This window comes from Oryctolagus cuniculus, chromosome 15, assembly GCF_964237555.1.
Source record: "Oryctolagus cuniculus chromosome 15, mOryCun1.1, whole genome shotgun sequence".
Classification (NCBI taxonomy): Eukaryota; Metazoa; Chordata; class Mammalia; order Lagomorpha; family Leporidae; genus Oryctolagus; species Oryctolagus cuniculus.
Genome location: NC_091446.1, coordinates 87385875 through 87457963, shown reverse-complemented (window position 1 = coordinate 87457963; position 72089 = coordinate 87385875). Strand labels below are relative to the sequence as shown.

At 40.9% G+C, this 72089-nt stretch overlaps 2 pseudogenes; one reads left to right on the top strand and one right to left on the bottom strand.

The window, feature by feature from the left end:
• Positions 1–30931: 30931 nt before the first annotated feature.
• On the top strand, positions 30932–37973 carry LOC127484097 (zinc finger protein 135-like; annotated as a pseudogene).
• A 28134-nt stretch (positions 37974–66107) lies between these two features.
• LOC100356221 (la-related protein 4B pseudogene) lies at positions 66108–68045 on the bottom strand (annotated as a pseudogene).
• Between the last annotated feature and the right edge of the window lie 4044 nt (positions 68046–72089).

Genomic DNA, 72089 nt, shown 5'->3' with positions numbered 1-72089 from the left:
TGTATCACATTGATTGTCTTGCGCACATTAAACCATCCCTGCATACCAGGGATAAATCCCACTTGGTCTGGGTGGATGATCTTTCTGATGTGTTGTTGCATTCTATTGGCGAGAATTTTATTGAGGATTTTTGCATCTATGTTCATCAGGGATATTGGTCTGTAATTCTCTTTCAGTGCTGCATCTTTTTCCGGCTTAGGAATTAAGGTGATGCTGGCTTCATAGAAAGAATTTGGGAGGATTCCCTCTTCTTCGATTGTTCTGAAGAGTTTGAGAAGAATTGGAGTTAGTTCTTCTTGAAATGTCTGGTAGAATTCAGCAGTGAATCCATCTGGTCCTGGGCTTTTCTTTGTTGGGAGGGCCTTTATTACTGTTTCAATTTCTGTCTCAGTTATGGGTCTGTTTAGGTTTTCGATGTCTTCCTGGTTCAATTTAGGTAGGTTGCATGTGTCCAGGAATCTATCCATTTCTGATAGGTTTCCCTGTTTGCTGGCATACAAGTCCTTGTAGTAATTTCTGATGATTCTTTTTATTTCTGTGGTGTCTGTTGTTATGTTTCCTTTTTCATCTCTGATTTTATTGATTTGGATCTTTTCTCTTCTTTTTTTAGTTAGTTGGGCCAATGGGGTGTCAATTTTGTTTTTTTTTTTTTTTTCAAAAAACCAGCTCCTCGTTTGGCTGATTTTTTGGAATGTTTTTCTTGATTCAATCCTGTTGATTTCTTCTCTGATTTTAATTATTTCTCTTCTCCTACTAGATTTGGGTCTGGTTTGCTGTAGGTTTTCTAGATCCTTGAGGTGAATTGAAAGCTCATCTATTTGGTGCCTTTCCAATTTCTTGATGTAGGCACCTATTGATATAAACTTTCCTCTTAACACTGCTTTTGCTGTGTCCCATAAGTTTTGGTATGTTGTGCTGTTATCTTCATTTACTTCCAGAAAGTTTTTGATTTCTCTTTTGATTTCTTCTATGACCCATTGTTCATTCAGGAGCATGTTGTTCAATCTCCATGTGTTTGTGTATGCTCTAGGGATTCCTGAGTTGCTACTTCCAACTTCATTCCTTTATGGTCTGAGAAGCTGCATGGTATGATTCTAATTCTTTTGAATTTGCTGAGACTTGCTTTATGGCCTAGTATGTGGTCAATCCTAGAGAAGGTTCCATGTACTGCTGAGAAGAATGTAAATGCTTTAGCTGTAGGATTGAAAGTTCTGTATATATCTGTTAGATCCATTTGGGCTATAGTGTCGTTCAAATCTACTGTATCCTTGTTGATCTTCTGTCCTATTGATCTGTCTATTTCTGAGAGTGGAGTATTGAAGTCCCCCAGTACTATTGTATTGGGGTCTAAGTCTCCCTTTAAGTCTGTTAACAAATCTTTTAGATAAACCGGTGCCCTGTAATTAGGTGCATATACATTGATAATTGTTATATCTTCCTGTTGAATTGATCCCTTAATCATTATGTAGTGTCCCTCTTTGTCTCTCTTAACGGTTTTTGTGGTAAAGTTTATGGTGTCTGATATTAAGATGGCTACGCCCTCTCTTTTTTCATTTCTGTTGGCATGGTATATCTTTTTCCAGCCTTTCACTTTCAGTCTGTATGGATCTTTGTTGGAAAGATGTGTTTCTTGTAAGCAGCAAATAGATGGGTTTTGTTCCTTAACCCAATCAGCCAATCTGTGTCTTTTATCTGGACAGTTCAGGCCATTCACGTTCAATGTGACTAATGATAACTGGTAACTTTGCCCTGCCATTTGCCAAAGATAAGTTCTAATATATGCTTTGAATTCCCTGTGATCTTTTGCTGTGAGGTTTCCTTCCTTGGTTTCCTTCCTTTACCTTCTTTCATATTGATGACCGTGTTTCTGTGTTTCTGTGTGTAACACATCTTTAAGCATCTTTTGCAGGGCTGGACAAGTGGCAACAAATTCTTTCAATTTCTGTTTGCTATGAAAAGTCTTTATTTCACCTTCATTCACAAATGATAGCTTGGCAGGATATAATATTCTGGGCTGGCAGTTTTTCTCTCTTAGTACCTGGGCTATATCTCGCCATTCCCTCCTAGCTTGTAGAGTTTCTGATGAGAAGTCAGCTGTGAGTCTGATTGGAGATCCTCTGAGAATAATCTGACGTTTCTCTCTTGCACATTTTAGGATCTTTTCTTTATGTTTCACTGTGGAGAGTTTAATTACAACATGTCGTGGTGAGGATCTCTTTTGGTCGTGTTTATTAGGGGTTCTGTGAGCTTCCTGTACTAGGATTTCTCTGTCCTTCTCCAAACCTGGGAAATTTTCTGCTAATATCTCACTAAAAAGGCCTTCTAATCCTTTCTCCCTCTCCATGCCTTCAGGAACTCCTAGAACCCGAATGTTGGGTTTTTTAATAGTATCCTGAAGATTCCCGACAATATGTTTTAGATTTCTAATTTCCTCTTCTTTTCTTTGGTCTGACTGTATCCTTTCCTGTTCTCTGTCTTCTAAGTCTGATATTCTCTCTTCTGCTTCACCCATTCTGTTTGTAAGGCTCTCTATTGTGTTTTTCATTTGATCTATTGAATTCTTCACTTCAGTCACTATCACAGTTTCCTGTTGTACTAGTTGTTTCGTTTCATTTTGATTCCTCCTTAATATTTCATTTTCACGAGAGAGATTTTCTATCTTGTCCATTAAGGATTTCTGTAGTTCAAGAATTTGTTTTTGAGAACTTCTTAATGTTCTTATCAATTTTTTGAGATCTGCTTCTCGCATTTCTTCTATCTCATCATCTTCATAATCTTGAATTGGGGTGTCTTTTTCATTTGGGGGCGTCATGGTGACTTCCTTGTTTTTATTACCTCGGTTTTTGCATTTGTTATTTGGCATATTGGAGATATTTGGTTTCTTCACTGTGGTGCTTTTTCTTGTTATCCTATGACTCTAGATTAAGTGGACTATCTGTTTTTGATGGAGCCTTAGGGCTTGAGATGGGTGTGGCCTGAGAGCTCTGTTTGGTGTGCCAAAGGTGACACTCCCAGGTTAGGCATGGTAAACCTCTCTCTCTCTTTTTTTTCGATTCAAAAGTGAAGTTATTCTGCACAGCTGACCGAAGTTGGAGGTAGTTAGCAGGCAAATAATATACACACAGGAGCCAGAGATCGGAAGCTCTTTCCCAAGGACCACACAGGGAATCTGTTCTGCCCTCAGAGTGGGCTCAAATTCTCCTTCAGTCTCCCACTGGGTTGCCAAAGTTACGGAATTGTAGCGTCTCTGGAGAGTGCTCACATGAATTCCGTGAGTTCTCTCCCCCACCGTCTCTTTTTTCACAGTCTCAGTTCAGTAGCACCACAAATTTACTAGGTCCTCATCTCCTGTTAATTCGCCCCGCCCAGAGTCAGGTTTTTCTGCTAGGCTCAGGGCTGGTGCAGACCTGAGGTCGCTCTGCTTATGACGTATGTCCAAGATGGCGCCTGCTCTTTGTCTTGCTTGCCCTTGAGAGGTGAGCAGAGAGAGAGAAACCCGTGTCCGTACCAGTCACCTTTTTTTTTTCTCTCTCTCTCTTCCAGTTAGCCTGGTGAACTTCCCCCCCCCGGGGGTGTTCCCTCTAGTCTCCTCTCTCTGCTTGCCTGCCGGTGTCTTGGGCTATTGAGGTTCGGCTCACCTCACATTCCAGCGCTGGTGTGTTGAGTCTGCCGCTGGTGTCCCGAACTGTGGGCTCCCATGCTCTCCATGCAATTCCACTGTGAATCACGCTTTCCGGAAGAGTTTCTTCTGCTGTTTCCTCCCCTACTCTTCCTTGAACCTGCAGTATCTCCACTTTTATTAAACTATCTCTCCCCGGACTATCAGTGTGCTCCCTTCCTATTCCGCCATCTTGCCTCCCGTAACTGTGTCTTTTAACAAAAAAATACAAATTAAAAGAAAGCTTTAAAAAAGGAAATGAGCCCAGTCTTTGAATGGGTCCTATTCCTACCTGTCTCCCAAGTGTTCAATGCATGGGTTCTCTTCTTCCTCTCCTGGTTACTATAGAAACTGTTCCTACAGCAACCGGTTTATGCTGCCCAATTGTGTTGTTCTGCAGGACACCCATAGTCTTAGAGCCAGACAAAAACCAAGGCATCCACAATACAATAACTGCAACAGCTGTCCCCAGTATCCCCTCAAAGTAAACACCAAGAATTTCAGAATCATAGTGCACTTGCCTCTCTGCTGCTACTCCACATTTCTAGGAGTATTACTATATGAAGTTAAAGGTCTTGGAGCACAATTCATCATAAAGGAAAATAAGCAAGCCAAGAAATTTTCCTTTAAAACCAAAAACATACTTATTTAGGTTATCTAATGATGCTTAAGAAATTATCCCAACTGCAACTTTAAAGAAATCATTAGAACTTAAGTTGCTATTGTTCATAGATCCTGCATTGGGAATATAAGGGAGGGCTGAGTAGCTGTGTGGTGCAGGGTCTCTCCTAAGGCTGAATTCATTCACTGGAGCTGTAGTCATCTGAAGGGATGACTGAGGCTGATGGATTCATGTACAGTTCATTCACATGATTGACAAGCTGTCACTGGATTTTGACTATAGCCTAATTTCAACACACATGCATCTGTCCACAGGATTTACTGAATGTCCTTGCAGCATAGGGTTTACCCCCATAGGAAATGACCTAAGGTCGAGGGAAATGATCTTTTAACAGCCTCAGAAGTCAGATGTCATCTCTTGCATGACATATTACTGCTTCTACAGGGCTATCAGATTCAGTGAGTGTGCAAAGGGTGTGAACACTGATAAGAATCATTAAGGGCCAGCACCTCGGCTCACTAGGCTAATCCTCCACCTTGCAGCACTGGCACACCAGGTTCTAGCCTTGGTCGGGGCACCGGATTCTGTCCTGGTTGCCCCTCTTCCAGGCCAGCTCTCTGCTGTGTCCTGGAAGTGCAGTGGAGGATGGCCCAAGCGTTTGGGCCCTGCACCCACATGGATGACCAGGAGAAGCACCTGGCTCCTGCCTTCGGATCAGCGCAGTGTGCCGGCCACAGCGCACCGGCTGTGGCGGCCATTGGAGGGTGAACCAATGGCAAAGGAAGACCTTTCTCTCTGTCTCTCTCTCTCACTGTCCACTCTGCCTGTCAAAAAAAAAGGATCATTAGGGATCATCTTGGGGATTGGTTGCAATAGCATTTGAAAGAACAAGAAGCATTTCAGAAAGGATGTACAAGAGAGAAAGGGAGGAAGGATGGGAGAGAAGAAAATATTTTGATTCCCAAAAACTGATAACAAAGAGAAATAATGTGCCCAGGGTTTCCTTGAGATCCCTGAGGCCACCTTGAAGTTTCACAAGAGCATGCCTGAAGCAGATCCAACTTCTAAGACAGAGATTCCAGATGAGTCACAAAAAACCAGGATGCCATGAAAAACTCCTCTGGGTCCCAGGAAGCACAGCTGTCCTCCCTACCTCTTTTGCCTACCTCACCTTAGCTGAGGCTACAATGTGACAACTGAGGATGCATCTGTGGCTTGACACACATGGTCTTAAAATCAACAGTAAAAAGTAGTGATGCCTCTGGGGAGGGAAAGATGCTGTTGTTTTCTTGGATGCATCAATGCCACCAGCTTTCTAGTGAACATGGAGAAGAAATCTGGAATACCACAGGAGAAAAATAAATGGGAATATAGCACTTTCCTTGCTCTTGAAAGTAAAATCTAGTGTGTGTAACTGCTCCAGTCTGTAAAGATGGAAGAATTTAACAGCCAGATTTATCTAAACCTTAGGGGAGGATAGTTAACATAAAAAAAGGAAGAAGAAGAAAAAGCAGAGCCAGGGCCATGGCATAGTAAGCTAAGCTTCTACCTGCAGCACCAGCATCCTATATGGGTGCAGTTCATATCCCAGCTGCTGCACTTCTAATCCAGTCTCTGGTATGGCATGTGTAAGCAGTGGAAGATAGTCCAAGTGCTTGGACCCCTGCACCCATATGAAGACCAAGAAGAAGCTCCTGGATCCTGCCTTTGGATCACCTAAGCTCCAGACATTGTGGCTATTGGGGAATGAACAAGGAGATGGAAGACCTTTCTCTGTCTCTCCCTCTGTCTGTAACTCTGCCTCTCAAATAAATAAATAAAATCTTAAGAAAGAATTGTTACTCTCCTCCTATTGAATCCACTCTCACCTGTTCTAACACTGGATAGCAGTCTTTAGTAATATTCATGAAGCACCTGAGTCTCCCGTGTCTTTGGTCCCCTCTTCTTAACCATAGTACTCATTACTGAAGCTCAAGGCCCTAATATCAGTACATCATATATTATTACAGCTCTGAGTCACCCAAATCATTCAAAACAACATGCAACACTGACCTTTACCTGTAGATGGAGCTCTGAAGGTCAAAAGAGAGAAGGGAGAAAAACCTGTGGACACATTTTGGGTGGCAATGGTTCACATTAAAGCTCAGGGGAAAAGTCTAAGACTCTCCTCAGCCCTATTACCAATCACTCACCACTGGCTTTCCTATCTTGACCTGATCACCTCTTCACAGCATCTTCCCCTCTCCAAATGTGAAAGCAATGTCCACCAGAGCGGAGTTTGCTCAGGACATTCTGGCAATTTCTCAACCCTCTATACTATAAGACAGCACTCTAGGAGACTGAGCAAGGCCTAAAGATGTCAAGTAAACACAGTCTTAGGACTTTTCACTTGCCAGCTCCAGACACACTCTTCCCTAGAGACCCTAAATCACTGTAGGACTTTTTAAATGCAGCAAGGAAAACACAAATGCAGTAGTAATGGGAACATTGCTAAAAGTCTAGAAAAGTTTTCTGAACATGTGAAAAAAAGTTATTTTCTCTTTACATTTTTGTTTGAAATTTTCATGATGTCTGATCCTCAGAGACCTAACTAAAGTTTTACTTACAAATAATGCAAGTTTCCTAAAATGGAAACAAATAAAGGTAAGGCAGAGATTTTTTCTTTCCTCCTTTTAAATCCAACTCCTAGATTTCTCACTACTTTAGTCTTTAAATAAAAACCTCACTGCTCAGAACAGAAGTGGCCTCATTCCAACAAACACCAAGGCTTGCCTCTGAATGGCTGCCAGTTGGCACCTGGCTACTCTCACCCAAGGTAGAGGAGATAACACCCAGTGAAGTCCACAGAATGTTTCAAAGGCAAACAGCCCACTACCACATGTGTGGAATGGACAATGCCAAGTATCACTTTTTTTTCCAGCTCTCATCTTTCTCACTGAATTAGCCACACTCACCTACATCTTGACAAAGATATGTGCTAAGGTAGGTCTTCAAAGTACCTGAATTTCTAGTGAGAGCTCATGGGGATTCAGTAGTGGTAAGGCTGAAAGCTATGTTAAATTGTTTCTGGGTCCTACAGAAGCACAGCACTTGTTTTTTCCCACTGTGTTATAGCTCTCCAAAAATACAGCCAAAAACGCTTTGCCTGGGTAGGCAAAGGTTGCCTTGTGTTTCACTCTTAAATCCCTAGGAGAGGCAAAAGGGCCAACATCCCTTTGGAAAACAGAAAGCAAAATACCTCTTTACATCACCCTCTTCTGAAAGTTGGCTGAGATGAGAGACACTCATATTCTCAGATTTCTCACTCAAGGTGTGATGCAAAGTCCTTTGGTGCCTCAAACTCTTTACTCCCATCAACTTAGGTCATATATAAGGCCTTTTGAAAGTCTTAACCTTGGGCTAGCACTCTGGCATAGCAAGTAAAGCCATTGCCAGCAGCTCTGGCAACCCTATGGGCTGTTGGGAGTCACAGATGCTTTATTTATTTATTTATTTATTTATTGACAGGCAGAGTTAGACAGAGAGAGAGACAGAGAGAAAAGTCTTCCTTTTTTTCCCATTGGTTCACCCCCCAAGTGTGCTGTGCTGATCCGAAGCCAGGAGCCAGGTGCTTTCTCCTGGTCTCCCATATGGGTGCAGGGCCCAAGGACCTGGGCCACCCTCCACTACACTCCTGGGCCACAACAGAGAGCTGGACTGGAAGAGGAGCAACTGGGACAGAATCTGGCACCCCAACTGGGACTAGAACCCAGGGTGCAGGCACCTCAGGCGGAAGATTAGCCTATTGAGCTGCAGCGCCAGCCCCAGATGCTCAATTTATGAGCATGGGAAAACAGTGCCTGGGAAAACAGTGCCTGGGAAAACAATGGAGGATGACCCAAGTTCTTGAATCTCTGAACCCAAGTGGGAGATCCAGAAGAAATCCCTGGCTTTGGATCAGCCCACCTCTGGCCATTGCGGCCATTTGGGGAGTGAACCAGTGGATGGAAGATATCTTTCTCTCTCTCTCTCTCTCTCTCTCTCTCTCTCTCTCTGCCTTTCAAATAAAATAAATAAATCTTTTTAAAGAAAAACCTTTTGGAATCTGTAGACAGTATATATGTAGTATATACAATCAACTAGGCTGACAAATCCAAACAAAAATTAACCATTGTCATTAAGAAATGCTTCCAGGTTTGAATGCTGACTTTGTCATGCTTAGCAATAGCATCTTGGGTAATCTCTGTTCCTCTTCACCTGGAAAACGATGACAATAGTTATATCTAGTACTTAAGCAAAAATGAAATGGGACAACACATTTAAAATACTAATAGCCATGTCTGGCATATAATGACTCAATAAATACTAGTTAACCACTATTATTACTATGTCCTAACAGGCTAGTTCCAATGGGCCACACTTGAGTTTCCATACTCAGAGTTTGTAAGCCCAATCAACACATCATGCAGCTGCAGAGGGATCAATGTCTCCCATATTCCTCCCTAGAGTGCTCTAGACCACACATAGGGCAAACTATATCCAAGGAGACTTTTAAAAATACACAAGACAAATGGAATTAATGGGCCAGTGCAGTGGCACAGTGGGTTAATCCTCCACCTGTGGTGCCTGCATCCCAAATGGGCACCAGTTCTAGTCTCGGCTGCTCCTCTTCGAATCTAGCTCTCTGCTGTGGCCTGGGAAAGCAGTAGAAGATGGCCCAAGTGCTTGGGCCACTGCACCTGTATGGGAAACCAGGAAGAAAAACCTGGCCCTGGCTTCAGATTGGTGCAGCTCTGGCTGTTCCGGCCATTTGGGGAGTGGACCAATGGAGGGAAGGCCTTTCTCTCTGTCTCTCCCTCTCACTGTCTATAAATAAATAAAGTCTTTAAAAAAAATAAAAATGGAGTTAAATGGTAAGTTAATTTTATAACAATTAAAAAATCAATACCTAGTTTTTCCCTGACACACATTTTCAATGGAATTTTTGAAGATTCCTCATGTACCCTAGTCTCTATTATGGACAACATACTGATTTTCAGAGTCCTTTTGCTTGCACACTATATTTTCTCACTTGATTTCACTCACATATAAAAGCTTTAGGAAATCATGGGAGTAGCCATTAATAGGTCAGGCCTCCCAATATCAATAGTCACTGGGTTCCATACTCCCCTTCCTTCTCACAACTAAGTTCAGCTAAGTCAAAGAAAAAAGGGTATTTCTTTGTATTTTCTTCCTGAAAACATCAATCTTAAGACATTTTAAGTCCTCTTTCGAAACTTCAAATTGGAGAATGAACATTTATCCAAGGTCCATGATCCAGGTAGCTGATTATTTTTAGCATTGTTGAGCAAGAATTGTTAATGAGCTTTTAATCTGAAGGGCTTAAATCACCAAAGTGTTCCAAGTTTCAGGGAAGCACCACAGAATTCAAAGGAAATCTCATCAATCCCTTTTTATCAGTTCACTTCCTGACACTCACCTTCCAATAAAAGCAGCCATAACAATTTCTAAGATCACAGACACAGTTTAGTGGAGCCACATTCCAAGTCCTTGTTTATAAATTGGTTTTTAAATGGTCAGGGATTGAGGTAATATATTTAATCTCCATGCACAAGTCCACAAAACAAGACAAGCTGTGTGCCAAGAAAGAGGAGACAGAGCATGGAGCCACAGGCAGATTAGGTTTATTCAGAGGGTTTATTCACTTCAAGGTGAATGCATGACAGAGAGTTTCCAGCAAACACACAGCAAAGAGAAAACCCTCTGTCTTACAGACTAGTGCTTTATATAGTACAAAGTGGTGGGAAGGAGCTTGGAGGTCTGAGCTAAAGCAAGGCTGCTGAGATAGAGAAGTGCTTGGGCTAGATTTAAAGGTCCTTTGAGGTCACAGTGTGAGCTGGGAGGGGTTTGGGCTGAGGCTGAACTCTGAGGCTGAGCTGCTGAGATAAAGGGAGACAGCTTGGGAAGAGTGGAGGAGATCTCAGGCTGATAGCAGCAGTCTTCATACAGTGTTGTATCCAAAAGTTGAGGCAGGGCAAGGCTGGTCAAGGCGGGGTGGTGGGAAGAGGCTGTATTAGCAAGACAGAGAAACAGGAGCCTGCTTGTTGTGTAGGTGAGAAGTCAACATGGATGTAAGATTTTTTCCTTCCTCCATCACTGTGTGTGATAAATCCAGAATAAAGGATACTTTGATGGCAAATTTCTGATATAAATTCTATAATAAAAATTTAGCCAATCACAATCTTTTGCAGTTCAGATAGATTTCTGTGGGTGATCCCATGGGACTGCCTGCCCTGCCCATGCAGGAAGTTGAGAGGACATGGGGCACCATGCCTCCTGGGAGGGACCCCACAACCTGGTTGCTGGCAAGTTGCAGGAGCTCCAGGCCCATTTCCTCCATCCCCCCTTCCTGTTGGAAGCCTTGTGGCTGTGCTTTTGTGGTTCATAAACAGAGAGCTGATAAGCAACTCCCAGATGTGGGCTGCTTGCACAAAGGAGTCCAGGGGCCTATGTGTCCTACGTGACCTATAAGTCAATTAGTTAGAAGCCTTTGGCATGCTGCCCTTCTGCCCTATAGAATTGTTGTTACAACCACAGGTTTTTTCTTCCCCTCTTACCCTATAAAAATCTGTGCCATATTGCTAATAAACAGACATGCTCATCAGGTCTGTTTCTGGTGCTTCTTGTTGAGCGACACCTTTGCACTTCCAGCCTGACAGCAGAGAGTCTCACACAAAGAGACCAGATTTCAGTTTTTTGATAATGGGATTCATGTTTGGCTGCCTTTCAGCTGGGAATCTGAGGAAATGTCTAGCAAGGGTAAATACCATAGGAGTTGTCACAGACCTAGTAGAGATAATGATGTGCACCACCAAAGGCAAAATCCAGCTCTAATGACAGAACTCCAAATCCCCAATATGGAGCCAAACATTTAGCATCTTTCAAGTCAGCAAGGAGTACTTATATTTTGCAAGAACTCTCAGTTGCTGCAGCATAGCACCAGCCCCTGCATTTAACTTTTTTATTTTGATTGTTCTTATAGACACTGATTATGTCTTCTAGTTTCTAAGTAACTGCATCATAACGAGGACCATTGTATACTGTAGCAGTTAAAAATATTTGGCTTGATGATCAACTAAGGCTTGTAGATAGTAGCTACCCATGAGATTGTGTCCTGGATTTAGGGGAAGTTTATAAGTCAGTTGGAGGTAGCCTTTTATTACTGGTGAACATTAATGTACTGAGAACTCCTTACCTATAAAATAATAAAATCCAAATGAAGATTTACATATGAGTACTCTCCTTCTTTCATCTACCATTGAAATCCTGTTGTTTCTACCTTTTAGATCTCCCTGTAATCTGTTGCCTCTTCTTCATTCCCACTACCACGATACCTTGGTTCAGATCCTACTAAATTACCTTTGATATACTTTTTAATTGACCTCTCTGCTTTATTCTTCTCTTACCTTTGTGTCAAAAGCCCCTTAGTTCATCCCAGCCTTTTTCTGATTGCTCAGGATCTCTTACTCCAATATCTAGGAAAATCATGTGGCTGGTAGTTCTTTCAACACACCACACAAAAGAATGCTCAGTAAATGCTTACTAAATAATGAATGGAATGCCTTAGAAAGCTAGGGTGAACATTTAACCTACTTGGCCCTGGATGGTTTCTGTTCATACATTTCAACCCTGTGTCATTATTAATATGTCTCTTTTATTATCAAATTTGTCTCTGAGCAACAAATTATACTTTCATCTAATTGTGGCAGTTATCAAACAGATATCTATTTCATTGTCTCTTCAACTAGGTAGTTCTTGGGGATAAGAAATTGTATTTGTTTAATTTTTATATCCTTATTTATTCATTCAACTAAAAAGAATGACTCTATCAAGATGCTGAGTTTTCATGTCAAAGCAAACATGTTTTTTGCCCTCCTGAATTTTCAATCTGTCAAGAAAAAGCATTCTACACAAAGAATATTGCCTGATATAGTAAACATTAATGTGAAATGAATGGATACATTTAAGCATTCCTAACCCAGCAATTCTAATCCCATGAATTATAATTTTTTTATCTTTTATTTAATGAATATAAGTTTCCAAAGTACGACTTATGGATTACAATGGCTTCCCCCCCATACCGTCCCTCCCACCCACAACCCTCCCCTTTCCCACTCCCTCTCCCCTTCCATTCACATCAAGATTCATTTTCGATTATCTTAATATACAGAAGATCAGCTTAGTATACATTAAGTAAGGATTTCAACAGTTTGCTCCCACACAGAAACATAAAGTGAAAAATAATAGATGATTTTTTTTAAATGATGATGAAATCAGATCAGACCTATTGTCATGTTTAATCCCAGTGAGAGTCAAGTTGGGAATTGATAATTTTTTTTTTTTGCAGAAGATCAGTTTAGTATACATTAAGTAATCTCATTAACTAATCTCATGAATTATAATTGACAGAAGTAATCACAAACAGAACTCCATGTCATCCTGCTTCTATTTACACTTCTACTTAAAATCTTAAAAATCAAGCACATATACCTAAGAATGCATAATATTTATATGCTATCTTGATATTAAACATGAGAAATATAACCATACAGCAATAGCTCCTTTCTTTTTCAGATAATTTATAATCCAATGTGTTTCTCTACAGTGAAGATTAGCATTATAGATACTCTTCCTCTCCTTCATTTTTTATTTTAGAGATGAGAAACCTGCGGTTTTAGAAAGTGATCTCCAAGATAAAATAAATATTTCCTTTTTTAAAGAAGATTTTTTTTAATTTGAAAGGTGGAGTTAGAGAGGCAGAGGCAGAGAGAGAGAGAAGTCTTCCATCCACTGATTCACTCCCCAAATGGCTGCAATGGCCATAGTTAAGCTGATCCAAAGCCAGGAGCCAGGAAGTTCTTCTGGGTTTCCAATGTGGATGCAGGGTCCCAGGCTTTTGGGCCACCTTCTACTGTTTTCCCAGGCTAGAGCAGAAAGCTGGATTGGAAATGGAGCAGCAGGGACTTGAACCAGCACCCATATAGAATGCCGGTGCTGAAGGCAGAGGCTTAGCCCACTATGCCACAGTGCTGCTCCTGAAAGATTTCTTAAACCAGTATTTCACTTTGGTTGGCCTTTAACCTAGACTTTTTAACCATATTTCCATGGGCAAATTCAATTCTAAACTCTTTCCACTTCAGTTTCCATTTTGTAAATTGATAATACTGTCTCCAGAATTAATCTAAGGTATAAATGATACAAAGTAAGGCATTTACTCCATTAATCTGGCCCCTAGAAGATACTTGGCAATGTTAGTCCTGTATCCAGCTCTCCTGGTTTTTTTGTTTGTTTGTTTCTTCTTCTTCTTCTTCTTTTTTTTTTTTTTTTTTGTACTTGTTGAATTAGAGGGTGGTGTAAAATAATTTGAAAAGAACAATAAACATCAACAAGACACAAACAAAAACTATATTCTCAGATCTAGATGATAAACTATGCCGTGTACACCTGTGCTAAGTTACATTGAAATTGCTGTCATTCATTACTTGAGAGAAGCTGTCCAGGAATAAAGCAGCAGTAGGATTTTTCTGAGGGAAATAGCATGTGTGAGGGAACCGGGATTTGGGACTCAGCAGCAGTGGCTGTCACTTCTTAAGATTTTGTTCAAGAAAGGAAGAACAACAACTGACCCCTGAGATTTGGGGTGGGAAGGAAGGGAAGGGGGGATGTAAACAATAGCAAAGCCCTCTGGTTCCCAGCCTGTCCCCGCCCACCCCACACTGAAGCCCTAGGAGAGGGCCAGTAAGTCTATCTAGGAATGCCCTGGCCTGGACTCCATTTCCCAGAGTCACCCGGTGCTCTAACGCTTTTCATGCTCTGAACGCCCGTGCGTGTGTATGTGAGAGAACGTGCGCATGCGCGTGCCTTTCCCTGTGGCTGGGGGTTGGGAACAGAGGGAGTTCATTTACTGATCAGAGTGTGCCCTGAGAGGCCGTGCTGCACCTTCTCCCACATTCACTGGGGAGTCTTGCTCTGCAAGTGCAATTGCAGGCGGTTCGGGAGCACACGCCCCAGATCTGCCACCCGCTGCTTCTGTGCCTCTGCATCTGCCACCCCTGGGTCCCAAGTTCCAGCGACTTCTGTCCCACCCTCTCCTCTTTGCTCCCCGTGTGTTCTGAAGAAAGGGGACATGCTCCCGAGATTTTCCACGGCAAGTATGGAGAACAGGAAGGGGCATCTATGCGTGTGTGGGAGAGGGGTGGGTGCGATGGCGGGTGGCAGCTCCCAGACATTGATCACTTGCTTCTCAGTGATCCTGGGAGCGTCTCCGGCAGAGTCAAGGCTGGGCCTAGGTGTTGTGTCTCCCACCACCACTTCCCAGTCTCTTGACGCTCGGCCAGTCCCACAGGCTGTCTCGTTCAAATTCCTTAAAGTACACTGGATGAGGAATGGCACAAGCAGGGCAGTTTAGGGCACAGCAGAATGGAGTCCCATTCTCTATATTTAAATAGGCCCAGTTCTCACTTTGGGTGGGTCAGAGAATGCCTTCCGGCTGGGCCTCCAGCTATATCCCATGGTGGTTCCAGCTGGGCGGGGTTTGGTGGCCTTCAGCTGGAGCCCGAGGCAGTGGAGAGGTGGGGATGGAGGATCAGAGTAGGATCTGGCTCCTGGCCCCCATGCTGGACCCCGCGGACACATTTGACAGCTGGGGCCCTATGTGCTGCTGACCTTCCCAGCAGCACGTGAAGCTTGTGCAGTAGCTTGTGGATTGATCTCTCCTCCGTGTTTAATTAACAGACTCTTTCAGTCTGGAGCTTGAGGCCATGGAAACGTAGCTGATGATTTATTTTCCTGCTTTTGGATTTCTGTCTGCAACCCTTCTGTCTTCTCATGGTATTAGGGATGTCAACTATTATTATCTGCTGCTAATCCCATTGCAAAGTGAGAAGTGAACTGAAATTAATGCAAGTCTACCGTGTGAGTTAATAATGAGCTACTTTAATATGGATTTTCATAAAGTGGAGAGCTATGAAAATATAAATACAGAAAAGTAAATTTTTCTCTTCTCTCACTCAGAGCTCTGCTAAGCTGATTCTCTTACAGTCCATACTGTTTTAATTAAGAGGGCCAGTTACTTTTTTTATTTATTTGAAAGGCAGAGTTACAGAGAGGCAAAGACACAGAAAAGAGAGGTCTCCCATCTGCTGGTTCACTCCCCAGATGGTCACAATGGCCAGAACTGCATGGATCTGAAGTCAGGAGCCAGGAGCTTCTTCCAGGTCTCCCACACAGGTACAGGGGACTGAGCACTTGGACCATCTTCCACTGCTTTCCCAGACCATAGCAGAGAGCTGGATCACAAGTGGAGCAGCCAGGTCTCAAACTGGCTCCCATATGGTTTTACCCGCTCGGCCGCAGCACCAGCTTCAAGTTACTTTTCTTATTCTGGGTTCTGTGTTTAACCCCATGACATTTTCAACATGGGAGGATATTAGTGATAGATTTTCTTAATTACCGTGATCTGTGGAAGCCTTTGTACAAGGTGTTAATGTGGGGAGGGGTACGAAAGAAAGAAAATATGCCCCTCTCCCCCCACAGCAATGCCCACACAGTAGGGTAAAATATGTGGCTTTGGGCTGGTACTGTGGCATAGTAGGTTAATCCTCTGCCTGCGGAGCCAGCATCCCATATGAGCACTGGTTCAAGTCCCATCTGCTCCTCTTCTGATCCAGCTCTCTGCTATGGCCTGGGAAGGCAGTAGAAGATGGCCCAAGTGCTTGAGACTCTGCACCCAGGTGGGAGACCCAGAAGAACCTCCTGAGTCCTGGCTTAAGAGCATTGCAGCTCTTCTGGCCATTTTGGCCATCTGAGGAGTGAACCAGCAGAAGGGAGACCTTTCTCTCTGTCTATCCCTCCCACTTACTGTAGCTCTACCTCTCAAATAAATAAATAAAACATCTTTAAAAAAAAAAGAGAGATGTGGCCTTGAAAACTACTGCTATAGACATATATGCAGCATGTTTTCAACTGGATTAACCGAGTGATTCATAGGTTCTGTTAGAGTCCTGTTGTCACCAGATTACTAATCTGTGAAACTCATTTAGCATAGTAAAGTGACCTAGGAAGTAAAAATAGAAAGGGAATCCTGGATGGAGGTTGCTAGGGTAACAGCATTCTTCCTATCAAACCCAGTGTGTTTTTGACCTTTTCTCCCATGTACTCTATGACAGTGCTTGTGAGTGGACAAGCAGTTATGTGTTTCTGCTGAGAAGAGTTGCTTCACACCCAGGAAACAACTGTAAGACCACTTTCTCAGCAACTGTGTTGTGTGTACATTAATGCGAACTTGAAAACAGCCAAGAACAGGCTTCCTAGACTACTCACGCTGACTATCCTTGGCACATCATTCCCTGCTCTGCTATAAGTTTCTGGCAAGTTCTTAAAAATTTTTAGGAGAGACAAGTTTCATATGAGACATAATCTGGTAATGTAGCAGTGATGTCTTTAAGAAAAGGTGCCATGTGAGGAAGCAGTCTGATGGTGTCCATTCATCTTCCCATTAATAACTTTCATTGATGTCTAGCACAGGGTGGCAGAAAGCAATCCTCCTTCTGAATTGCATCAAGCCAGGAGGATTCATCTACAGTTTATCTGAGCTTTCTTTGTATGAAAGAATAGCCAAAATACTACTTTGTATAGGGTTTTTTTTTATTATTCATTTTATTTACTTGAGAGATGGAGAGACAGAGAGAGATCTTCCATCCATTGGCTCACTCCTCAGATGGCCACAATGGCTTGGGCTGGACCAGGTGAACCCAGGAGCTAGGAGCATCTTCTGCTTCTCATATTTGATTGCAGGGGCTCAAACACTTGGGCTGTCATCTTCTGCTTTCTCAGGTGAATTAGCATGGAACTAGATTGGAAATGGAGCAGCCAGGTCTTGAACCAGTGCCCATGTGTGGTGATGGCCCTACAAGGGGCTACTTAACCTACTACACCAGCCCCATGTGCATTTTTTCAAAGTGGGGGACGGGTTAAATTTTTTCTATTATGACTCTCAATATAAAGATAATAATTTGTAGTAGATGATGATTTTGGTTATATTTTGAGTTTCATTAAATTTCTATATTTTTGAAGTTGAGTACTAGTAGTTATGTTATCCTTGCTTTGATAAACTCTCCCATCCTTCATTTAAAATGCTGTTTAAGATAGATTTATTTTGGGGACTGGCACTGTGGTGTGGCAGGTGAGGCCACCACCTGCAGTGCTGGCATCCCATATGGGTGCTGGTTTGAGATCCAGCTTTCTGCTCTGGCCTGGGAAAGCAGTGGAAGATGGCCCAAGTTCTTGGGTTCTGCATCTGACCTGACAGAGGCTTCTGGCTCCTGTCTTTAGGTAGATCCAGCTCTGGCCATTGTAGCCATTTGGAGAGTGAATCAGTACATGAAAGACCTCTCTCTGTGCCTCTGCCTCTCTGTAACTCTGCCTTTTAAATAAATAAATAAAATTTTACATGCTCTGCCACAGCGCTGGCTCCAAGACATAACAGGTTTTCTGGGTGCTTATCCTGGGGTTCACTTTGAATACTAAGTACAGTTCTTCTGTGTGACTGCATATTCCATGTTCCTTCTATGGAAAAGCTTTTCTCATGTTCTGAGTGTCTGGTTGGGCTACATCTGCCCATAGTGGAAACTACCTCCATTTGGCACTTGGAGAGAGAGAGTGCTGAGTCCTGCAATCTTCTGAATGAATTTAATCAGAAAATGTGTTTTGAAACATTTGGTCTGTGGGTAGGCAGGGCAGTTTTCCTGGATCATGGTGAGAAATAATGAACTGATGGTGTGTTTCTCCCCTACATTATATTCTGAGATTTACTTCATTTTATTTTCTTAAAATAACTATATTTGAAATTTGCTCTCGCCTTCTGAAATTGTTATGCTTCTGTCCTTATAACCATGGACATGAGTAGCTGTTTTCCTTCTCTTTATGATGTTACAAAAACAATGGGGGTATTGCAGCTCTCTCCCCCAGCAGCACATATTCCTCAGTAAGTCTCTCTGAATTAGACCCTGGGTTAACTTGGCTGCACAAAAGGCACATATCTAAACCCAGTGTACCTTTTGAATAAAAGTCATCATAAAATCAATATGCCTTGTAACCTCTCATCTCTTGTTTTGAAATGTGTTGTGAATGTGTCTTTTATGTCAGTGTCTGTAAGCCGGAGACTTCCCACTTAAGGCAGAAGGCTGCTGAGGGACAGCACAACTCTAGCCTTGCTCTGTTACTTTACTGTGGCTCCTCTCTCACTCTTTCCCTTTATTTTATTAAGATTGAAAAGTTTTATTTTAAAGGCAGAGTTACAGAGAAAGAGGCAGAGACAGAAGGATGGGGATCTTGCATCTGCTGGTTCACTCAAGAGACTGTAATGAATAATGCTGGCCCAGTCTGGAAGTCCAACCAAGTGTCCCATGTTGGTGCAAGGACCCAAGTACTTGTGCCATCTGTTTCTGCTTCCCCAGTTGCATTAGCAGGGAGCTAGATTAGAAGTGGAGCAAATGGGACTTGAACTACTGTCCATATGGGAAGCTGGCATTGCAGATGGTGGCTTTCCCCATTGTGCCACAGTGCGAGCCTCATGAGTGCCAGTTTGAGTCACAGTCCCTGACTGTGTTCTTAGTCCCTGAGAAAAGTAGCAGAGGATGACTCAAGTGTTTGGGCCATTGTAACCCATGTGGGAGACACAAAGTGCCTGGCTCTTGGTTTCTATGTGGTTCAGCCCTGGCCATTGCAGCCATCTCAGATGGAAGATCTCTCTTTTTTTTTTTTTTTTTTTTTAGCATTTATTTATGTATTTGCAAGAGATAGAGAAAGGGAGAGAATGAGAAAGAGATTTTCCATATGCTGGTGTACTCCCTAGATGGCTGCAATGGCCAGGACTGGGCGAGAACTGGGCAAGGCCCAAGTCAGGCACCAAGAGCTTCATCCAGGTCTCCCACATGGGTGGCAGGGACCCAGGTATTGGACCATCTTCTTTTCCAAGGCCACTAGCAGAGAACTGGATCAGAAGTGGAGCAGCCAGGACATGAACTGGTGCCTCTGTGGGATACCAGCATTGCAAGCAGCAGCTTTATGCTAATCCACAATGCCACCCCATCTGACTCTACTCTCCATAACTCTGATTTTTTGAAGATTTATTTTATTTAATTGACAGAGTTACTGACATAGGTAGACAGATAGAGAGGTCTTCAATCCACTGGTTCACTCCCCAAATGGCCACAATGGCCAGATCTGAGCTGATATGAAGTCAGGAGCCAGTTGCTTCTTCCAGGTCTCCCACATGGATATAAGGGACCAAGGACTTGGGCCATACTGTGCCACTTTCCAAAGCACATTAGCAGGCAGCTGGATTGGAAGTGGAGCAGCCAAGACCTGAACCAGTGACCATAAGGGATGCAGGCCAGGGCCTCAACCAACTGTGCCACAGCACCGGCTCCCAAAACTGACTTTCAAATAAATAAATCTTTTTTAAAGGATGGACACACACATTGGATCCCAGCATTTTATTTGGTGGTGGCTTAAACAAAGCCAGCCCACCCTTTATCCTTCTGGTGACTTGTGTGTCAAGATCTTGGTGATATCTGGTGAACAAATGTTGATATTTTGTTAGACTTCTGTTTTGGTTCTTGTTTGTTGAGTTATTTTGGCTGTCACTTTTGGGTAGCAAGCTGTGATGACATCAGTGGCAAAATCTGCATTGTGTTAGGCTGGCACTGATTCTACCTTTCCATTTCTTCAAGTAGAAGTGGAAAATGAAATCCTCTCAAAACTAACATGCTACAAAGTAACAACTGGAAATCAAGCTTCCTTTCTTCTCACCTAACAGACCCAGCTGGTCTCTGTGTTTCTCATTTTAGCCCAAACCTATATCAGATTCCTAGAGCAGAAGGAAGCTTATTTTTTAAGGCAGAATTCATAGATGTGGTTATCCATTCATCTCTGAGAATTAAAGCCATAACTTTGCTTTTTGACTGGTTTTCAGTTTGTGGTGGTGCCATCTCAACAGGAAGACAGATTCCTCACATGCGAATACACCTAGGTGGAGAGAAAATTATGTAGTCGGTTTTCCAAAGTGAAATGGAATTCTGGCCTGGACATCCTTGAGATCATGATCAGCAGAGTGGGGGAATTCTTAGCTATGTCCATTCACAGCCTTTCCTTTTGTGTTCAATGTATTCCTCCCTTACATAGTGCTCTGTGCTCTCCTTCTGTTGCACACAAACAAGGAGTGTCTGTGATTGAGGCTGTTTGTACCACTGCAGTTGCCTTTGTCTCCCTCTCTGACCAGAAACTCAGATGCAGAGTGAGGAGGGGACTGCCACCCTGCCACACAGGGTTTGGGCCCCTTGCTGCTTTACTTTTCTTCAGTGCAGGAGCAGCCTTAAACAGAGTCGTACTGGGTAGTATTATTTTGGATTTGAGTGCTTGGATAGCAAAAGAAATAAATATATTTTTCTTATAGAACAGATTGAGGAGGCACTACATAAAGTCAGCAGCAACTTTCTTGGCTCTTGTTACATGTCAAGATGAGTCAGAATATTTAGGGCCATTTGTTAAATTTTTAAAAAAAATTTAAAATATTTATTTTGAAAGGCAGAGTTACAAAGAGAGAGACATAAATCATTTATGTACTTGTTCACACCCCTAATGGCCACAACAGCTGGGGTTGGACTGGATTAAAGTCAGGAGCCAGTACCTTCTTCCACATTTCCCATGTGGAAGCAGGAGCACAAGCCAGCATCCTTTGTAGCTTTCCTAGGCACATGAAGGAGCTGGATCAGAAGTAGAGCACATGGGACATGAACTCATGCACAATATGGGATACCAGCATCACAGGTAATGGCTTTCCCAGCATGCTCTACTGTCTGTTTTATTTTTATTTGAAAGGCAGAGTGTTTTCCTTTAAAAAAAAAATAGAGATAATTTCTAACATAGTTTGTGATATACTTGACTCACTTTTCAGTTTTCTTCTTACAGATAAGATGTGTTTATAAGATGTAGAGGGGCTGGTACTGTGGCTTTGTAGTTTAATCCTCTGCCTGTGGCACTGGCACCCCATATGGGTACCAGTTCTAGTCCCAGCTGCTCCTCTTCTGATCCAGCTCTCAGCTATGACCATGACCTGGGAAAACAGTAGAAGATGGCTCAAGTGCTTAGGCCCTTGTACCCAAGGGGAGACAGAGAAGAAGCTCCTGGCTTCTGGCTTCAGATCAGAGCAGCTCCATCTGTTATAGCCATTTGGGGAGTGAACCAGCAGATGAAAGAACCTCCTCTCATCTCTTCCTCCCACTGTGTATAATTATACCTCTCAAATAAATAAATAAAATCTTAAAAAATTAGATGTAGAGAAGAACTGTAATTAAATGCAATAGTACACTTCTAAATATGCAGTTAGCATTAAATTTTTGTTGAGAAAGGGATGAGCTTGGCTTTATGTGTGTCTTGCTTAGAGCAGAATTTTTATGACTGAATTTGAGATAAGTAAGAATCAGTTTTATAATTGAAACATTGACCATTTTTACTGCTCAGCCTGCCTCTCACTCTCTGTGTCCCTATGCAGATAGTCCACATGAGAGTGCAAGAGATAGAGAGGCCTGCATATCTGGAGTAATGCAAATATGCCCTTTGCTTAAACCAGGAGATTGATCAACTGGAGTTCTTTGTGATTCAGTTTGCATTTTTCTGTAGAGTGAAATATAGTGATTTGGGTTAAGTATCTTGTCTGCTAGTAGATGATTCCAATTGGCTTTCTTATCCATCTACTTCGCATCACAGGTGATTCCCAAGACAAGTATTGGGCTCTATGGGGAAAAAAAGAAAAGCAGCCTCTTCAGAGTTGATGTACTTCTCCTGGAAAATTGGAGAAATGTTTTGTAAGAAGCAGTTCATGGAGGATGTACACTTGCCTAGAATTGAGACAGAAGTGATTCCCTGTACTTGCCCCTCCCTGGGCTAGGTCCTGAGGCTCATTGGTCAGGGAAAGAATGCTAATATTTATAGGCCAATTACGAATGATGCATGTTTGTCTTACACATGAGATGTCTACAGATCTGTTTCTCAAGGCCTTTAAGATAAAGTAAGGAAATTTCACAACAAAAGAGAAGGTTGGCTTTGTCTGTTGCCTTGGTCTAGGATCTGTGCATTTATTACCCCCTTAGTACTCTGACTCCTATTGTGAGCATCTCCTGATGGTTCTTTTTTGGCCACTCCTGTGTCCAGATTCCTTAATGGGTGACAATCTTTGGCCAGACTTCCAGTTTGATAACTCAGCCCAAATTGGAGTTGACTAGTTTGTGTATCCACTTCAGGATTAAGGTGGTCCAAAACTGCCAATGACCAATGACTGGGCTGCCTTTATGCTCACTCAAGAGATAAGATTCTGGGCACAGGTCCCAAGTGGCTTTGCTTGGTCCTCTTCCCTAGATCTCCCTGGTGACCAGGCTGATTCTCAGGTAAGCAGGGAACTTGTTGACTCACAAAAGTCTCCAGATTTCTGTTTTGCACTCATCTGCAAAATATTTGAAAGTTTCCTCTTGGATCTCAAAAGTCCTTAGTAGGGAGTTTTATTTTGTATTGAGCTGTGTCTTTATAAAGGCAGCTGTCACTGCAGACTGTGTGTCCTCAGAATTAACTGAACTAACCCAGGCCTGGATGGAGTTCCAGGATCCTGGCTTCAGGCTGAACATTGCCTGCTGTTGTGAGCATTTGGGGATGTACCAGACAATGGAAGAAATCTCTCTCCCTCTCCATCTCCCCCTGCCTTTCAAATAAAATGAAAAACAGATAAAAATTGGAAAAAAAATGTGTTTTGCCTTGTGTCCTAAGGAAAAAGTAATTACTGCTGTTATAGGTAGAGCTCATTTGTACACTTCACAAATACTCATAAATCTCAGGTTAAAGGCTTGTTGATCACTGCTGGCTGAGCTGCCTACTTATCTCCCATTCTGTAATGCATCCCCTTCCATCATCTGCAGTTCACTTTGGGTGCTCATAAAACACTAAACCACCTCCTGACTTTGCATCCCTGTGTTCTTTATACCTAGCTTGGCCATATCTCATTTTCTTTAGCAGCATGCTAATTTTTATGAGTACTTCACAGGCAAAGAGACAATAGAGTCATTGATTTTCTCTGGGCTTTTGCCCTAAGTGGTTTATTTTATGAAGTAGATTCTGGGTACTGTATAGAATTTTGCTGGATCAGAGGTTGGGGTGCAGAGGTTGATGTTAGAGAAATAGGGTTGTCACTTCACTGCCACTTCCACCCTGCAACCCATGCCTGCCTTTGGATTCTGTTTCTATAGAGTGTTGGAATGAGGCAGTAGTGATGCAATAAAGGAATGAACTTTCAATATTTTAAGCATTTTTATTTTTATTGATACAAAGAGAACAGATTGCAAAAGAATGTAATTCCATAAGAACATAACCATACTTCTCTATTTCCCCTCCTTTCTTCCTTTCTGTTTTTAAGGATTTAAGAAATTAGATTTTTCCTTTACCTAATTTTCACCCCTTCACCTCCAGCTTTTCTGTCCATTTGTTCCTACTTTACAATCTAGTACTTTAAGCTTTTCCTCCCTTCTTTCATACATGTTTTGCCTACTCCCACCCCATTGCCAAAAAAGGAAAAATGAATAAAAATCATGAGATATTGATTCAAAGACAGGAATCCTATCCAGAAATACAGGAAAAAAGTTACCTGCTTTTTCTTTTTATTAAAGATTTATTTATTGATTAACATTTCCGGAAGCAGCAGCTGGTCGTTCTTTGAGGTCTGTCCTTAGAATGTAAGGGAACAGATGCCAGCACCACAGGCAGAGGATTAACCTACTGTGCCATGACACCACCTCCAAATATATAAAGAATTTAGAACAGAAAATCTACCAACATCACGGAGTTTATCTCCCTTTCAAAACTTTTAATAACTTTTGAGATGGAAAATGCTAATTTGAGGTGCTGTAATTAAGTTCACACACAAAAAAAGATGTTTTAGGATGTTTTACTTCATTATTTAAGTTAGATACTATTAGGAAATTCTAAATTATTTTGTGGATAAATTGTAATTTCTTTTCACAAGTGCATTTGAGTAGAAACACAAGCTTTTATAATCAATTATTTATGTTTAAAACATATGCTCATGTATGTTTTGTATTAAAAAATAACAGTTTATATACATCTTGTTCAATACAAGCCTATACTTTTTTTTAAGTTTTATCTAAAAAGAATCTTTTTTTAAAATATTTATTTTATTTACTTGAAAGACAGAGTTACAGAGAGAGGTAGAAACAGAGAGAGAGGTCTTCCATCTGCTGGTTCACTCCCCAGATAGCCACAATGGCCGGAGCTGCACTGAACCAAAGCCAGGAGCCCAGAGCTTCTTCCAGGTCTCCCATGTGGGTGCACAGGTCTCCCATGTGGGTGCAGGGGCCCAAGAACTTGCGCCATCTTCTACTGCTTTCCCAGGCCATAGCAGAAAACTGGATCAAAGAGGAGCAGCCAAGACTAGAACCAGTGCCCATTTGGGATGCTGGCCCTTCATGCCAGGGCTTTAACCTGGTGTGCCACAGTATCAGTCCCAAGAATCTTTGTATTTTTTTTTAACAAAGCAAATTCAGAGGACATAGTAAGTTCATAATTTCCCACAAAATTCATAAACTTAACATTTTAAATATCTTAAGTCTTACAAGTCTTCTGAATCACAGTTGTGCACTCTTTGAACCTCCACAGCATCTGAGAAGAATCTTAACTTAAAAGCACCAAGTCTTCAGGCATCTCTACAGGTCTCTATTTTTCATTCTCTAAGACATACAGTCAGGCTGCTGATTCAGCAAATACCAATTCACCTTAAGCTTAATGGATAAGGAAAAGCATTTGGGAAACCAACACTATTAACATTATTAAGTCTGAAAGCATTTCTATCTCTTTACTGAATGACTTTTCCTTCTGTCCATTTAAACTTTAAAGAATAAAAATTGAGTTTTGAACATAATTTTTTTAGTTTAACACTTTAGGCATTTATTTGTTAAGTCTTAATGAAAACAAAAATGTAATCTCTAATCTATACTTCTGGAATCTTTTATTAGATTTAGAATTTTACAGCAAAGTAACGTGATCTGTTTGTCCAAACATTATGGCTTTTAAGAAATTCCCTTCATGTGCGTAAATTAATAAAGCTTATTTCCAATATATACTTCCTGTGTTTTCATTGCTAAAGCAGTGTTAAAAGGGTGTTTTCAGGATCTTGCCAACATCAGTCCTATGTACTCATAAATTATTGGAGACATTAAATGGACAATAAAAACTGGTTGTGGGGGCCGGCACTGTGGCTCGCTTGATTAATCTTCTGCCTGTGGTGCTGGCCTCCCACAAGGGCACCAGGTTCTAGTCCCGGTTGCTCCTCTTCCAGTCCAGCTCTCTGCTGTGGACTGAGAAGGCAGTGGAGGATGGCCCAAGTGCTTGGGCCCCTGCACCCACATGGGAGACCAGGAGGAAGCACCTGGCTCCTGGCTTCCGATTGGTGCAGCATTGGCCATAGCAGCCATTTGGGGGATGAATGAATGGAGGGAAGACCTTTCTCTCTGTCTCTCTCTCACTGTCTAACTCTGCCTGTCAAAAAAAAAAAAAAAAAAAAAAGTTAAAAAAAAGATTGCCTTGGAATTTCATACCAATTTTGACATCATTTTTTTCCTAACTCTGAGAAGAATGTTGTTGGTATTTTTATTGAGATCATATTGAATCTGTAAATTGGTTTTGGGGGCTGGCACTGTAGAACAGTAGGTTGAGCCTCTGCCTGTAGCATTGGCATCTCATATGGATGCCACTTTAGTCCCAGCTGCTCCTCTGATTCAGCTCTCTGCTCATGGCCTGGGAAGGCAGTGGAAGATGGCCCAAATGCTTGAGACCCTGTATCCACCTGGGAGATTAGGAGGAAGATCCTAGCTCCTAGGTGCAGATCAGCCCAGCTGCAGCCATTATAGCCATTTGCGGAATTAACCAGCAGATAGAAGACATCTCTTTCTGCCTCTCAAATAATTAAATTATTGTAAAAATAAAATTAAATTAAAAGCAATTTCTTTTGATGACATTAGTTCTTCCAATTTATGAACATGGAAAATTTTTTTGTGTGTGTTTTCTCCTATTTTTTTTTTTTTTTTTTTTTTTTTTGGACAGGCAGAGTGGACAGTGAGAGAGAGAGAGAGAGAGAAAGGTCTTCCTTTTGCCATTGATTCACCCTCCAATGGCCGCTGTGGCTGGCGCACTGCAGCTGGCACATTGCGCTGATCCGAAGGCAGGAGCCAGGTAATTTTCCTGGTTTCCCATGCGGGTGCAGGGCCCAAGCACTTGGGCCATCCTCCACTGCACTCCCAGGCCATAGCAGAGAGCTGGCCTGGAAGAGGGGCAACCAGGACAGAATCCGGTGCCCCGACCGGGACTAGAACCCGGTGTGCTGGCGCTGCAAGGCAGAGGATTAGCCTATTGAGCCACGGCGCTGGCCTCTGCTATTGCTTTAATATTTTGTAATTTTTCTTGTAGAACTCTTTCACATTCTTGACTAAATTTATTCCAAGGTAATAAAAATTTTATGGCTGTCATGAATGGCACTGATCTGATAAGTTCTTTTTCAGCTGTGACATTTTTGTATATAAAATTGTTATTGATTGTTATTGATTTTTGTGTGTTGATTTTATATCTTACAACTTTACTAAACTCTCTTATGAGTTTCAATAATCTCTTGGTGGAGTCTTTTGGTTTCCCAATATTTAGGATCATGTCATCTGCAAACAGGGCAGATGTTTTCCTTTGATTTCTTTTTCTTGCATTATTGCCATAGCTAAAACTTTTAGAAGTGTATTTTTATTTTATTTTATTTTATTTTTATTTATTTTTTGACAGGCAGAGTGGACAGTGAGAGAGAGAGACAGGGAGAAAGGTCTTCCTTTACCGTTGGTTCACCCCCTAATGGCCGCTGCAGCCGGTGTGCTGCGGCCAGTGCACTGCACTGATTCAAAGCCAGGAACCAGGTGCTTCTCCTGGTCTCCCATGTGGGTGCAGGGCCCAAGCACTTGGGCCATCCTCCACTGCCCTCCCAGGCCACAGCAGAGATCTGGAGTGGAAGAGGGGCAACTGGGACAGAATCTGATACCCCAACTGGGACTAGAACCCGGTGTGCCAGCGCCGCAGGTGGAGGATTACCCTATTGAGCCGTGGTGCAGGCCTAGAAGTGTATTGAACAGCAGTGGTGATGGTGAGCAACTTTGCTTTCAGATCTTAGTGGAAATGCTATATTTCTTTAAAATGTATTCATCAAACCAGAAATTAATGAGGAATTGGGATATTATGTGAGTATTTCATGTGGTTAAAGTTTTGATGTACCCCTTCTGTATCCTAAGAGGTTGATTTTCCAGCAAATTTCTTCCTAATGGGGGTGTGCACTGTTTTATGGGGAAGATAACTTCATCTGCCCATGATGTCAACAGGGAAAGATGATGGAAAGTCTCCTTTGTTTTCCTTCTCAGCATATGCCATTGCAACCACTCCCACCATCTTTACAGAATTTCTGGCCATGAGGCTGTCCTCCTGTTGCTCAAGAACTGCATGATTGGTTTCTATGTTTGTGAATGTTATTGTGGGGGTAAAAGGAACTTTGGAGAGCAAGAGAGGTTCCTGTCTCTTGGTGTCATAGGTGCAGTTGTAGATCGGAGGTGTTAGAATCTCTTATTCAGGTACACCCTATAGATCTTGGCTGGTTCAGGAAGGGATCCCAGTGGTAGATCCTCAGTTCCAAAGCCATAGAAGAGATGAATAATGTTGGATTTTCAAGGATTTTTTTTTTGTCAGAAGATGATGTGTCTGACAGAAGACCAGTGGGTCTCCAGGTATACAGAAAGGGGTTCTAAAATTTCTGTAGACAACTAGTCTCATACAAGATGGCTGTGGGATGGAGATGGGTGTTCAGGCCATTTGAGCTGAATTGTATATGAGCTGAATGTAGGTTGCACCTCTGTCACTGTTTACTCATCTTTAAGATGAGTGTAGCAGCAATACTAGTGAAATGTCCTTACTGTGAGATGTGTGCAGGCTGACTTACACTGTGTTGCAATTGTATTTATGGGGTTTCTGGTGTATCTTCTTCAAGTGAAGTTTCTGGTTTCCTGCACTGTAGATGCTGCCCAGTACTACTCATTTGAGGTTACCAAACTTATACAATACCTAGTTTCTGGGAACATTTTTGTTTGGGTACTGGAGGACATTCCCATTTCCTTTGGAAGTGAGTAGTTGTTATGGTATTTGAAGAAGGGAACCCCACAAATAGGAATCATTTCTAACAGAATACAACTTAATGCTCTCTGACACAGCAACTTAAAGCTCAGAGCAGAGACAAGAGTCATTGAAATGTAAAGATCCTAGTTGCATGCTTCAAGCAGTTATGGATCATACTGACCAGAGTGAACAGTAGCCTTAAGTGTACAGCCTGGGGTGGAGGAATAACCTCTCCTATCTGAGAGTCACTATCTGCATTGCTTCCTACCATGTGCCCATTACTTCATTCCACTATAAAGATCTCTAGAAATGGAAGTCTGTGAAATGTAGTCTGTCATATTTGGTACCTGCGCTATGCTGCTGCTCCCTGTATTATAATAGTCCTTCCTGGTAGCTCAAGGAGGTTTTGCCAGGATTTCTTAAAAAAGATGAAACAAATTGTATTTCAGGAGAAAAGTGGTTTGAGTAGTGTCACATGATTTGTAAATACCCGGCACCCTAACTTCTGTCTAATGTTCTCTATCTTGCCACACTTAATTAAAAAAACACATTTATTTTTCAGATCCATTTCAGAAATTGTCACCAGTTCAAATAGTACTGCTTGAGAAATCTCCCCTGAGCATGTCTTCCCTTTTGCTCCTAATGCTATGAATGGAGTGTGTGACTTCAAAAAGTATATCATGTGACTGGTGCTGTGGTGCAATGGGGTTAATGCCATGATCTGAAGCACTGGCATCCCATATGGGTGCCAGTTTGAGACTCACCTGCTCCACTTCTGATCCAGCTCTCCACTATGGCCTGGGAAAGCAATAGAAGATGGCTCAAGTCCTTGGGCCCCTGCACCCATGTGGGAGACCCAGAAAAATCTCCTGGCTTCAGATCAGCACAGCTCCAGCCATTGCAACAAATTGGGGAGTGAACCATTGGATAGAAGACTTCTCTCTCTCTCTCTCTCTCTCTCTCTCTGCCTCTCCTCTCTCTGTGAAACTTTGACTTTCAAATAAGTAAATAAATCTTTCAAAAAAAAGCATATCAAAAATTTTCTCCCTTTCAGTGATTTCTTTTTGAACAATATACAGTATACATACAGCTACAGGAAATTACTGTGAACTTTTACCCCATTTTCTGAAATAGTAACATTATACTAAATCAGATTCATGTGATAACAAGTTCCTTAAAATATAAACCAAAAGAACACAATGACCATATATAAGCAGAAATGTGAAGAATAACTTATGATCTCCAGATAATTTATTTGTATGAATCCCAGGACTTGTTTTTTCAGTGTCAGCAGCTTTCCTAAGGTCTAACTGATAGGCAAAGATTGTGTTTATAAGGGCTTTTTACTAAGATTTTTAAAAATTTATTAGAAAATGTTATATATAGAGGAGAGACAGATCTTCCATCTGCTTTTCTTAGGCCGTTAGCAGGAAGCTAAATCAAAAGCAGAACAGCCAGAACATGAACCATTACTCATATGGGGTGCTTGCATTGCAGGTGGCAGGTTTACTTGCTATGTGGCAATGCCGACCCTGTTTTATGGGAACTTCTAAATGAAATTTTGAAGTTGTATGCATTGTAGTTTGCATGTAATTCAACTTTCTGCCATACTTACTGGTATGTATCAGCATTTGATGTAGGACAAATCAGAAAACACAGTGGCTTAACAAATAGCCATTTGATTTGCAGTTCTAACTCCGTTCTATGGGCTGCACTCAGCTGGGCAGTTCCTATGATCAGTCCAGGAGCAGAAATGAGAGTTTAGTCATTTGGGGAACTGATTGAGGCTTCACTTAAGTGTCTGGGGTTTGTGGTGAATCTTGGCTACATACTATCTCTTCAACAGGCAGGCCCCAAGATTTTTCAGAATATAACTGTCATAAAAAGAAAATCTGAGAGGGTGAATACTTTACAAATTGTCTATTTCTGGGGCTGGTGCTGTGGCATAGCAGTTAAAACCACCACCTGTTATGTCGGCATCCCATATGGTGCCGGTTCAAGTCCTGGCTGCTCCACTTCTGATCTAGCTCTCTCCTATGGCCTGGAAAAGCAGTTGAAGATGGCCCAAGTCCTTGGGTCCTTGTACCCATGTGGGAGACCCAGAAAATGCAAAGTCAAGGGCCAAGAGCTTCTTCTGTGTTGCCCATGCAGGTGCAGGGGCCCAAGGACTTGGACCATCTTCCACTGCTTTCCCAGGCCATAGCAGAGAGTTAGATTGTACATTGAGCAGCTGGGACTCAAACCAGCTTCCATATGGAATGCTAGCACTGCAGGTGGCAGCTTTACCCATTATTCCACCGTGCTGGCCCCCAGAGTTTTCTTTGAACTCCTTCCATTCACCTTCTCTTCCAGGTATGATTCTGGGTCCTCCACATGTTTCTAAGAGGAGAGAAAATTAATATATCACCTGTAAGTACTTTTTTAATTAGTCCCCAGCTTGTTGTCCATTCTAATTTTAGGAGATTAACATTTTTTTTAGATTTATTCATTTATTTGAAAGTCAGAGTTATAATGAGGCAGATGGGGAGAGAGAGAGAGAGTCTTCCAATGGCTGATTCACTCCCCAGTTTGCCACAATAGCTGGAGCTGTGCTGATCCAAAGCCAGAAGTGAGGAGCTTCCACATGGGTGCAGGGTCTCAAGGACTTATGTCATCTTCTACTGCTCTCCCAGGCCATAGCAGAGAGCTGGATTGGAAGCAGAGCAGCTGGGACTTGAATCAACACCAGTATGGGATGCCAGCACTGCAGGCGGTGGCTTTACCCACTACACACCACAATGCCAGCCCCAATATACTAGTTAATTAAAATGGAAAAATAAACATACAATTTGTTCTCAAGGAATATACAGAAATAAATGATGAATTTGGCATGATTATGAAACATTAGTATTATTGTGGGGAGCAACTCGGACTAGACTAAGTTACTGGAATTAAGACTTATTCTATGCATCTGCTCTCCCACAATATTGTGCTGGGAGAGGAGTAAACAGCTTCTACACAGCTGCCTCCAGTTCAACCAATAAACTGTAGGACCTGCTCCTGATTGGAGGAGAGCAGCGTACTCGGCGTGTGGGTAGCAGAGTTGGGATTGGTGGAAGAGGACTATAAAGGAGGAGAGAGACAACATGCACCAGGAACATCTATCTGAAGGAACACCTGAGCAGCCCCCGAGAGAGCCGGCCGGCGGTGTGCCGCTCCCCCGCAGAAGTGGGGAAAGTGGCAGGGGGAACCGCCCTTCCACGGAGGTGGAAGGGTCGGTAGCCAACCCGGGAAGAACCAGCAGCAAACCCGGGGAGGGCCGAGCAGACAAAAGAACAGCGCAGGGTCCTGTGTCGTTCCTCCATGAAGAGGGGGAGCGACATATTATCTATAATAATGCAATTTGGTCTCTTGTCTTTCTGTTGCCTTAGCAAAACATATATTTGTTACATATATTGAGTTGAAACTAAGAGCACAATATGCTACATTTTTGGGGTCATGATGTATGAAACAGTCTACACATAGATGATGTACTGAGCAGTGTTTTAGTGCTACCTATGAAGTGAACACTTAGCATTCAGCAAGAGGAAGAGTTACCTAGTGCTAAAACACAAATCAGTTAAGTTTGTTTTTGAATTGTTAGAGTAATGGAGTCCTTAATACTTTGGAGAAGCTTAATTGGATTCAGGAATAGGATAAGAAATGTGTGGAGAAAAGAATCTACTGGAGGCTCATTTATTTTTTAAGATTTATTTATTTATTTAAAAGGCAGACTTACAGTGATTGGGAGAGACAGGGAGACAGAAAGATATCTTCCATCTACTGTTTCATTCCCCAAATGCCCACAATGGCTGGGACTGGGCCAGGCCAAAGCCAGGAGCCTGGAACTCCATCTAGGTCTCCCACATTGGTGAAGGGTCCAAATACTCAGGCCATCTTTCACTGCTCTTTCAGTCACATTAACAGGGAGCTGGATTGGAATGGAGCAGCCAGGACTCAAATCCTCTGTTTACATGGGATGCCAGCAGTGATGGTGGAAGCTGAGCCTGCTGCAACACAATTCTGGTGACTATTGCAGGTTCTTAAACAAATCTCTAAGCAATTTTCTCAGTGAGTCACAAGTACAGATTATACTGCAGACATTCCCAGGTTCTCTTTTTGGGCAAGTAATCCATTGCTTTCACTTAATTATGTATAATGTTACTTCAAATGTTTATCAGTAGAATAATCATAGACAAGAGCAAAAGCTAATTTCTATTTGTCTTACCTGTATCTTCTCTCTTACTTAAAATATTTATTAGCTTGATAGCAAAAGAAGTTGATGGACTGAGAGATAGAGAGCTTCCATACACATTAATTCACTCCCTAAATAACTGTAGTAAGCAGAGGTGGGGCAGGACTGAAGTCAGGATTGAGGAGTGGAATCTAGGCCTCCATCATTGGTGACATCACCACTGCTTCCCCAGGTCAGCATTATCTGGGAGCTAAAAACTACAGCTGGCATTGAAAATTCAACATAGGCACTCTGAGGTGGCATCATAAGCACTAAGCTAAATGCCTGCCCTGTTTTTTAATATAATTTTTCTTTGACTTTTAGAAGTGATGTGCATGGTGTTTTCCTGGAAATTCTTTTCTGTTCATTCCCATCATAGTTTCACTGATGGTTTTTTGCCTTTTTTCCTCAATGCTTCTACGTACTTCTTCTTAACATTGCCCATTCAAGAGTCAATATTGCCCCTCTTTTAGCCTGCTGTGCAATTCCCCTGGACAGATGTGCCCTTTATGATTTGAACCTCTTGTTTTCCTCAAATTTGGGCATTTTTCACAGCCTGTAGATCATAGATTTGACTCAGTTGAATTCTTTGTGTGGCTTTCTAAACACTCAACAAATCTAACGTGAAACCACATCCTTCCTTTTTTCCTTCATATTAGTACACAACTGACAGTGTTTATTTTGTGACAGAGTTAATATGTTGACTGGAAGTGTAATGTTACAGGTGATGATAGCATTTGAAGACCTGGCTGTGTACTTTACATGGGAGGAATGGCAGAAAATGAACAATGCTCAGAAAATCCTGTACAGAGATGTGATGCTGGAGACCTACAGCAGCCTGTTCTTCTTGGGTGAGTGACACCAATCACATGCCCAGGGACAATGTACAGAAACATATTTCTTTTTTTTTTTTTAAGATTAATGTGTTTTCTGTTTTTTTAAGATTTATTTATTTGAAAGTCAGAGAAAGAGAAGAAGCAGAGACAGACAGAGAGAGACAGAGAGAGAGCAAGCAAAAGAGGTCTTCCATCCACTGCTTCACTCCCCAATTGGCTGCAACAGCTGGAGCTGTGCCAATCCAAAGCCAGGAGCCAAGAGCTTCTTTTGGGTCTCCCACATTTTCCCAGGCCATAGCAGAGAACTAGATTGGAAGTGGAGCAGCTGGGACTCAAACAGGCACCATATGTGATGCCAGCACTGCAGGCGGTGGCTTTACCCCCTATACCACAGCACCGGCCCCCAGAAACTTATTTCTAACACATTGCTCAGATTGAGTTCCCACTCATGATTTTGCCCAGGCACAGAACTTGCTATTTTAAGCATCTCAGGACTGAATCAATAAATGTGAATTCTCTTTCTTAGTCTCTTTCTCTCTTTTTTTTTCTCGGTGCCTCTCAAATTAGTAAGAAAATGATACTTTGTTGGTTACATTTGAGGATTGAACCAGTGGTTGGCAAACCTCTGTTTCATTCTCTCTTTGTCTCTCATTCTGTCTCTCTGACTCTCAAGTAACTAAATACATACATGCTAATGATGGTCATGAGTAAGCCTCTGTGCATGACATCAGAAATCATGAAGCTGAGAATGGCACTGTACTGAGACATCAGAAATTATGAAACTAGGAATGACACTGTGGTTCAGTGTGTTAAAGCTCAAGCCTACAACACTAGCATCCTATATGGGTGCTAGTTCAAGTCCCAGCTGGTCCTCTTCTAATCCAGCTCTCTGCGAATGCACCTGAGACAGGAGCAGAGGATGGCCTAAGTCATTGGCCCCCTGCACCCATGTGGGAGACATGAAAAAAACTCCTGGCTCCTGGCTTCATCTTGGCCCAACCTTGGTTGTTGTGTCCATCTGGGGAGTGAACCAGCAAATAGAAGACTTCTTTCTTTTTCTACCTCTCTCTATAACTCTAGCTTTCAAATAAATAAGATAAATCTTTTTAAAAAATCATAAAACTAAGCATGAACTTGTATAAAAACATGAAAATAAGTGATCCTCAACTCACCAAGAAAGTAATGAGATCCTGAGGCCCAAGATCAAGTAGCCTCATGGGTTTATGTTGAGTGGCTCAGATTTCTTTAAGGGTGGAATTTAAAGTATGACTTCTCTCTCTTATTTTTTAGTATCATTGAAAAACCAGCAAACAAAAAGATAAGAAAGGCATAGAAAATTAAGCTTTCTGTGAAAATAAGAAACAACTTCTAGTCCCAGTTGGGGTGCCGGATTCTGTCCTGGTTGCTCCTCTTCCAGTCCAGCTCTCTGCTGTGGACTGAGAAGGCAGTGGAGGATGGCCCAAGTGCTTGGACCCCTGCACCCACATGGGAGACCAGGAGGAAGCACCTGGCTCCTGGCTTCCACTGGCCATAGTGGTCATTTGGGGGGTGAGCCAACAGAAGGAAGACCTTTCTCTCTGTCTCTCTCTCTCTCTCACTGTCTAACTCTGCCTATCAAAAAAAAAAAAAAAAAAAAAAAGAAAAGAAGGGGCAACTGAACAAAAGCCTCCAGAAATTCAAATTATAACACAGGAATGTTTATAGAAAGAATTGAGAGGAGATAACTAGCATTGATGATTTCAAAATGAGCTAGAAAATACTTTTCAAAGAAGATGAGCACATCCTAGTTTGTAGAAACAAAATCTTCAAACTGATTGGGAATGTATAACTAAGGTGGTATATTGGGACTTTTCTGTACCTGTTGTACTTCTGAGAACCTCAAGGTGTCAGGATTTAGCAATTTGGGGAAGCTGTTATAGAGTAGAGACAAAGTAGTTTTTCATTTGAAAAATCCCACAAATGATGTTTACCTAGGAAGACTGAACATGATAAAATCATAGATTCAAATCCTATTCCTTAAATGTTGTCCTGCTTAAAGTACAGACACATTTCACTCTTCTCCACCTGCAAGTAAATGATCCAGTGAAACTTTCTCATGTTTATGGTTGAAATATCAGAGAAGGACAAAACACACAATTTTTGTAAAAATAAACTGGAGAAAAAGGACAGGGAAAAATCTGGTTGCTAGATAGTGGGTAAATATTTTTATTAAATATTTGTCCATTCTTTAAAATCTTTTATAGTTATTTCATCTTTGTGAAAGGCAGAGTGATAGTGAGAGGAGAAAGAGAAAGAGGTCCTCTGTTGGCTCACTCCTCAGATGCCTACAACACTTAGGTCTAACTAGTCTGAAGCTGAAACTCTAGAATTCCATCTAGTCTTCCCTGGTGCTTCACAGGTTCCCTGGTGTACCAGGCACACGAACCATCATTTGCTGCCTTCCAATTTACATAGGCAGAGAACTGTACTGAAAACAGAGTAGCCAGGGCTCAAACTGACACTGTTTTGAGATTCAGGTATCCCACACATCTTAGCACAGAAGTCATTCTGCCATGTTGAAGTTGATTTCTTCTGAGAGGATTCATTCTGAGAGGAGGAGCGTGGTGGGGGCAAGAGTCATGGAGTCACCACAGACACCGGGAGTTGAGTGAAAGCAGGCCAGAAGCAAGCAGCCCTCAGACTCATTTATTTCAGTTGCTACAGCTGCTTATATAGCCAAGGAAGCCAATCTGGTCAAGGGGCGGTCTATTCCCTAACCAATCACAGCCTATTGCCAGGCAGTTTCCAAAGCCATCCAATCACAGCCTGTTGCCAGTCAGGCTCTGTTGCCAGGTAGTTTCTGAAACCATCCAATCACAACCTGTTGTCAGTAAGTTTCTGTTGTCAGTGGCCATCTTGCATGACCTTCTCACCTTCTCATTCCACCACACTGCCATACTTGAAAAATTCTGATAGTAAACAGGATCATGTTTGAACATTGGGAAACCTTATGGTACAATTTAATATATTACTGTATTAAGGAGAAAAACTGTATAACAGTCATAAATATCTCATACTGATTTTGTCAAAATCTTATACCACTTGGATAATAAGTAACTTCATTCCCTTTTTATGAATATGCCAGGAGAAACAGTTACATGTGATTCAGTGACATGATTGCTTTTTCTCATTTCAGTTGCATGAAAAGATATGACCTGATTAGAATCAACCAGGAAAGTTGGGACAAAAATCTGAATCAGGATGTTATGAAAAATAACAAGACATCAGCCCCCGAGAGAGTTGATAACACTAAGGTACCTGGAAATTCTCTCCAGTTCTGTGAGCCTCTTGGCCAGCATGACAAGACTCACATCATGAAGCAGCCATTTGGACCCATGGGACAAGGAGAAGTCTTCACAAGGAAGATGTTCTGTAAATCTGAGAGAGTTCATATGGCAGAAAACTGTAATAAGGCAGCTGTCACTTTTGGAAAAGCAACTCAAATAGAAAAAGCTATCCATGAAAATTCTAGCCTCAATATGCATCAACAAACCCACACAAGAGAGAAATTTTATGAATACATTAGGTATGTTGAACCTGTCATTCACCAATCACATCTTACAATAAATCAGAGACCATATATAAGGGGAAAACTCTACACATGTAAACTTTGTGGAAAATCACTAAGCTCTAATTCACCTTATGAATGTAATGACTGTGGAAAACCCTTTGGACAAAAGCCAAACCTCGTAATGCATGAGAGAATTCACACAGGGGAGAAACCTCATGAATGTAATGACAGTGGAAAAGCCTTTAGACAAAAGTCAACCCTCATCATGCATCAGAGAATTCACACAGGCGAGAAATCTCATAAATGTAATGACTGTGGAAAAGCCTTTGGATGAAAGTCAAACCTTGTAATGCATCAGAGAATTCACACAGGGGAGAAACCTCATAAATGTAATGATTGTTGAAAAGCCCTTGGCCATGAGTCAGCCCTCCTCATACATCAGTGAGTTCACACAGGGGAGAAACCTATGTGAGAAACATAAATGTAATGACTGTGGAATAGCCTTTGGACAAAAGTCACACCTCCTATCACACCAGAGAATTCACACAGGGCAGAAACCTCATGAATGTAATGACTTTGGAAAAGCATTTGGACATAAGTCAACCCTCATTGTGCATCACAGAATTCACCCAGGGGAGAAACCTTATGAATGTAATGACTGTGGAAAAGTTTTTGGCCATAAGTTCCAACTCAGAATGCACCAGAGAATACACACAGGGAAATAAGCTTATGAATGTAATGACTGTGGAAAAGTCTTGGTATAAATTGTACCTCATGTCAAAACAGAATTCACACATGGGGGCTGGCGCCTTGGCCCACTTGGGTAATCCTCTGCCTGCAGCACCAGAATCCCATATGGGCCCTGGGTTCTAGTCCCGGATGCTCTTCTTCCAGTCCAGCTCTCTGCTGTGGCCCGGGAGTGCAGTGGAGGATGGCCCCAGTGCTTGGGCCCTGCACCCTCATGGGAGACCAGGAGGAAGCACCTGGCTCCTGGCTTTGGATCGGCTAGCTCCAGCCATAGCGGCTTTTGGGGGGTGAACCAATGGAAGGAAGACCTTTCTCTCTGTCTCTCCCTCTCACTGCCTGTAACTCTACCTGTCAAATAAATAAATAAATAAATAATAAAAGAATTCATACATGGCACAGCTCCAGCCATTGCGGCCAATTGAGGACTGTACCATCAGATGGAAGACCTCTCTCTCTGCCTCTCCTCTCTCTCTAACTCTGACTTTCAAATAAATAAGTAAATTTAAAAAAAAAAAAAGAAGAAGAAACTACTTCTTCCTGAGTCACAATATGTCCCTGAACCCTGTATTATGCTAGATTGGAACTGAGTAGATCTAGTGGTAACAGAATGGCTTTACTCAGACAGGAAGAGAATGATTATCTTCTTTTGAAGATTCTACTCCTGGTGATGTTTGGGTTTTCAGAAGAAAGTTAGTCTCTTGGACACTGGACTGCAAATTATTTCTGATAAGAGGATCACAAAGTGACTAAGGGGTTTGATATTGTGAGTTTAATCTGGGTCCAAATGAAAGGCGATAATTTCAAATATCATTATCTTGCTCTTTATCAAGAACCCCTATAATTTTCACATGAAAAACAGCAAGGCTGAGAATTCAACTTTCATAATTTCACAATTATGTGAAATTTTGTGTTTTTTCTTTTTTTTAAGTAATTTCAACCCTGTGACTACAAGAAATGGGAGACTTTTCCAGGATTTTCATGAAAATATTATGTTCTTCAGACTGTGACTTGAGTGGAGTTAAAGGAGTGAACTTATCAGTGTTTTTTGGTAAGTGTTCAAGAGGCCAATAAATCCACCCCATACAACAGTCCTTATGAAAGATCATTACTGCCACAATGATCAAATATCATAAATATTTGGTTCCTGATGCATGTGTTTTACTTGGCACTATCTACATCACTATCAACCAGAACCTGGTTCATTGTGATGTTGCTGCAGGTCATGGATTTCTAGTACCCAATCCACCATCATGGACTCCACACTATAGTTAAGTCTAAAGGATTAGTAAAAGAATAGAATAGATCTTTGCAGCACAGATTTAAGGTATGATTAAAAGTCAGGGCCAACAGCACTGTGGCGCAGTGGGTTAACACCCTGGCCTGAAGCACAGGCATCCCATATGGGTGCCAGTTTGAGACCTGACTGCTCCACTTCCTGTCCAGCTCTGCTATGGCCCAGGAAAGCAGCAAAAGATGGCCCAGGTCCTTGGGCCCCTGCACCCATGTGGGAGACCCAGAAGAAGTTCCTGGCTTCAGATTGGCACAGCTCCAGCCATTACAGCCATCTTGGGGGGTGTACCATTGGATGGAAAACCTCTCTCTCTTTCTCTCTCTCTGCCTCTCCTCTCTCTGTGTAACTCTGACTTTCAAATAAATCTTTAAAAAAAGGGCCAAACTAATTTCTATACTCCATCTTTACAGGACTGTTTCCTGGAATGAATTCTGTTATGATCAATATCTAATAAAGAGACATAACAAATATAATTTCAATACAGAAAATTTAATATAAAAATTATCTGTAATGGGACTACAGTTATAAAAAATTGGCTGCTAAGAAATACAGGTCATGTACATGTCACTGGTATGATATCTAGAAAGAAAAATTATCCCTAATGGCTGGGATAGAGTATGCCAGAGTCAAAGCTAAGGTTCATATCTGTTGGATAGGGTAGAGCTGTGACTCATTGAATGTCAGAATAATTGTTATGATGAAGGCCTAGGACTAACACATGGCAAGTAAGGCATGAAGGGTATAGAACATGAAGAGACACTCATTCTCATGTGTCAACTCTACCATTACTGTGTGAATGAATGCCTTAGGTTTTACATCTAAGTCTGGCATTATCTTTATATTCTCTTTGTTAAAATATTTGTTTTATTTATTTGAAAGATGGTTTACAGAGAGAGGTAGATAACAGAGAAAGAGAGGTCTTCAATCAACTGGTTCACTCCTCAAATAACTGCAATAACCAGAGCTGGGCCCATCTGAAACCAAGAACCAAGAGCTGCTTCCTGGTCTCCTACATGGATGCTGGGGTCCAAGGACTTATGCAATCTTCTGCTGCTTTCTTGGTCCATAAGCAAAGAGCAGGGGTTGAAGTGGAGCACCTGGGACTTGAACCAGCACTCATAAGGGATATCAGAACTGCAGACTTGGGCTTTAACCCATTGAGCCACAGTGTGGGCTCCTTTATATTCTCCTTTATATTCACTGCCATCCATGTGGGAGAACCAGAAATAGTTCCAGGCCCCTGACTTCAGCCTGACTCAGTACAGGATTTTGTGGTCATTTGGAGGGTGAACCAGGAAATTGAAACACAGAGTACTGGGGCTGGCACCTTGGCTCACTTGGTTAATCCTCCACCTGCAGTGCTGAGATCCCATATGGCCACCGGGTTCTAGTCCCGGTTGCTCCTCTTCCAGAACAGCTCTCTGCTGTGGCCCAGGAGGGCAGTGCAGGATGGCCCAAGTGCTTGGGCCCCTGCACCCACATGGGAGACCAGGAGGAAACACCTGCCTCCTGGCTTTGGATCGGCGCAGTGCCAAACGTAGCAGCCATTTGGGGGTGAACCAATGGAAGGAAGACCTTTCTGTCTCTCTCTCACTGTCTAACTCTATCTGTCAAATAAAAATAAAAAGGAAACAGTACTTTATACTTTGTGTTTCTGTGTGGGTGCAAACTGTTGAAATCTTTACTTAGTATATACTAAATTGAAATATGATAATTGAAAATGAATCTTGATGTGAATGGGATGGGAGAGGGAGCAGGAGTTGGGATGGTTGCAAGTGGGAGGAAGGTTATTGGGGGGGAAAAACCACTATAATCCAAAAGTTATACATTGGAAATTTATATTTATTAAATAAAAGTTAAATTGAAACACACTCTTTCTCTTTCACTCTGCTTTTCAAATGAATAAAATAAATTTTTAAAAAAGATAATACTGTAATGACTACATCCTTTTCAAATTTTGTTTTGTCTTTGAATTATTATCACCTAGGTATATCATTAGTAAACTGGTTTATGCCAAACCAGATGTAATGTAATTTATTGGTAGGCACTATCATTGTGATCTCATAAGTAACTCAATTCTTTCAATTGCTATAGCAACTTTATTGTACATAGCTCCCTAAAACCATGTACAAGTGGGATCATTAATATTTTATAGGCACATGTTTATTTTACATTTCCTTTATTTTATGTTATTCAACTTTAATCATTGCCTTTAAATCTATTTAGATTTATTATTTAGATTGAGACATTGTATCATCTTTTACATTATTCTAGTAACAACCATAATATTTTTTCATTTAGTTCCTCACCATTACCATTCTTCTGTGTGCTATGTACCTGTAATGTTAGGCATATTCTTTGAATATATGCACATATATTTCTGTGTGTCTATTAATATTCATACCATATTAATCATTTTTACCTATGATAATCAAACTGCAATGTGAGGGGCTGGTGCCTTGGCTCACTGGAGCCAGTGCCATGGCTCACTTGGTTAATATTCTGCCTGCGGCACCAGCATCCCATATGGGCACCGAGTTCTAGTCCCAGGTGTTTGGGCACCTGCACCCACATGGGAGACTGGGAGGAAGCACCTGGCTCCTGGCTTCAGATAGGCATAGTTCCAGCTGTAGTGGCCATTTGCGGGGTGAACCAATGGAAGGAAGATCTTTCTCTCTGTCTCTCTCACTATCTCTATCTGTCAAATAAATAATAAAAAAACTGCTATGTGAATCATGAAATTGGTGTCATTTATTTTATTTTTGATTCTGAATTTATCACTGTTATCTGTGTATATCATTAATAATCTTTTCATGGGTAAACCGTGACCATCCTGATATGTGTTTTTTTGTGAGGACATCAATACCCTGAATATTCTTGTAGAATAGCATTTAATTTCTTTTTGTATTTTGTTTTAAACTACATATAGCAAAAAAATAAATATGCAACTGAATTTTTGCCTTTAAACTCTGTGATCATATTTTGTATTATTGCATGCTCATCTTATTCAAAATTCTCAAAGAAGTCTGAGTAACTCTGAGGTACATATATTTTTTAAAATCATATTGATAAAATTTTCAATACATGAGGTTGAAACTCTGGTAATACTGATTTACAACTTTTCTACAAAGAGCTTGAGCTTGTGTAGACTTAAGATACTTCAATATTTCTGAATTCTATTGTAATAGATGATTTAAGAATATTTTTCAAAAATATGCTCTGTATCTGCCTGGAACTCTGTTATCAATACTTCTAAATTATTCCTTTCTATGCTCAGTAATAACATAATATATAACATGTAAACCAATTTTATCTTGTTTTGTCTTGGCATTGATTATTACCACTTGTGTATATTTTCAACAGTGTATACCAAATCTAGTATGAGGAACCTCGGCACATTCTGGTTTATTTTTTTTTTTTTTTTTGAAAGTAAACAAGATTTCTTTAGGTTGTAAACCTCCTGCCAGAATGGCAAAGAGGGGTGTTCCAAGAGAGGAAAACCCAAAGGACCAGTGATGATGCAATTTTTAAGTACAGTCTTGGGAACCAAACTGGCAATCAACAAGGAGGTGGTTTCACATTCATCAAAACTTCTGTATTTATTTTCCCTTCAAAGAACACTTTAAATATAGCGGAGGAGTTGGAGGCAACAGGCTGCACAGTTCTTGCATTGCATTTCCTCCCTTCATTCAATGCCTCAGGTAATGACTAGAAAGGCAGCAACACCCAACAATATTCCCACCACCAACTTTCTTCCTCCCATGTGCCTGCTTCACACCACCACTCAGTAAGCTGTCCATGCCCTGCTTGCACTCATCTGTGAAGCTTACTGGACCTAGGCCCAGCAGCCATAGTGAGCATGCTGCTCTACATCCTTTAGCCTTGGTGGCAGGGCCACAAGAGGCAGAGTCTCACAGTGGCTTTATCAGAGATGTGAGTGATCCAATGAAATGGGTGGTCAGGGCAGGTGCTAACTCCACAAAGATGGTCATGAGCAGCAGATGATGATGGCCAAAGAGAAGCATAACAAGACTGTCCCCTGCATGGCAATATTGCCAAGACCTCAAAGAAGGCATCTACAGGACTCTAGTTATTGGTGCTCTTGTTTGTGTTGTTTGTGGCTCTGCAATTTTCCAGATTATTCAGGTATAAGGATGAGCGTATGAAGTGACTGACCTTAAAATGTTTCTATTCTCTGTGGATTTAACTTGAACTCATCCCTGATGTTTGATACCCTCATTAAAAGCAATTCAGTAAAGCATCCTCTCTCTTCTAATGACTTTCATACTGTCCTTCCTGTGCCATTCCAAGGTTTCTAATCTATACCACAGTGACTAGAAAAGGCACTGCATGAGTAAAACAATAAAATTTGATTGTTAAGTTACACTAATACACTCTACTAAGTACAGACAAGTTTTTTTAATGTGGCTATTAAAACAATATGCCATATGGATAGCTAGATTAAATCTGGATAGACAGGACCTAGATTCAAGTAACTCTGATGTGTAAATACAATCAGTGTAATTTAAAATTTGAACTTTTCTAGTTTTTATACAGCTAGCCGCTTTATTACCCTCTTGAATTAAAATCACACTCCTTAAAGGGTCATGTAAATATCTTGTAGTATGGTGCTTTTCAGTGGTACAACTACAAGTTAGCCTAGATTTGTCACAACTGCTAAAACCTAAGACTTTTTAATAGCTTCTAAATGCATATAGCCAAAACATCTATTTTTAACTATTGTTTCTATTACACAACCTTGAATTTTTTTATGAATGAGTATGGCAATCTAATTTTCATAAAAACAATCTTGTTAAACATTTTGTAACTTGATGACTGAAGTTTCCCTAAAAGCTACCATGGTGGAGCAAGATCAGGGAAGGTTTTCTATGTCACAATAACTTCAGCAGAATTATTTTAGTATGTCAAAATAATTTACTATGTGAAACATAACTTTAGAGAAAAATGCAACTAAAAATGTCAGCCTAATCAGGATATCTTCTTCAATCCAATGTGCTAAAGACATTTTAGCATGTTAATAGCACATTTAATACCAAAAAATACACACCAACTAAAGTTACACTTAGTTTGGCAATGCCTTTTCTATATCTGTAACTGAAATGCTCATTGATTTCCAGATACATCAAACTAAGACAGCATCTTCAATTAAATTGATTTATTGATCAGGACCAGTCTTTTGTCTTCCCATTGTCATATGATTTTATAGGTTATGATTGATAAAATTTTATCTTTACTAATGGCAAGAGTGAGAGTGATAAGGCACCTTGTTTGGATTGTTAAGTACTATTGAAACTGAAAGTATTGACTATTTATGTACTTAGCCATAACTTGGTGACAAAAGTGTGAGCAGTGTCTATTTATCAATGAACTTAATGAAAGCTACTTATGTTTGCTTTGTTAATTGCCTCAGAATATCTTGTAAAATAACTTAAGAGGAACAGATGGAAAATCTGCTACTTGGTCTATACACAGTGCAACCCTCATAATATATCTTCAAATATGAAGGCGAGGGAGGAGAAGACTAGAGTGGTTAAGGATGTACAATGTTAACCCCTCTGGAGTAGTAATCAGCTGATGTTGGATCAGCAGATTTTTAACTGAATTGTAACCAGCCTTTCTCACCTAGTAAACAATCCCTGTATTTGTTTTCTCTTTGAAACAAGTCATGGCTATCTTATTCTATTTTATTTTGCCTTGAAAATGAAAGTTATTTTCTTTTTCTTTTTCTTTTTTTTTTTTTTTTTTTTTTTTTTTTTTTTGACAGGCAGAGTGGACAGTGAGAGAGAGAGAGACAGAGAGAAAGGTCTTCCTTTGCCGTTGGTTCACCCTCCAATGGCCACCGCAGCCAGCGCGCTGCGGCCGATGCACAGCGCTAATCCGATGGCAGGAGCCAGGAGCCAGGTGCTTTTCCTGGTCTCCCATGGGGTGCAGGGCCCAAGCACCTGGGTCATCCTCCACTGCACTCCCTGGCCACAGCAGAGAGCTGGCCTGGAAGAGGGGCAACCAGGACAGAATCCGGCGCCCCGACCAGGACTAGAACCTGGTGTGCCGGCGCCGCTAGGCGGAGGATTAGCCTAGTGAGCCGCGACACCGGCCATACAATGAATTTGTTTCATAATCTGTATATTAGCTACTATACCTCTGAGAAAACATATTTGTCATTCTTCAATGAGTAGTTATCAACTCCCAGTATAGTTTTCTTGAATTTTCTAGGCCCTGGTGCCATTATACTCATTGACAGACAATTTATATTTACTTTTCTAAATACCAAGGGGACTAAATATTAAATGATCTTAAATCTTAGATTCTTGAAATTTTCCAAAGTACAGTTCTCTTTGGCCATATTTTTCCTTTAGTTTAAAAGTTTACTGAATAATACATTCTGTTATACTTACTTTAAAATTTCACTGAGTAGCATAATTATTTCTAGGTTAAGTTCCTGCAAATTTTGTATTTTTGTAAGTGAAATTTTGGAAATATTTTTCAATAATATCCATTAAATCTGCTTGGAATTTTTTTAGCTTCCTTACCAGTTTTAATTTCTTTCTTTTTTTTGAACAGGCAGAGTTAGACAGTGAGAGAGAGACAGAGAGAAAGGTCTTCCTTCCATTGGTTCACCCCCCAGATGGCTGCCATGGCTGGTACACTGCACCAATCCAAAGCCAGGAGCCAGGGGCTTCCTCCTGGTCTCCCATGTGGGTGCAGGGCCCAAGGACGTGGGCCATCCTCCACTGCACTCCTGGGCCACAGCAGAGAGCTGGACTGGAAGAGGATCAACTGGGACAGAACCCAGCACCCCGACCAGGACCAGAACCCAGGGTGCCAGTGCCGCAGGCAGAGGATTAGCCTTGTGAGCTGCAGCACCGGCCAGCCAATTTTAATTTCTAATCACAACAATCAAGATGAATTGCATATCATAACTGAATTTTCATGGATTTTTATTTGCCTGTGACAAGATCATTTGCACCTCTATAGTGCATGTGTGTATCATTACCAAACTATTTTACTGCAGTTTTAAAATGGGGATCCTGGGATCACTCCAGCTTACTTTTTCACTGTGAGGTCACCACCTCATATCCTTCTTGAAATGTCTGAGTAACTTTCATGCTCATAATTTTTGAGAAGCAACTATACACGGGTGTCTTATGCTGTATATATATATATACACACACATATATATACACAAATATATATGCATACAAATATATATATATAGTAATCTGTGGACAGTATGGAAAGAACAGTTACCTTGGCTATTTTGTCAAAAGTGAAATTTTGTATACTTTCATTGCATTAACTTGAATTTGTTATGCTTTAAATTATGATGATTTCTTTGTATTCTTAAAAGTTCATTTAATTGATATGTTCATTCACATCCTGTACATGTGTTTTTTACTTTGTTAATGCTCCTAATAAATGACTCAGTTCTATTCACAGGAAATCCAAAAAAAAAAAAAAATCATGCTACGTGCATCACAGTCTCAATTCTTGCTTCATATTACATTGTATCATTTTTCACCTACATTTATCATCTGTCTTCCTTGAAAAGTGAACATCAACTTGCAATTTGTTATTGTGAATCAATATTTCAAATAAAATTCCATACATCATCTTAGAACTTTCATATGTGCATTTCCTGAAATCCACATTGAATTACTGGATCCTTTCACTTTTCCAAGAACACATGTGCTTTAGAACATTTCATGGTTTTAATGGTACACATAATTCAATGTTGAGCTTGAAAATTTCTACATGCTAGATTGACACACTTTTATCTTTGCTTTAGAATTAATATGCTAAATAAGAACTGATTTGGATTAATATTCTTGCAATTATGTAGTTTTTTAGAGCTATTTTTCAAAAATTTCCACCATGTCTGCATAGAATTCTACAAATCCACACAAATTGCTAATTTCTACTTGCAGGAATCAAAATGTAATGAATCATGTCATATGTGAATAATTTATTTAAAATTTACACTTCAGTTGATTATAATCATCTGTTTATATAATGAATAACATACTTTATTCCATTTATATTATTGAATTTATAACTATTACTTAGTTTTTTTCATTAATAGTATGTCAATCTTGGAACATGTTACCCATGTTGCTGTCTTTTTAATGTAATCAACTTTACAGAAATTCTGCCAGCTTTTTACAATGCACATGCACAACATTGCGTAGAAACACTTAGCATCAGTGTTATCATTCTCCTTTGCAAATCATATATTTTGTTATATTTCATGGATTCTTTGGGAACTTTACATTTATATTTGATTTTGGAAATTTTCTAAAGTCTATTCTTTAGATCAGTGTTATATTTCAAAAATATTCTGGTTATATACTTGAAATATTGTTGATTTAAGTTCTGTCAAATTTATTTCATAACTATATATGTAAGGGTTTCTATTCCACAAAATTCCTGTATACTGTTTTGCCAGTAATATTGCTTCTACAAAATTATTCCCTTCTATTCAATATCAACATACATGCCAATTGTAGCCCTGAAAGCATTTGCTGTTCCTAGTCAGCATTCTCTTTTTGAAGTCATAAAGTGGCTCACATTTCTCTAAGTTGTCTAACTCCTTCCATGTACATGCTTTTGCAAAATTGTGTCACTACAGTGGGCTCTTTCAGATGTTCAAGTCCATGTCTTCCTTCATGTTTTGGGGTTTTTTTAGTACTTAAGTTTATGAATTAAGGTGGTGCTGGCTTTGTAGAAAGAATTTGGAAGGATTCCCCCTCTTTGAACTGGTTTGAATAGTTTGAGAAGAATTGGAGTTAGTTCTTCTTTAAATGTCTGGTAGAATTTATCAGTTAATCCATCTGGTCCTGGGCTTTTCATTCTTAGAGGGTCTTCATTACTGTTTGAATTTCTGTCTTGGTTATTGATCTATTTAGTTTTCTATATCTTCATGGCTCAATTTAGGTTGGTTGTATGTGTCCAAGAATATATCAATTTCTGCTAGATTTCCCAGTTTGTTGGCATAAAACTCTTTTGTAGTAATTTCTGATTACTCTTTTTATTTCTGTGGTGTCTGTTGTTACATTTTCTTTTTCATCTCTAATTTTATTGATTTGGGTCTTCTCTCTCCTTTTTTTGGTTAGTTGGGCCAATGGTGTGTCAATTTTGTTTATTTTTTCAAAAAACCAGTTCTTTGTTTTGCTGATCTTTTGTAATTTTCTTTGGATTCAATTCTGTTGATTTCTTTTCTAATTTTAATTATTTCCTTTCTATTACTGTTTTTTGATTTGGTTTGCTGTAGTTTTTCTAGATTTTTGAGATGCATTGATAGCTCATTTATTTGGTGCCTTTCCAATTTCTTGATGTAGGCCCCTATTGCTATAAACCTTCCCCTTAACACTGCTTTCGCTGTATCTCATGTTTTGATATGTTGTGTTGTTGTCTTCCTTTGCTTCCAGAAAGATTTTTACTTCTCTTTTGATTTCTTCTATGACCCACTGTTCATTCAGGAGCATGTTGTTCAGTCTCCATGTGTTTGTATATGCTCTAGAGATTCCTGAGTTGCCATCCAATTATTAGCCCATCTGTATATGATTATGACTCTGTTTCTACCAAATTACTAATTTATACACCATATAATCAAAATTAAATGCCTTCCATGGAGTACATATTTATTTTGTGCTAGAATTTACTACTGTCACCTGAATGTATAATGCATAACCTGATTTGTGGTAGTTCTAACACAGGAAAATGATGGATGCCATGGTTCAGTTTATAATTGTGTGGTCATCAACTCACTCTAAATGCTGGAATTTGTCCTAGCAAATGTAGTGTGTATAGGATTTGAGCACATTGGAGTGCCAGCACTATGATAGTCATCAGCATAGGATACATTTTTAATGTTTCTGGATGCTCCTGGAGCTATAAATAATTTTCTGATTGTGGGAAATTTTCCAAACTACATGTCTATATCATACTGTAATTTTCCTGGTTAATTCTGGATTCTTTTTTCACCAAATACCCCTCCACATATTTGTTTTTAATTAGGCTCACATTAAAATAAACATTGTTACTAAGGCCAAAGCAAAGTTTTACCTTCCATGTGCATCAGATTTCTATTTTTTATTTTGTCTTTCATTTTATTAATTTCATCTGAGTGTATCAATATCCACATGGGAACCAATCTTAGCACTGTCAAGTTATGATGATTCTTTTGGGCACTTATATTTTCATGTCATGAATGCTCTAAATAATGTTCAAGTTGTCTTGGCAACCTCCATCTTTATGGTCTATCAAATAATTATTTTCTTTTATTTCTCAAGTTTAATGCACATTTAATATATGTTGGTTGACTCAATTCTCTTGTATAGTTTGTCATGCTATTATTACTCCTATATTATTGCTGTCACTTCCAGTAGTAAGAATATAGGTTGGCCGGTGCCATGGCTCACTAGGCTAATCCTCCACCTGTGGCGCCTGCACACCGGGTTCTAGTCCCGGTTGGGGCACCAGATTCTGTCCCGGTTGCCCATCTTCCAGTCCAGCTCTCTGCTGTGGCCCGGGAAGGTAGTGGAGGATGGCCCAGGTCCTTGGGCCCTGCACCCGCGTGGGAGACTGGGAGGAAGTACCTAGTTCCTGGCTACAGATTGGCACAGCACACCAGCCATAGTGGCCATTTGGGGGGTGAACCAACAGAAAAAAAGGAAGACCTTTCTCTCTGTCTCTCTCTCTCTCACTGTCTGACTCTGCCTGTCAAAAAAAAAAAGATTTAAAAAAGGAAAAAAAAGAATATAGGTTATATAATAACATGCACATTTCTTTTAATTTTTATCTTTTATTTCTGATACATCACATGATGTAGTGTATACCAATCCTAGTACAGAGAACTGTAGCCTTTCCTGGTTAAGTTCTTCATTGTAATTTTGTCAATTTGATGAAAATTCTTTATGTTTACTTTCAATATCTCTTGATTTAAATTCCTTGAATTTAAAAATTTTCTGATAGTAAAGTAATTTACTGGGTTATTGTTCACCAAGTTCCTTTATGTCTACTGATCACTCTTTATTATCCTAATTCTAATTACAATTATAAAAATGCAATTTATATAATAAAATTTGTATTATATTTATTGTCTTAATTCACTAACATGACCTTTTTTTATGGTAAATATCCAATTATGGGGCCAGTGCCATGGCGCAGTGGGTTAACGCCCTGGCCTGATGCACCAGCATCCCATATGGGTGCCGGTTTAAGACCTGGCACTGTTCCACTTCTGATTCAGCTCTCTGCTATGGCCTGGGAAAGCAGTGGAAGATGGCCCAAGTCCTTGTGTGGGAGACTGGGAAAAAGCTCCTAGCTCCTGGCTTTAGATTGACACAGCTCCAGCCATTGTGGCCAATTGGATAGTGAACCATAGGATGGAAGACCTCTCTCTTTCTCTCTCTGCTTCTCCTCTCTATGTAACTCTGACTTTCAAATAAATAAATCTTTTTAAAAATGCAATTATAATCCAATCTTACTACTATTAAACTTAGTCCCTCATTTTTTATCAAAACATTTTATATAAGGAATACAGACTTCATGAATTTCATAAGTACAGCTTTAAGAATATGGTAATTCTTCCCATGGAGCCTAACCTCCCACTCACATTCCCACCCCTCTTCTTCCCTCTCCTATTCTGCATCATATTTTATACTAAATTCTACTTTCAATTAACTTTATACACCAAAGATTAAGTTTATAGTAAGTGGAAAGTCCAACAAATAAAAAAAGGAATACAAGGCTGTTCAAAGTCGTTGCTTTTTCAAATTTAATTTCACTTCCTTTTTTTTTTTTTGAGAAACTTTATTAACTTTAAAGAAGCACCCAAGAATGATACATCATTTGTGAGCACACAGACATAATTTTAGCTTATGAGACATAAGGATATCCTCCACTTAATACATAGAACAAATTAAGTCTTTGGGAACAAGTTTTATCATTAATTAAAGAAGCACCTAAGAAAACAAGCAATGAAGTTGGACACTTTGACATAACTAAAACTTATGAGACATAAGAATATCCTTCACTTAATATACTAAAATGGAATAAATCTTTGAAAACAAGTTTTACTGCTAATTCTCCTGACACAACACTTTGAGGGCAGAGGTCTTGCACGAGAAGTTAGTGCACAGTGACTACTGTTGTTAATTTAACAATTAACACTCTTATGTATGGCATCAGTGATCACTGAAGGCTCTTGACATGAGCTTCCTAGGCAATGGAAGACTTTGGAATATACAAGTTCTGTAAGAATTTAGAAAAGGCAATAAGCAAAGTGGAAGCTTTTGCAAAAAAAACCTTTTATTTAAGGAATACAAATTTCATAAGTACAACTTTAGGAATATAGTCAATCTTCCCACCGTATCTGCCCTCCCACCCACACTTTGAGCCCTGTTCCTCCTTCCTCTACCATTTCCAGTTCCATGCTCCATTAAGATTCATTTTCAATTACCTTTATACAAGGAAGACCAATTCTATGCTAAGTAAACATTTCAACAATTTGCGTGCACACACACAAACTGAGAACAAGTTTTACAGTACAATCCATTAAGGACAAAAGTCCTGCATGGGAAGATAGTACACAGTGTCTCTCCTATTTTTAATTTAATAATTAATACTCCTATGTATGATGTCAGTGATCACCCAAGGCCCTTGACATGAGCTGCCTAAGCTATGGAGGCCTTTTGAATCCACAAGCTCTGTCAGTATTCAGATGATGCCATAAGAAAAATGAAATTACTCTTCTCCCTTCAGAGGCAAGAACATTCTTCTTTGATAACCACTTCTTTCCACTGGTGTCTCAGCCTTAAAGGTCCTTCATGTAGGACATTTTTTGCCACTGTGTCTTGGCTTTCCTTGCCTGCAATGCTCTCATGGGCTTTTTAGCCAGAATAGAATGCCTTAGGTGCTGGCTCTGAGGTCAGAATGCTACTTAAAGTGATTGTCATTCTATGAGTCCACTGTATGGACTGCTTCTCATGTTGGAACACTCACTCCTTTTTAATTCTATTATTATTATCAAACAATGAATCCTATTTATATGATCACTTTAACACTTAACCTATATATATGATCATTTTAACATTAATCATATCCATAACATCATTTTAACACTTAAAATGCTATTTTTGCTCCCAACTTAAGAGGATTTGGAGTCCCATGGCAATTTTTAAACTGTACCCTTAGGAGATGGTGCTATGGCACAACAGGTTAAACCCTGGTCTGCAGCACTGGCATCCCATATGGTGCCAATTTGAGTCCCAGTTGCTCTACTTCCAACCCAGCTTTCTGCTATGGCCTGGAGAAACAATAGAAAATGGTCCATGTCCTTGGACCCCTGCACCTGTTGGGGAGACCTGGAAGAAGCTCCTGCCTCCTGACTTCAGATCAATGTAGCATCAGCCATTGCAGCCATCTGGGGGGTGAATCAGATAGAAGACTTGTCTCTCTCTCTCCACCTCTACCTCTCAGTAACTCTGCCTTTAGAAAAGATAAATAAATCTCTAAAAATAAATAAATAAATAACCTCTGTCCTTAGATGTAAGTCCATAGGAATATATTCAGAACTATACAGCTTTACAGTTACAAACATACACTTCATACTTACAACTTTAGGAACATGGTATTTCTTCCTATGGTGCTCATCTTCCCACCCACACTCCCACCCCATTCCTCCTCCCTTTCTTATTCCCAATCTTATTTTTTACTATTATCTATTTTCAATTAACTTTATGCACGTATGATCAACCCTTTGTTAAATAAAGAGATCAACAAATAATAAGAAAAAAATTTCCTCAACAGTCATGACAAGAGCTGTTCAGAGCCATTGCTTCTCAAAATGTCAATTCCACTTCTACAGATTGCCTTTTCGATTCTCTACTACTTATCAAGGGTCAGGAAGAATGTATTGTATTTGTCATTTTGGAACTGGCTTATTTCACTAAGCATGTTTTCCAGTTTCATCCATTATGTTGCAAATGACTGGATTTCTTTTTTTTTTTTAACCGCTGTGTAATATTCTATGGTGTACATATCCCATAATTTTTTTTTATCAAGTGTTCAGTTGACAGGATTTGGATTGATTCCATGTTTTAGCTATTGTGAATTTAGCTGCAATAAACATGGGGATACAGATAACTCATCCATATGATGTTTTCATTTCCCTAGGGTAAATTTCCAGGAGTGGGATGGCTGGGTCATATGGCAGGTCTATATTCAGATTTATGAAATATTCCCATACTATCTTCCACAGTGACTTCACCAGCTTATATTTCTACCAACAGAGAATTTCCCACCATATCCTCACCTGCATTTGTTGTTTGTTGATTTCTGTATGAAAGCCATTCTAACAGGAGTGAGGTGAAACCTCATTGTGGTTTTACTTTACATTTCCCTGACAACTAGAGCTGAAGCCCGTATCACAGTCAGGTGAACCTTGAGCATTTTTTCATGAGTCTGCTGGCCATTTGGATTTCCTCTTTTGAAAAATGCCTGTTTAAGTCATTTGCCCATTTCTTAATGGGTTGTTGGTTTTATTGTTGTTGAGTTTCTTGATTGCTTTATATTTTCTGGTTATTAATCCTTTATCAGTTTTAAAGTTTGCAAATATTTTCTCCCATCCTATCAGCTGCCTCTTCACTTTGCTAATGTTTCTTTTGAATTTTGAATGTTCTTCTGAATTTGACATGTTCCCACATGTCAATTTTGGCTTTGATTGCCTGGGCCTCTGGGATCCTTTCTGGGAACTCTTTACCTATGCCAATGTCTTGCAGAGGTTCCCCAATGTGGTCAATTCTAGAGAAAGTTCCATGCACTGGTGAGAATAATGTATATTCTGCAACTGTAAGATGAATAGTTCTGTAGATATCTGTTCAGTCCATTTCATCTATAGTGTCAATTAAATCTGCTGTTTCCTTATTGATTTTCTGTCTGGTTGATCTGTCCATTGCTGAAAGTGGGGTATTGAAAACCCCCATTCTCAGATGTTCTAAACAGCACTCTGGCCTCAGAATCAGCCCTTAAGGCATTCAGATCTGGCTGAAGAGCCCATGAGAGTATTTCAGGCATGGAAAGCCAAGACACTCTGGTAAAAAAAAAAAAAAACAACAACCTATATGAAAGATCTCTGCGACTGAGATCCCAGTGGAAAGAACAGGTCATCAAAGAAGAAGGTACCTTTCTCTGAAGGGAGGAGAGAACTTGCACTTTGACTATGATCTTGTCTAAATAAGATCAGAGTCGGCAAACTCAAAAAGCCTCCATAGCCTTGGCAACTCATGACAAGAGCCTAGGGTGATTACTGATGCCATAAACAAGAGTGTTGGCCAGTGCTGCAGCTCACTAGGCTAATCCTCCACCTTGCGGCGCCAGCACACCGGGTTCTAGTCCCAGTCGGGGAGCCGGATTCTGTCCTGGTTGCCCCTCTTCCAGGCCAGCTCTCTGCTGTGGCCCGGGAGTGCAGTGGAGGATGGCCCAGGTGCTTGGGCCCTGCACCCCATGGGAGACCAGGATAAGTACCTGGCTCCTGCCATCGGATCAGCGTGGTGCGCCGGCTGCAGCGTGCTGGCCGTGACGGCCATTGGAGGATTAACCAACGGCAAAAAGGAAGACCTTTCTCTCTGTCTCTCTCTCTCTCTCACTCCACTCTGCCTGTCAAAAAATAAAAAATAAATAAAAATAAAAAAAGAGTGTCAATTTGTTAAGTGAACAACAGGAGTCACTGTGCACTTACTCCTCATGTAGGATCCCTGTCCTTAATGTGCTGTACATTGTGATTTAATGCTATAACTAGTACTCAAACAGTATTTTACAACAGGAGTCACTGTGCACTTGCTCCCCATGTAGGACCTCTGTGCTTAATGTGTTGTACTATGATAATTAACTGTAAAAGTAATCTTCAAACAATACTGTATATACTCTCCCTCTCTCCCCTTCTGCCACTCTCTCTCCTGTAAATCTGACTTTCAGATAAGTAAATAAATAATTTTTAAAAAAGAAACTAAGAAAGAACAGATTCAAGTAAAAATGAATAAATATTTTAATAAGGACTCCAGAACAGACTGTAAATGTGCTACTACTGTACTTTTTTCACTATGATGTGCTAAAAGAAAAATTAAAGTATATTATCATGTATTAATTTGGATGATTGATTATTGGTAATTAGAATTTAGTTTTAAATGAAAACATTCCAAGTGACAATATTCATCAGCCTAGTAGAAAAATGTTGAAACAAAGCACTCTCTCTTAATATCACAAAGTCATATGGATAGGAGGCATATCTGATTTATTCTAATCAGCCTTCCTAAAATTTACAAATTTTTTTTCTGAAACAGTGAATTTGGCTCATCATAGAAAGTTCTTTGAAGGCTCTTGCTAAACTTGTTCCTCTTTGAAAAAGTAAATTTTACTGCATGATACTACAAGAGGTAAAATTTTTATTTATAGGACATTTGAAAACCAATTATGCTTAGTCTAATTACTGATTTACTTGATAGAACAGAAATTACACAGATAAATTTCACTTTGTCTAGTTTTTTAAAATATTTACTTATTTAACAGATGGGAGAGAGACAGAGAGGTCTTCCATTCACTGGTTCACTCCCCAATGGCCACAATAGTCAGAGCTGGGCCAATCCAAAGCCAGGATCCAGGAGCTTTTTCTGGGTCTCTCACATGAGTGCAGAGGTCCAAGCACTTGGGCCACCTTCCACTGCTTTCCCAGGTCATTACCACAGATCTGGATTGAAAGTGGAGCAGCCGAGACATGAACCAGCACTTATATGGGATACCAGTGCCACAGGCAGAGGCTTAATGACTATGGCACAGCACTGGCCCCCACTTTATCTAAATTTACGGTAAACCCATGAGTTGCACCACAATGCAATTTCTCTCTCTCTCTCTCTCTCTCTCTCTCTCTCTCTCTCTTTCCTTCTTTCCATCCTTCCTTCCTTCCTTCCTTCCTTCTTTCCTTCTTTCCTTCTTTCCTTCTTTCCTTCTTTCCTTCTTTCCTTCCTTCTTTCCTTCTTTCCTTCTTTCTGTTAATTTTTCTGTGTCATGAAGCTTGCACATTGTATCCAAGGACATGGACCAGGGATAGAGGCTTATGATTACTGTGTGCAAGAACTCTCCCCAGTCAGCGCCGCGGCTCACTAGGCTAATCCTCCACCTTGCGGCGCCAGCACACCAGGTTCTAGTCCCAGTCGGGGCGCTGGATTCTGCCCCGGTTGCCCCTCTTCCAGGCCAGCTCTCTGCTGTGGCCAGGGAGTGCAGTGGAGGATGGCCCAAGTGCTTGGGCCCTGCACCCCATGGGAGACCAGGAGAAGCACCTGGCTCCTGCCATCGGATCAGCATGGTGTGCTGGCCACAGCGCGCTGGCCGCGGCAGCCATTGGAAGGTGAACCAATGGCAAAAGGAAGACCTTTCTCTCTGTCTCTCTCTCTCACTGTCCACTCTGCCTATCAAAAAAAAAAAACCTCTCCCCTTGGGGGTCAAAGCATCTGACATGTGAAGCTCTCCTAGATTAAGTCCTCAAGCACCTCTCCCAATAACAAGTGAGAGAAGGTGTGCTAACTGGAGAGCATCTTTGGTTTAATTAACTCTGGGAGGTCTGAGTGTTACTGGAGTCCTCACTGGAGTGTAATAATGGGTCATGAATCAATTGAATGTGACTATTCACCACTAGAGGGCACTGTAGGGTCAATTAAATTTTCACAATCATTGACACCTGATTCCCCACTGCTGTCTCCAGCTCTTCTGGGAAAGAAAATCCACTCCTGGATACTGCTTCCTGAAGGAAGCATAACTGAAAGAGTCCACAGCTGAGATCAAGGCATAACAACACTTGCTTCCATGTGAGAAGGACTAAGCATACTGTCTTGATTGGGTAAAAGTCATCATGAACAAGACCAAGGACCTCTGCATCTCCAAGTGTATTTCTACCTTCCGGCTGCGAACCCAGAATAAGGCATCCAAAGAATAAAGAATGATTCCATACTTCTATGTGGTGCTTCTCTGATTAACATTGCCTGCTGAAATCTTCTTGTTCCTATTTATTTTTACCCAGAATAGTTTGTCTTAATTTTGCACTTTTGCCTGACAATATTCAACAATTTGCACACTGTGCTCTACATTTGCACACACTGACAGCACTTTCTTTTTGTGTGCACTATAAACCTGATAAATTGCTCTAATGATTTTTATTTTTTCATCATTATAAAAATGCCAGTATCATGTTCGTTAATAAGTTTGGCATAATACTGAAAGGTGTTTAATACTGAAGACACTGTGTTTTTGCTTGCTAGTATTAGCTAGATTGGGAGTAGTGATATCCTCTGATTATACTTTCAAATTGAACTAAAGAGAGCCTAAATTCTAAAACAGGAATAAAATTGCTGATAGTGGAGGTAAAACTGAAGAGAAGGAAGACAAGATTGGGCACTCTGATGGTGTGAGTGAGCTGTTTATGGGTGATCTGTTCCTTATATAAAACCTGCTTCTGCAGGTTTGCCAAATTATGTACCACTCAGTAACCTTCTTTCATTTATCTTTAAGAATTCTGTTTCAAATCTTGTCCCTTAACTTCACTTTCACAGTTATGGAAAATTAAGTTTTGAACAAAGCTATTGGTTATGGATTTCAATTATTTGCAGAAATTCTGTCTTGCTAATGGTGTGAATCACTGATGCTAAAAGTTTCTTTTTATCTCTCCCAGCAAGAATCTTTCATGGCCCACACTGCTGCTGGTGCTGTAGAAACTTACAGTGCTAAAGGTGTAGTCCAAAATGGAGGCTGTCATGATGAAATTCTCTGAGTGCATTATTTTAATATCAGACATTTTAAATAATCACTTATTGCAGTTTTGTGTTGCTATTGACTAACTCACAGTATCATGTTATCCTTCACCTGTTCAGCTGAGCTATACTAGAATCTTCTTTATGGACATGATCATCACTTTTTACCCAGAGATTAGTATTCATTACACCTCCTCTGAGTTAGGCCACTATCAAGGAATGAGGTTGCGTTGGCAAATAATTTAGTTATATTGTAGGTTCTGTGGAATTTAAAGCTTTTTTAAATTTTATTTATTTGAGAGGTAGAGTTACAGGCAGTGAGAGGGAGAGACAGAGAGAAAGTCTGTCCTTTGGTTCACTCCCCAAATGGCCACAATGGCTGGAGCTGTGCTGATCTAAAGTCAGGAGCCAGGAGCTTCCTCTGGTTTCCCACATGGGTGCAGGAGCCCAAGGACTTGAGCCATCTTCTACTGCTTTCCCAGGCCATAGCAGAGAGCTGGATTGGAAGAGGAGCAGCCAGGACTAGAAGCAGTGTCCATATAGGATGCCAGCACTGCAGGCAGAGGATTAACCTACTGTGCCACAGCACTGGCCCCTAAGAATTTAAAGCTTAAAAGAGGTAAGTTAGCATAACCACCTCAAAGATCCTTTGGTACATCATTCTGAATCATTAGAGATGAGCTCTCCTTTGAAAGAAGAAATGAAGTAGCTGACATGTTGAATCACTGCCTGTAATGCCAGCATCTCATGTGAGCACTGGTTTGAGTCCCAGCTGTTCCATTATGATCCATCTCCCTGTTACTGCATCTATTTGGGGGAATGAACCAGCAGATGGAAGATCTCTGTCTCTTCCTCCAACCTTCTCTCTCTGTATTTCTGCCTTTCAAAAAAATACTGTAAATCTTATTTTAAAAGAGCTTAGGGTCCAGCACTGTGGTGTAGTGGGCTTAGCCTCTGCCTGTGGTGCCAGTTCAAGTCCCAGCTCTTCCTCTTCCAATCCAGCTCTCTGTTTTGGCCTGGAAAGCAGTAGAAGATGGCCCAAATGCTTGGGCTCCTGCACCCATGTAGGAGAGAAGAGTGAAGCTCCTGGCTTCTGGTTTCTGGCTCTTGGCTGCAGATCAGCCCAGCTCAGTCCAGTTGGCTATTTGGGGAGTGAACCAGTGGATAGAAGATCTTTCTCTTTGTCTCTCCTTCCCTTTCTGTAACTCTACCTTTCAAATAAAATAATAAAATCTTTTTTAAAAAAGAGTTTAGCCTCAAGTTTGGAACTTTTAGTAATTTTGGATGGGTTGAGAGGAAATTTGTAAAGTTTGTGGTACAACCGAGAGCCTTCTGAGTCCTAGCATGTAAGAAGAGAATAGTAATCAGACAGCTGGTAGACAAGACTTAATAGGCTACAACCCATAGCATTGTTTTTCTGAAGATCACAGTAAGTCTTATGGTCCCTGTTCAAAGGTCAGTGGGAAACCATCCATACAGTCAGAAGAGGAGTGTGACTTGATGAGATTTTGGTTTGTAACATGGTCTTTTAATTAAGTACTAAAGAACATCTCCAGAGAAAACTTAGGAGAGTACTGCTGAATTGTAAATATTCAATGATAGCTACTAACAAGACTTGATGAAAGAAATGGCACCTTTAAGGGAAACGTGATTCAAGGAAGGGAGATAAGAATTAGTGAATCTTTTCTCCTAGAATGGTACTTACACAAATTGTAGGTATTAGGGTCCTATTTTAATGTGTTGAAGAGGATTCCACTAGGATCTGGGATAACCTGAGCATCAGAACACATCATTTCAGACTATAACACATTTAACAAGATAAGAATCTATGAACTCATAATGATATAGTCATAATGAAACAATAACTAGGAAAGAAAAGTGAGCCCTTTGCTTTGATGCTAAATCAAAATATAAATAGAGAAACAATATTGGGAATTAAAACACTAGCCTTTCATAGTGTTGATGATTAAAAATAAGGAATCCAGTATCAAAGGTACTGGGTGAAAATTTAATAGGAAATAGGATATTGGCATAATATTAGAATATTTTTGAATAAAAATCGACATATTCCAAAAAGGAATAAAAGTTTGTACATAGGGCTAGCATTGTGGTCCAGCAAGTTCTGCCACTGCTTGCCACACCAGCATTCCACATCAGAGTGCTGCTTCAAGTCCCAGCTTCTCTGCTTTTGATCAAGCATAACGTCAATGCACCTGGGAAGGCCCCAGAATATAGTCCAAGTATTTGGACCCTTGCCACCCATGTGAAAGACCAGGAAATAGTCCCTCCCTCCTAGCTTCAGCTTGACAAAGAAATTACTGTTGCAATCCTATTGGAAATGAACCAGTAGACAGATATATATATATAGATATATAGATATATATAGATCCATCTCTTAATTGTCATTATACCTTGAAAATAAATAAATCCTTTATTAAACAGTGCCTAAATCTACTTTTTGCAACCTACTTTTTTTTCAAATTAGACAGTTTTACACTGAATGACACAAAAGGAAACTTAAATTACCAATAGTTTACATGTAAGCTTGATTCCAATCTTAACAAAAAAAAGTAGAACAAAAAACAAAAACCTTCAAGAAAGCTTCCATATTGCACTCCCATTTTGTGAACTGGCAACTCTTACTGCTCCTTAAATCTTTGATTGTCTGCTGCTTTCTGTGTAACAGACTAAAAAGCCCCCAAAACCCACTATAACTCACTGAAGGCAATACAAAGACAAGTAAGCACCATTAGTCACCTATTGTAATAGACTGAACCAGTTTTTAAAGGTAAGCTGCAGACATCCTGACCAATACAGCAGCATAAAACATTCACGCCACTGGCTAGTGGTGACCAGTGATGCGATGACAGGAAGGACTTTTCAGAAATATCATGACACCAATTCTCAAGAGAACAACTCCACTTGAAATTCATGTCTGGTGAAATGGGGCCAGGTCCTTATTTCTATATTCCAAATGGTTAGTAACATCACACAATTTTACAAGTTAAAATGTCATTGCAATTGTTGTATCTTTGATTCTTTAATTTGAGGTATCACTGGGGGTGGGGAAAGGAATGAGTTAAATTATAAAAAATGTACAAAAGCCACGTATTATTAGCCGTATGTGAAATGGCAACAGTCTCTATGTGCCATCACAGCTTTCTATTGTGAAACTCCCATTTTTTTTTTTTTTTGAGTGGAACATCTCAAAAGCAATACCAGACAGACTTTTTATTGGACAACAAACAGCAATTTGGCAGGGCTGATGCTGTGGTGCAGTGGATTAACACCCTGGCCTGAAGTGCCAGCATCACTTATGGGTGCCAGTTCGAGACCTGGCTGCTCCACTTTTGATTCAGCTCTCTGCTATAGCCTGGGAAAGCAGTAAAAGATGGCCCAAATTCTTGGGCCACTGCACCCACAAGGAAGACACAGAAGAAGCTCCTAGCTCTTGGCTTCCGATTGGTACATCTCCGGCCATTACAGCCAATTGGGGAGTGAACCATCAGATGGAAGACCTCTCTCTGCCTCTCCTCTCTCTGTGTTATTCTGACTTTTGAATAAATAAATCTTTTAAAAATAAAGTTATTTGGCATTTCACATTTACTATAAAAATCACATCTGAGCAAGGTTTTGGCTCTGGATGCAACAGATGGTCGCTGGCTAAGTGGCAATTACAGTGTACTGACCTCATCTGCTGGCAGCAGAACCCACCAGAACAGCCCCTTCTCTGTGATGACGCCACTCCACATGCCCACTGCTCTCCTGCATGCTGTTCTTGAGCTCTAGCCTTTTAGCTTGAACCAACCAACCACAGTTGGCTCTAATCACACCCACATCATGCTGCAAAGCTCACATATTGGGGAAAGGACTAACTGTTACAGACCCACTGGTGTGTGGGGACAGGGATGGCTGAGCACACCCTGGCACCTCCTCCTAAGAAGGGACACAAAGAGTCCCAGATCTCAGAGCTTGCCCTTTGTGCGTTTACAGCATCTCTTGGTTTGGTTTGAAGAGGTCAGTTATTTTGAATTTTCAGTCCAGCAATCTGACAGCTACCAAGAAATTAATTCTCCCATTCCTTTATCAGGCATTTGAAACTTATTAGCACTGTGTGTATTTCTACATCTTTGAATGACTACTTCCCTGAAGGAAACAGTGAGAGACACCAGGCAGGTTTTCCTCTGGTAGGGTAAATCACACTTAGTAATATATGATTCAAATTAGTAGATCATTTTCCATTTTGACTTAAAAGATCCTACCAGTTTCTGCTTACTGTATTGTACTTCAGAACTCTTTCACGTTAAATATGACTAGTATGCATTTCCATACTTTGAAAGAGAGTATAAAAGCCATCTGACAGGGCCAGCGCCATGGCTCAACAGGCTAATCCTCCAACTGCAGCGTTGGCACACCGGGTTCTACTCCTGGTTGGGGCACTGGATTCTGTCCCGGTTGCCCCTCTTCCAGTCCAGCTCTCTGCTGTGGCCCGAGAGTGCAGTGGAGAGTGGCCCAAGTCCTTGGGCCCCTGCACCTGCATGAGAGACCAGGAGAAGCACCTGGCTCCTGGCTTTGGATCAGCGTGGTGCACCAGCCACAGCGACCATTGGGGGGTGAACCAATGGAAAAAAGAAGACTTTTCTCTCTGTCTCTCTCTCTCTCACTGCCCACTCTGCCTGTCAAAAAAAAATCCACCTGTCTCTCTCTCACTGTCCACTCTGCCTGTCAAAAAAAAAAAATCCATCTTACAGCTTTTAGTAAGACTTTCCATTTCCTTTTTGCAGCAAAGAAGCAAAATCAGTTCAACACACCAGTATGAGAGGGGGAAAAAAACCTCAACAAACGAAAACAATATTCAAACCACAGCATTTAGTATATCTACAACCAGCTCAACATCAACATTTATAATATATTAATAATTTTTATCAGATCTCCTCTGTTGGGAACCTTTTCAAATATGTTCTGATTATTTACAACTGTACAAGCAAAGCACACTCCCAACATGCACATATTTAATACAGTATCAACTATTTCCATTTACAGGATTTTTCTGAAAAAATGATCAACTGTTTAAGATCCTTAAGGTATATTACAAAAACTACTGCTGATTCTTGTACTATGGTATGCTTACTCAGTAAAACTAGCAACAGGAGATCCACACAGTAACTGAGTAACTGATCCACTCATGTCAACCTAGGTACAAATCTCCATGAACTCTAAGCTCTCTTATACAAAAGTTAAGGCAAAGTCATTTTCTTTTCTTTTCTTTTCAACTTTTATTTAATAAATATAAATTTCCAAAGTACAGCTTATGGATTGCAGTGGCTTTTTCCCCCCATAACTTCCCTCCCACCCGCAACCCTCCCATCTCCTGCTCCCTTTCCCATTCCATTCACATCAAGATTCATTTCCAATTATCTTTATATACAGAAGATCAATTTAGTATATATTAAGTAAAGATTTCAACAGTTTGCACACACACAGAAACACAAAGTGTAAAGTACTGTTTGAGTACTTGTTATACCATTAATTCACATTGTACAACACATTAAGGCAGAGATCTTACATGGGGAGTAAGTGCACAGTGACTCCTATTGTTGACTTAACAATTGACACTCCTGTTTATGGCATCAGTAATCACCCTAGGCTCTTGTCATGAGTAACCAAGGCTATGGAAGCCTTTTGAGTTCACTGACTCTGATCTTATTTAGACAAGGTCATAGTCAAAGTGGAAGTTCTCTCCTCCCTTCAGAGAAAGGCACCCCCTTCTTTGATGGCCCGTTCTTTCCACTGGGATCTCACACACAGAGATCTTTCATTTAGGTTTGGTTGTTTTTTTTTGTTTGTTTGGTTTTGGTTTTGGTTTTGATATTTTTTTTTTTTTTTGCCAGAGTGTCTTGGCTTTCCATGCCTAAAACACTCTCATGGGCTCTTCAGCCAGATCTGAATGCCTTAAGGGCTGATTCTGAGACCAGAGTGCTGTTTAGGACATCTAAGGCAAAGTTATTTTCAAGTTTAAGTACAATTCAAGTCTTTAAAGATTGGATGGAAATAATTTAAAAAAAAAACTCAGTTTTGTTAAATAACATTTCATGGAATAAACTGTATGGTTGCATGTAGCAGGAAGTATTTTAATGTCTGCTGCTTAGAATACTTAAAGAAAAATTTTAGGCATTTTAAAACAAAATAATTTATATTTAAATTTATTATAAACTTAACTTTAGTGCATCCTTGTTCTTCAGAAGTGCAATACTTCTAGAAGTGAATCAATGAGACCATCATCTTGGAGGTAAAAAGAGCAACAATTTTTATCCTCCAGCAGCCAAAGAGGGGAATAAAACCACAAACACCATTCACTCACCATTACATAACTTTTAAATCCATGTGCTGATACAGAGGTTCAGGAAGACATCCTCATGAAGTTAAGATGAAGACTCTTCAGAGAGAGTGCCTGGGGGCAGGGGAACATGGACAGAAATGTGCATGGAGCAGGTGCACTAGGCCAAGAGCCAGAGCAGCCAGCTCACAGGGATGAAAACCACTCCATGATACAACATCCTGGCAATGTGTCAGTGGCCAACAAACTATATTTTCATTTAGGTTCTATTCACAATGTGGTTTTTATTTATTTATTTATTTATTTATTTTGACAGGCAGAGTGGACAGTGAGAGAGAAAGACAGAGAAAGGTCTTCCTTTTGCCATTGGTTCTGCAGCCGGCACACCACACTGATCCGATGGCAGGAGCCAGGTACTTATTCTGGTCTCCCATGGGGTACAGGGCCCAAGCACTTGGGCCATCCTCCATTGCACTCCCTGGCCACAGCAGAGAGCTGGCCTGGAAGAGGGGCAACCGGGACAGAATCCGGCACCCCGACCGGGACTAGAACCCGGTGTGCTGGCACCACAAGGTGGAGGATTAGCCTAGTGAGCAGCGGTGCCGGCTCACAATGTGTTTTGAATTGATTTTAGGTAACAGCCACTTGCAATTGAGGGGAGAAGCTGGCTACTTGCTGGCAGGATGTCAAAACTCAAAGCTTTCAGGTTTCTCTAGGGTGCGTTCTGCAGATTCTTTCTGCCCACTGGATCCAAGAAGGACTATATGTACATTTATATGTATTTTTAAATGCTAGAATCACTTGCTAACAGTTTAGATGAAAGCACAGCTCCCATGCCAGTGTGTCAGCAACCTGACACTGCCAATCCCTTTCCACCTCAAGGCCAAGGCCGCCCTTGCCAGCCCTCATCCATCTGCTGGGGCATCTGAGATATGCACTTGTAGATCAATATTATTTTTTTAAAAATATAGGGCCGGTGCCGCAGCTCACTAGGCTAATCCTCCGCCTAGCGGCGCCGGCACACTGGGTTCTAGTCCCAGTCGGGGCGCCGGATTCTGTCCCGGTTGCCCCCTCTTCCAGGCCAGCTCTCTGCTGTGGCCAGGGAGTGCAGTGGAGGATGACCCAGGTGCTTGGGCCCTGCACCCCATGGGAGACCAGGAAAAGCACCTGGCTCCTGGCTCCTGCCATCGGATCAGTGCGGTGCGCCGGCCGCAGTGCGCCGGCCGTGGCGGCCATTGGAGGGTGAACCAATGGCAAAAGGAAGACCTTTCTCTCTGTCTCTCTCTCTCTCTCACTGTCCACTCTGCCTGTCAAAAAAAAATATATATATATATATAAAGTAGCATAGTTCCTTTAATTTATAAAAATTCACTATATGTAGCTTGATTCAGAACCACACAGAGGCTTAATAGAAAACACCAATCTGTTGGGATAAATGCATTTTCTATCCTGAAAAAAATCAGACTTATGCATCACCTTCGGTTAAGCACCAACCAAAAATAGGGTTAATTAAATCCTGAAAACCATATTTTTTTCCAAGAGGGAGAGAATCTGACTCACAGAAGAAAAAATAACTTGCAAGCATTCCATGGGGCTCACAGACACTGCAAGCACCTAACCAGTGACTCATTCTAATACTGAGTGGGAAAAGTGTTTCACTTGTGGCTAATGCAGCTCTATGCAACTGCTCCCAGACATAGGATTTTCACTGAGGAGACTTGGGGGGAGTGTTCTGTCCTCTGTGAAAACACTTTCCAACAGCTGGCAGTGAGGGCCAGTGCCCAGGCTGCCTCCCCTGGTCTTTGGGGACTCCGGGAGTGGACTTGAGGGCAGGGGCTCCTCTATTTTCCCATGGGTGCAGTGAGCTTCTCCTCCTTCCTACAACTGCGGCGGTTTGAATTTTGTTCTTTTGGGGATTGCAGTGGGGAAGAAGGCAGCTCTTTACTTGTTCTCTGACAAATCTCCACATAACTGGGCTTTCGCAATTCTGTGGCAGTTCCATGCACCTGCACTGATTTACATGCAGTTGTAGTAAGGACAGAAGGGAGTCTGTCCACACTGTGGGTTTCCCTCTGCTTTTCTACCACCTTGGGATCCTCAGGTAAATGGGCTGGGTGGGGGGATCATTCATATGTTGCTGATACAGCACAAGAATCCAGCAGTGAGGGCTCTCTGTGGACCACTACAGGAATAGTGTTCCTACTTGCATCTGCATGGAGACTCCTTTCCTTTGATAATCCTATTATTAAGCTAGATAGCCTGTTTTCAAACAAGTCCTCTCTTCAAATTGCCTGCAGCTCCAGGTAATGGGGGGAAGTTGGAAAGCCCCAGTTCAAAGTTTGGTGATGGAGGCTTTGGTCATGTTGGAGATTGAGTTTGGCTGCTTGCAAACTTCTCCCTTTTCTTCCTATGGCCAAAGGAATTTTTCCTGATTCTGGGAGGATACAGTCTGAGTGAAGTCAGGGGAGAGGCTGCAAGCTTGAAGGTTGGAGACATAAACCCATGTATAAATCCAGTATTTGGAAACAGAGTTACCAATGGTGGATCAAAATAGCTATGCATTGTTGACAATGTCTGGGGGCAGTCAGACTGTGCAGAGGAAACTGTTGTTGGGGACTATATACTGGGGGTAAATAAATGATGTGTAACACCGCTGTGTATAAAGGTTTATGTCAAGAGACCTAAATCCATTCTTTGGCAAAAATGGGTTTATAGCTATTGCCTTTGCTTTAGCTGCACCTTAATTGGTTTTCCTTGAAAAGTTTTGACTTTTCACAGGTATTTGTAAGCCTGTTGAGTATCAGCTTCTGTTTCAAATGTAATAAATCAATTATCATTATAGGCAAATTCACAGTTTATAAATTTCAGTAAGTTATTTCTTTTAAATAGTGCTTCTACTTCTTCCACAGGGGTAGATTCAGATATTTCTCGCAATATTACTATGCAATGATTTTGATTTGGCCTTACTTTTTCTCCCTTCTCATCCACCTGGACTAAAGGTAAAGATCTCAGCACTTCAACAATCAAATCCACACTAGTACTGAGTTTCTTCATATGGTCAGGGGTAGCTACCATTGTAATTAGAGCATACTGATCACTATCCATCTGTGATGTAAGATACATGGCACTAGCAAGAGTCTCCCTAGATAAACAGAATTCCAATTTTTTTAAGTACTTCTTGAGCATCTTCCTGGCTTTCTGGTTGAGATTCATTTCCTCCTGTTTCACTATTTTCAGGTAGTGATTCGTATTCTTTGTGATCCAGAGCCAAAGAGTTCATGTCTGCTTTGACTCACGTAAATCTGGTAATGCTGCATTCTCATGACTTTTGTCACCATCACCACTGACATCCAATCCCTGCGGGCTGCAGGCTGCACCATGGCCAGCTGTCTCCTTCCATGCAGCACTCAAACCGACAGCTGCACTACTTGCTTCCAAATGTAACATGAGTCCCCCGTACTTTCACATTAGGGTTTAGCTCTGAAACCTTAGTTGTTGGTACCTGACTCAAAGCTGGGATGGAACTTGCTTGAGAAGTGGTTTGAGATACAGGACTATTCATCACATGAGAGCTGTCCTTGCCCTCTCGGCCTCGCTGTGCCTGCAGTTCAGCCAGAGCTTTAGCGTCCTGACCAGAAGTCATGGGTTCCACTGGGAGAATGTAAACTTCAGGATGCTGCCAGTGCCGCCCGTCCAACCCGACCGGCCTCTGGCAGGCTCCTTGCTGCAGCCCCGGTGCCCGGCGACCATGCAACGGAGAGAGGAGGAGGGAGACTGTAGGAAGAGGCGGTGCTGCGGCACTGGGCTAGACCCAGGGAGGAAGGGCTGGCACAGGCCGGATGCAGCGGCTGAAAATGTCTCAACCTCGACAATCCGATCCCCGACACTCCTTCCCTTAGCGTGAGAACACACCTAAATAAATCCTTAAAAAGTTGTATGTGAATCAATCTGGCAGAAATTCATTAAATACCAAGCTGATAGCATCCATCATAGAGCAGATGGGAGACTGAGCAGAGCCCAGCATCGGACTGTGCGCTTCTGACGAGAATACAGGGCCCACATTTTCTCAGAAAGAACACTGGACAGACCCAGCTTGAGTCATCTCTGCTTTTGATATCTCTTAAGGGTTTACATATTAGGAAAATGTCAAGGAGAATTCCAGAAAAATAACATTGACTCACAATGGGAGAAAAGATATTTTAACACAGTTGGAAAAAGATGTGCTAGGTCTGTGGATTGGGCTATAATATTGACTTAATGTTGGTTTCCTAAATTGGGGTTCATATGCTTTTTATCAGGGGACCACCCTTTAGTTAGCAGAAATGTCTTAGGTCAGGGGCAAAAGTGCTAAAATGATACTAACTCGGCATTCTCAATGAATGGGACTCATTAATGGTATTTCTGTAAGTTTGAAATAATTTCAAAATTACTCTTAAAATGACTAAATTGTAAAATGACAATATCCATATCATGTTAGTAAAGCAGGGACAGCATCAAATACTATAAAGGCTAAACCTTACCCAATTCCTATTAGGCCAAAGTTGTAAAACTTGTCCCCTTCTAAGCATCTACATGCCTGTGTGGAGACTGCGCAAAAAATAGAATAATATTCACAATGCATTTCTTGTTGTGAATGTATTTGTGATAGTTTGGAAACAGCTTGATCTTTCTATTTTAAAGGTTTTGAAAACGCTGTTGTTCTTTAAAAATAATTAATTTATTTTTGTACTTGAAAAACAGAGATAGAGGTGTATCTCAAATCTGTTGGTTCACTCCCCAACTTTATGCCACAACTGGGCAGGGCCAGGCCCAAACCAGCAACCTGAAACACCATCGGTCTCTACAAGGGTGGCAGGGACTCAACTCCTTTAACCCTCATCACTGTCTCTCAGAATGCACACCAACATGAAGCTGGAATCAGAAGCAGATCTGGGACTTTTCCCAGGCTCTCTGACATAGGATGCAGGCATCCCAAGCAGTGGTCCAACCACTATGTCAAATGGCCACTCCTTAATTTTTAATTTAGTTTTTATTTGAAAGTCAGAGAGACTGAGAAAGACAAGCAGCAGAAATCACTCATCTGTTGGCTTACTACACAATGCCCACCACAATCAGGGCTGAATTAGATGAAAGACAGGAGCCAGGAGCTTCATCCAGGTCTTCCATATGGTTGACAGAAATGGTTGGGCCATTATCCACTGCTTTCTCAGACAAACTAGCAAGAATCTAGAATGAAAGAGGAGTTGCCAGGACCCAAACCTGCACTCCTGTATGAGATGTCAATGTCAGAAGAGCAGCTTAACCTGGTGAATCACATGCTAGTTCCTGCATCAGTTCAAACCAGTGCACTCACCCTATCCTATGTATGTTCAAAGAATGCAAAGCTGGACATCCCCTCCCTTTCAATATTATAAAAACCTCAGTCCTGCTTCACCTCAGAAGAACCACGGTTCAGTTTAAACTGAATCTGTCTCCCAATTTGCAATCCTATTCTGCATCTGAAAAACATCTCTCTGATTTTATTTTAATCTCATTAATGACCTTTTGCTTTACATAATCCAGGACTATCTGGTCTTGTCTCCTTGCCTACTGGCAGATTTGGCAAAATGTTTTATAATAGGTATTTTCACTTCCCTTGGGTGAATACCTGAGGGATAAAATGTTAGGTAAGTGAATGCTACATTTTTTCCTAAAAACTCTTCCTTGAATTAGAATCCATATGTCTTAATACTTATAAAACAGATGTTCTTCAGAATCACATCCTATACAGCTTTCCCTCAGATGTCTCAAGCAGGGCCTGAGCTTGTGTGGTGACATCCCTTATCGTATCCTTGAATGTGAGTAACTCCTAAAATATGGACATCCTTGCTCAGCCAAGGCCATCTGTACCAATGTCTAGGAGAGAAGGTCATAATTGTACCAAGTGGGTGGCTGTATGGATAGAAAATTTAAACCATGGTTGGGATTACTCTCAAGTATTTCCCTGTGCTGGCCTTCCATGTGTCTTTTCCACACAATCACTGGGATATGTACACAATCTGAAGAGTCAGTGATTTCAATATATGAGAGTGTCACAGCTATGCTGTGAAATAACCTGTAGATGTCTGAGTAAAGTGGGAAATTATACATGATTATAAATTTTTGAACTTAAGAATATAAAATTATTTCCTTATCAGTTTCAAATGTATCTCATAACTCATTATGAGGCAGCTAAGCATGAATTAATTCTGACATATCAACTATGACCATGAGTTAACTGTTCTCTGATATGAACATTAGGTTCCTCCACAAAATGACTGAACATTGGAAGAGGCAAAGAGCTAAAGTATATGGTGTTCCTTATGTAGCAAATAATAAATGGGATTTATGTTTGTTTGTGTGAAGGTGGAGAGGATGATGAAACAGTGACCAGCACTATTCAGATTGAGCAATCTAAATACAAAACCTGGGATTCAGCAGGTGCAGCTCTTTCACCTCTATCTCCTTTGTGTTCACTGTCACAAATAAGAAGCAGTTCCAGACAGGCTCAGATTCCTGAATTGCTGCAATATGATGGTCTTAGCCTGATTTCTTCTGTGGTGAGGACTCCCTTCTCTCTTCTCTGGGATTTCCAATCATCAGTTATTATTTTCCTTGTATCTGTTACTATTTTATTTATTTCTTTGAGAGGCAGAGTTTTAGACAGAGAAAGAGAGAGAGTTCTTCCATCATCTGGTCCATTCCCCAAATGGCCACAATGGCTAGATCTGGGCCAATCCCAATCCAGGAGCCAGGATTTCCTCTGGGTCTCCCATGTAAGTGCAGGGGCCCATGCACCTGAGCCACCTTCCACTGCTTTCCCAGGCCATTATCAGGGAGCTGGATCAGAAGTAGAGCAGCCAGGACACCAACCAGTGTCCATAAGAGATGCTAACACCACAGGAGGAGGATTAACTTTCTATGCCATAGTGCCAGTCTCATTTCCTTGTCTCTTAATCCAGCCTATCTGCTAAATGGGAAACAGAATATTTCCAATTTAATGTCATCTCAACAGTCATTCCAAAATTTTTTTTATTGTTACATGCCTTTTAAATCTACAGCCCGGGGGCCAGCATTGTGGCATAGTGGGTAAAGAAACTGCCTGTGACACCAGCATCACTCATGGGTGCTGGTTCAAGACCTAGCTGCTCCAATTCCAATTCATCTCCCTGCTAATATGCTTGGAAATGCAATGGATGATGTCCCATGTGCTTGGGCCCCTGTACCCATGTGAGGGATCTGAAAGAAACTCCTGACTCCTGGTTCCAGCCAGAGCATTGTGGCCATTTGAGGCATGAAAGAGTGGAAAGAAGATCTCTCTCTCTCTCTCTCTTCCTTTCTCTATGTAACTCTTTCAAATAAATAAATATTTTTAAAAATCTTAAATCCACAGCTAAAAGTAAATAAAATTGCTCTTCATATATTATATGCATTTTAAAAATATGGATAAGAGGAGCAGGCAGGTCTGGTAGTTAGATGCCTGAATCCTACATTACAATGCATAATAATAATACAATACAACTGCATACTCCAGTTTCCTGTTACTGCAGACCCTGGAAAGCAATGGTGATGGTTCAACTAACTGGGTTCCTGCCACCCACTTGGGAAACCTATATAGAGTGCTTGACCCCCCTTAAGTATTGGTACAGTCTTGACCACTGCAGATATT